Below are 72,089 nucleotides of genomic sequence, written 5' to 3'. Positions count from 1 at the left end.
TTTCGATTTACAGCTCTGAGTGGCACTGCAACTGTTATGGACAGGCGTGTCGCTTAACACTAGGCACACGACTTGTTCGTTCTGTCACTTGGCATCATAAAAAAAAAGTTAAATTTAATAACATATTTTTCAATATATATTACCTAAGACAGTTTTCATGCAATATTTTCTACAGTTTCGGATTTCCCTATACATCCCATTTAAAAAACAATACAATTTACGTACATGACAGACAAAGAATGTTAGAAAAGTTCATTTCCCAATTTGATAAATGAACCTTCTTAACGTTCTTTGTCTTCGTAACGTTTGTTGTTGTTACACAAATGTAATGCCCCATAGTGAATTCCGTTGCTCTTTTTTTTCCATTCCCTACTTTAAGACCAGGTAACTGATGTTATTGTCTGGCACATTATTATTATTATTACTTTCTGTTATTTCTTTTATATTATTTAAATGGGAGGGGTGGTATTCCCCGATAATGGTATGTTTCTGCTACTATATTGTTGAGATATATTTCAATAAACAAATACAAATGCTCTTTATTGCACACGAAAACAAGTACATGATAAAAAAAGATGAAAGACAGGTACAACAAGCGGCCTTATTGCTAATATTGCTATATTTTCGAGGTCACCTTTGGGTTACGGGATAAATTTCAAGATAATAACTAATTGAGGACGCAAAAAAGTAAAATAAATACGAATTTAATACACATACTGCACCAATAAAAAAATTATAAAATATTTAAATAAAAAATAACAATAAATAAATAAAAGTAACATGAGGAAATACTTAACCGAATATGAATTGATTAAAAAAAAATTTGAAATACTTATACTTGCATAAATTATAACCACGGAAGAAAGAAAATATGCGAGTATAAAAAAACATAATATTAAAAACAGAGTAAGAATAGGAGAAAAGAATAATTAGAGTTTTTAGTTACTGAGCTTTCAGTAAAGCTTTAAAAGACTAAGCAATCTTGATCGACTCAGGCAGGAAATTCCACTGTTTGATACTTTTACCCGTCATCTAATTATTGAAAAGTTAGAAGAAACAGTAATTGTTGGCATGCTTTATTTTGAACGCACGACAGCTTAAAATACACTAAAGAAATAATAACTTTGTAACATATACAGGGTACATTCTTGCGTTCTAAAAACAATGTAGATACTTGTACCTACAAAAGGAAATCGAAAGTGGTGCTGCTAACAATATTAAAGAGATTACATTTGATTTTTTGTAACTTACACTTCACTATTACAACCGTTTAACAATATCTTTTTCTAAGAACAGGTTTTGAGTGCTTTGGCACGGTTATGTAATAGTACTGATGATAATTCGTCGAGATCTTTTAAAGGTAAGTAAGAAGGTATAAGAAGTTACATAATATTGCAGACTATTTTTATTATTATATTGCAATTTTAATGCGATTGACAACCTGATTACCAAGACAAGCTCTTGGCAAATCGCATCTTTTGAATATGTAAGAAACTGGTAGCAGTAGAGCTCCTTGTGAAAAACTTCGTCCAGGGAAACTGCCACCTTACTTAAAATGTTTCTAATTTTTAATATTTCTACCGCTAGATGTTAACGTGGGCATTACTGCGTTCCTGTTTTGCAGGTGATGGTGAAACTGCAAGTACAACAATCAACAATGGAATTTGTCAACTTATATCTCAGGGTGACGGGCGCTATGGCAGTGTCCCTCAGATATTTGCGATTTAAAGCTCTGAGTGGCACTGCAATTGCTATGGACAGGTGTGTCGCTTACCACCAGACGCATGACTTGTTCGTTCCGTCATATTTTGATAACACAAAAAAATAAAAAAGTAGTTGGAACAAAATCGATACTCGTGCGGTCGTTTAGACAATAAAAAACATGACTTTTAATAAAATTCTTGAAACTTGAACTCTTGAACTCAAAAGTATAAAATTAAAATCATTTATTACATTTTTTTTCATATTTATAGTGAGGTTGCTCTTTGTTCAAGTTAATCGTTAATGACATAAACGTAAACTATCGATTCATCGTTTCAATTAGGTACTCTGAAACACTCTCTGAAACGACGGATCATGAAGACAAATCACCCCGTATATGGGGTTCTTTACGTCAACATTCACCATTGCCTATTATTAACTGCCTCCGTAAACGAACGGTTACCATACTGGAATGCCACACTGAGGCGCAGGGTGCGATTCTCGGGCCAGCAAAAATATTTGTATGGCTTACATTTATTTCTCCCGTGAGGTTAAATGCAATACGTGGTTGTCAATGTATTTGTTCATGGCTTCGGCGATTCAGGTATAATAATAGGGGTTAAAGTATGAAATTGCCGATTTGTACTGAAAATCTAAATTGTTTATTTTTTAAATTTTTAACAAATTTATTTAATCAAAATAGTTGCCATTATTATCTATACATTGCTGCCATCTAATGGGAAGGTTATTAATGCCTTTGCGATAGAACTCCGACGATCTAGACTGCACAAACTGTGTGAAAGCATTTTGTACTGCCTCCTGGGAAGAAAACTGCTTGTCACGTAGATAATTGTCCAAATCACGAAAAAAATGGTAGTCCGTTGGAGCAAGGTCTGGTGAATACGGAGGATGACGAATGGTTTCTAACTGCAGTTCCTGAAGGGTCAAAATGGTTTCTCGTGCTGTGTGAGGTCTCGCGTTGTCGTGGAGCAATAATGGTGAAGATCGATTCATGAGTCGGGGCTGTTTTACTGCTAGTTTTGTCAACATGGTTCGGAGTTCGGCACAATAGACATCTGCCGTTATTGCTTGACCAGATCGGAGAAAACTATAGTGAATAACACCATGCTGAGACCACCAAACAGTTACCATTACCTTTTTATTGGTAAGTTTTGCTTTAGGACACTGTTGTGGCATTTGACCTGGGGTCAGCCATTGCATTTTTCTTTTCCGGTTATCATAAAGAATCCACTTTTCATCACATGTTACAATTCGATCCAATATTCCTTCATTTCTGTACCGGTTCAACAAGGCAACACAAGTTTCAACACGCGTTTCTTTCTGCAGATCAGTCAAATCATGAGGCACCCATTTTTCGTATTTTTTTATTTTATTGATTTGACGCAAGTGAGTCAATATTGTGGGTAAGGTAACGTTAAACCATGCCGCTAATTCCTGGGTAGTTTGACTAGGATCGGCTTCCACTATCTCTCTTAATTCATCGTTATTCACCTGTGTGGGCGGTCTTCCTCGTGCCTCGTTCTTTAAGTCGAAATTTCCATCACGAAAGCGTTTAAACCAAAATCGCACGGTGCGTTCATTAGTAGACCCCTCTCCAAACGCAGCATTGATATTGCGGGCTGTTTCTGCCGCGTTAGTTCCGCGTCGGAACTCGTATTCAAAAATCACTCGAATTTTCGCAGTATCCATCTTTCTTGTCTAAATTGAATAACAAAAACAATTGAAAGTCGATATTCAAATGTTTCAAATTAAAAAAAAAAAAAATCACAGAAACCATTTGAAAAAAGTTTCATTCGAAAACCTCAAACCATGACGATTCTATGAAAATTCAAAGAACCTATTGCAATAAAACGGCAATTTCATACTTTAACCCCTAATATATAAATATATACCGAATTAAACTTATACTTACTAATTTACTTACTAGGACGGTGACAGAATGAATACGTAATAATATCTTTAGTCAAGCAATCCAGTTCGAAAAATACCTGCTCAGGATTGCGGAGCGTACAGTGAATTTAAGGAAGCCTTTGCCCGGAATTTGGATAATAATAAAGGCTAACCAAAATGTTTATTTATACAAATGCCTCTCCAAACACGTGGAGATATTATTATAATAAATTGATATTTATGGTTACCAGACGCTTTGTCTATAACTGGTTGCTTTGAGATCAATCTATAATGTCACCTACATCCAAACCCGATGAAACTACAAGTTGGCATTATGAAAATATAATTTAAAAAAATACATACTTTATGGTGAGTCAATGTTAACGTTAACTAAGTAGGTTTTAAATTTAAAGGTCGCTTTTTCAGTCTCCTTAGTAAATTTCTTATGTAGTATTTAAATAAATTATAATATTTAATAGTACGTAACAACATAAAAGGTATACAACAAAGAAGAAATTGACGAAGACGTCATCAACGGTAAAATAACTAATAAGACTTAAGAAAAATTTTATAAATAAAAATTATTTTATTTATAAAATTTTTCTTAAATTATTTTTTCTTTTTTTTGTGTTGAGATAGGTTAATACGTAGCCCTTGGCCTTTTCCTTTAAGAAGAGTATGAAATATGATGTACTTTTAATGTTCCCTTCTTAACGTGCCAGTAAATTGTCTGGTAAAGTTGGCCTGCATATTAAAATAGTCATATCTTTGTTTCCTCTCTATTTTAAATGTTAAAAGGTTTTTTCACATAGTGAATATGCCATCCCTATCGTACATTGCTATAGTCTGCTATCGTCATTTAGTTACTAACATATATAGCGCCTTAGCCTCCGATGTGGGTGAGGAAAGGACACTATTAATACAGCGACATTGTCTCGATCAAGAGTAAGGAGCTACATAAACATTTCGCCATCCCATGTTATAACATCCTGTACGCTCATACTGTCCGCACTTAGGCGAATTAACTTTCCTAATTCAATAACTAAAACTATTTAGTGGAATATGCCCAGATCGAAGACTGTGAGTCATGACAAAGGCCGACCAGCACCCGCAAACCAGGGGCCCCGCGTACCAAATAAATAAATATATATATCTAACTAAAGTAGGAAAGTAATAATATATAGTACTTACAAATAAAGAAAATTGTATTCCAAGGCTTGATTCGTAAAAATAAATTCGAATAACTATTCGACAAATAAATCTTTGCGATTCCTTTAATTATTAAAAATACTGTATGTAAATTAACACAAGTTGCCGTAAAATTAGTAAATCAAGTCCAAACACACGTTTATTATTAAGGCTTATTACTGTGTGCAATGAAGAATGAAATTCCGTGCAATTTGCATGTAATCGACCAATTAGAATCCCTGTTTTGTTGGGTAACTTTGTCCACTTTTGCAACCGGCAGTGGAGTTTGACCTAGACCGAAATATAATATGCCACAACTATAAAAGTTGATGAGAGATGCGAGTTACTACGTAAATTTTGATGAAAAACTACATTCGGAATTTAGACATTCTTTTTTTAATAACGGCTGGTTAAACCTATCGACCATTAGGAATCAAACAGTAATTTTGTTAAAAACTTCAGGTAGGGATAGACCGAGTATAAGCCATATACATGGACATGGTTGTGTGACAGAAGGCCCGAGAGAAGCATACATTAGTAAACATAGACGACGACACTAGCAGAAGTTTTAAATGGAATAAGAAAATTTTATACTTTTAGCAAATAAAGCAGCACCTAAATTTACTTAGGGCAGTAGACTTTACTGGTCTAAATATGATTAATGTAAATATAAGCATCCTGTATGAGTACAGATAGCATATACATAGTTATATGCGTTTTGTTTCACTTATGCTGCTGGCCGTAATAGCAAGTTTATTTTTCGAAGAACGTCCTAAAGAAATGCCAGGTCAAGAGTACTTTTAACCAACGAGCTAGTATGTAACCGTTGATGTGTGTTTATGAGGCGAAAGGCGTGTTTCAGGATCGTATGTGCCAGATAACCACACCGATTGCCTGGTCTCAAACTAGGAAATTCCCTGTACTGTGAGCAAAGGAATTCACTCTGGGGTAGTTCTCTGCATTTTGATTCACTATGCTACTGGCCATAACAGCACGTTTATTTTTCGAATCACAATTCGAAGTTCCATTTGACTTTATAGCATTTTTGAGGCACTTGAGAAATGATCCTCCCTGTGAAAACCGTTTAATGCTCAATTTATTTTGTGGCATTGACACTAAAGCGTGTGAAATCAGAAATAAAAAACATTTATTGCACGAGCCGACAAAAATAAGGATGTTACTTTATGATATTATAATGTAATTTGATTCACAGTCTTACCCAAGTCACACGTACGATGTCTTAATATTATTATCATTAAAATTCATTCAAAATATACTGCACAATTAAAATTAAAATTAAACAAAATTTTCAAATAATACATACCTCTTTATAAAATTCGGTAAGTGTTTTATTGATAAGGTCTAGATCTAACATATAGATACAATATTTTTTCAAATACACCTCGAGCAATATCTATGCACCTGTATTAATCTTAAAGCTTTAGTAAATAGAATAACGTTAGAAGTAATTTAATTTATTCACATTTTGTCTTTTGCTGCGCCCTTACAGGGTTCATAATGATCAGAATTATATATATAAAGTATATAGTATAAAGTACTATAAATGTATAATATAAGTAAGTTATCTTAGGAAGATACTGTCTCCTCGTCTTTCGACATGGGTCACCACAGTTCATGACGTTAACCTATTGCAAATAGCTTGCGAGATGCAACTGTCTGGTGAAATACCTGAAATGGCATTTATTGTCCATAAAATAAACAAGATCCAACTTTGCGAACGAATCAAAGAGGTTTGAGATACTGGTTGCAATATCAGTCGAAAGTTAGAAGAAGGCAGGTAACACAAGGAGCTATTCATATAAAATTAAAGTAAATGAAGTTAAACTAAATGCCGTCGAATTGTTTACCCCTTAATTGAGAAAGAACCGTATTCTTAAATAATACTTTTTTACACAATATTATTGCAAGTAAGAACATTAGAGTGTCAAATGGGAATAATGTTTTCATACAAGTTAAGTTATTAGTGCCTGGTTTAAAACATTAAAGTGTCAAATTAGAATGTTTGGTGTCAAAACAAATAATAATACTAAGGAAAAATACTTCTATAGGTATTGACTTCAAATAAGCCTGTAGCCTTCGCCTGTAATCCAAATACATCTTGCATTGCTCAAATATGGCGTAAGATGAATATTTAAATTAACTATCATTGCATATTAGCGACTTTCCACATCAAATATGACTATCGTAATAACAATATTTATTCTCCACTTTAGTGAGGAAACTAAAGAGTTCAGCACTTTTTGGGGCCGAGGTTGTGTGTTGAAATAGATTATGGTTTATTTTTGTGATTATAGACATACATTTGGTTAGTAAGTACAGTTCGTATTAATTAGGTACTCTATAGCTACTTACTTAAATATAATGCTGATATTTCTTACTTCATAATATTTCCGGGGGGTGATTGTATACCAATATTAAGCACTTTTACTGTACAGTAGGGCTAGGAAGTCAGGGCGCGATTTGCTCTAGATTCTAGAGCAAATCGCGCCCTGACTTCCTAGCCCTAGAGTCTAGAACGACAAAAAGTGCGTGAGCTAATGCGTGATCTCTACGCGAGAATGGCATAATCTCGATTTATGTCGTTCTCGCTCAAGTCGCGGTCTTTCGACCTCTACAAGCCGTCCTTCAAACCCAACGATAGTAAATAAATAGTTTAAATAGTAAACTCCAATGGTTTCCACATATATCTTCGTTGGCCAGCAGATTAAGCTCTGCTGCATACGCAGTCCGCAGAATACGTGAACTTACCGATGTTGCTACAGCTAAACTGTATACTTTCATAGTATACTATTACTAGTATACTGTTATAATGTCCTACGGGATTCTCATGTGGGGTAAAGCGGCAGGTATAAAAACCCATTTTTGTGTTGCAAAAACGAGTCATTCGTTCTGCGTACCGTTTAGGTTCTCGGATTTCTCTCAGAAAAAAGTTTAAGGAGACTGGTATCATGACTGTGGCATCACAGTACATTTACTTAAATATTTTGTATGCCCGTAAAAATATACATAATTTCGTTAAAAAAGAAGATATCCATAATATTAACCATAGAACTAAGTCCAAACTCCTGGTATCACGTTTTCGTTTAACTAAGGTAAACGATTCTTTTATGGGAAACTGTATACCTTTTTACAATAACATTCCGGAGCATATATTAAGTTTACCATTTCCTAACTTTAAAACTTGCATTAAAAGTATTTGAATTGAAAATTCATATTACAAAATTGTAGACCACGTGTTAGATAAAGATGTATGGAAAGACAACGTGAGTCTACAAATATGATTTAAAATGTATTCTATAGCATTTAAGTTTATTTGAAAAGAGCAAGCCCTAGAGTTTCTTGCTTGTTCTTCTCAGGGAAGTCAGCGTAGTGAACGAGCAGTAGCTTAAAAAATGACGTTTTCAAGTGTAAAAATTTTACCTATAGAATAAATAATTATATGACTTTGAGAGTATTGATAGATCGAATCAACCTCCTAAAGTAATTACTGCAATCTTTAAATACCTTTATGTTACATGTTACTCTTAGATAGACGAATTGAAATTTCAGCATTTTAACTATTCAATAATTCACTTTTTTAAAGCAATTAGTTGTCAGATGAGGTCGACGGTGGAGCACACACATCGAAATGATGCCTATTCACTCTTGTCTTGGAAGGTCTAAGTTGTAGCGTTCAGGGAATAAGTCTGCAAGCAGGGAATTCCACTCCTTAGCTGATCGCCATATAAATTTGGAATATATATCCATAATATAGGGGTGGAACCCCAGCCAATGCCTAGTGCCCGATGATGGAAAGGAAAACGGGGAATGCAGAAATAAATCGTGCCGTGATGTATCTTCTGGAATACCGATAAGCAGGCAACTGATGAGTGATGAGGCTCTGCAGCTTTGCCTCTACTAATTCACTTAACAGTTAATATATAATTGTTAAGTAAGGCATGTAAAACCTAGTTAAACCTCTATTTAATTATTAACCATATACAATATATATATATATATAATTCTCACCCGTCTTACATAATCACTAGTTTTAATCTTGAGCAATTGAAGTTCCGACGAGGTGAACATTGCGTACATTTATTTTAATCGTTACACCTAACATAGATCTGAAAGTTACTGCTATTTCTTACGGTGGTGTTGTCATATGAAGAAATTTTAGCTGCTTAAGTAGGCCTAACAAATTGAGTTCCGCACTTTGACTGCCCCTTTGTATGTAAAGTAAATGGTTATAGCTTTTGATTTCTATAGTTCTCTAGATATTTTATGTCACTGTTATAAATAAAATAATTTGGAAATAGTTTTAAATTTTCAACCTAAATTTTGAACAAACCTGTTCTAATTCTTATCGAAAAACTCAGTATCGATGTCGTAACGTAGTTTCATTTTAATTGACAAGTGAGTCGGATTTTTTTCTAATATTTGGATACAAATAACTCTATTATTACTTGGCTAATATTTCGATAAATTTACCAAACCTAAAAGCATCGCTTTAATTAATTTTTATTGTGATGATACAGATTACAGAAAACAGATTAGTACACTATTTTAAAACAATGCAAAGGTCTGCATTCCAATGACAACTGTACACAGCGTTCAGAAATAAGAAAAATAATATAAATTGTGTGATTTTGTAAACGCAAAAAAATGCATCTTAAAGTGTAACTTAATGAATTTAAGATGAAACATCGGAAAAATTATTACTTTTCTACTTCTATATTTCTTTAAAATGAGTCGATTGCGCATTTGAGTTTAATGTATGCATTTGTAAACTATTTAATTTGTTATCGGTATTTTGGATAATCTCTGTACAGAGTACTAAAAAAACCGACCTCAAAAGTACGTGGAATTAAATCTATTTGCCAAGTTTTATTGAAATATCCCCTAGTTCGCCACTATACTACTATGGACTTGACACACGAGATAATAAAAATCGGTTCTCACTACTCAAAGTATATTGACAGAGAAAAACACCTTGTATTGGAGAATAGCAAAACCAACCATTAAAATAATTGTTCCTTATGTAAAAATTTAGGTGCTATTTATAAAAATGACTGTTCATACGTAATCAGCGGCCCTTAGAGGTGGATGATTTTCTGCAAAATGAAATAGGACCACTATGCAGGTACCCTTTTTCCAACAAAAAAGAATCATGACAATCGGTTCACAAATACCGGAGTTATCGCGTAACATACATACAAAAAAAAACATACAGTCGAATTGAGAACGTACTCCTTTTTTTGAAGTCGGTTAAAATACAGTTTTCTTTAGATTTCAAATCTAGATTATGCCCCAGGTCTTGGTAGATAGATGTGTTGATGCGAGTCATTTATTGGAATTTCACTTATTTGTATTCGGAAGTTATTTATCACCTCTCTTTATGACTTTTTTTCGTGGTAGCGTCTTAAGGTGCACTTTTGTAACTAAACTGTTTCTGAAGTCAACGATGGTATGTATACTTTAATCTCAATACTCTCCAGTCTTACCAGTGACGGCCTTAATAGATTTTCGACTCTACAAAAATATAAATGTGTACAATGTTATGCGAGTTTGGTATCTGTTACCTAATAATAAATTCACACGTGATTGTATCGCCTTTTAAACCGCGACATTGAATAAGATCGCTCAAGGTTTTAACCTACCAGCATATTCGTATCTAGCTTCTGTTTAAAATAAACTGTAACTATGAACATATTATAGTATCTAAGTTTATTGGCCGAAAAAAGGCAGTGGGTAAAATTTTAAATCTGTTCTTTTAACAAGTACCTATTACCTATTTACAAGGGGACAAAATATATACGTAAGAAGAGTGGAGCTTTATTTACGCTTGCATTCAAGTTTCGCATGGTCTGCTGGTGTGCTTAAATTAAAATAGTATTATTCTGCAATACTGTGGCAGTGACCCTACGACAGTTGGTAATTTCACCAATTAATACTATAACTATAACAACTTATGCTTCCCTGAAAATGCGAAAAAATCAGGTCCACATAAACATTTAGTGACTAAAAGTTATTTTCTTGTGATTCAATAGTAAAAGTTGTAAAGAAGGGTCGGAATTGTGCGTTTCATGGTTTTAATGGTGAAATTTTTTATATAATTAACACATAATAAATTAAGATTGATGACGACCTCGATGGCCCAATGGTTTGGACCACAGATTTTAGATTTCTGTGGTACCAATTTGGAAAACGAACTTTCTTCATCTGAGTGTTCTAGATAGTGCCCCAGAATGAATTTCCTTGCTGTGGTAACGAACTTTAATTGAACGTAAACAATCGAACTTTTTACATATGGGAGACAGGAGCCTAAACTAGATAATTCTGTGCTATGGCACGCCTGGCACCGCTCTCGGTAATAGTAAACAAAAATACTAATTTTAAACAAAATTCATCATCATCATTATCATTAACCCATTTTAAACATCCCACTGACGGGCACGGGTCTCCTCTCAGGCGAGGGTTTAGGCCATAGTCCGCCACCCTGGCTCAATGCCGGTTGGGGACTTCACACGTATTGATAAATTTCTCATCGTAAATTTGGAATTACATTTCGCACATAAATTCCGAAAAACTCAGAGGTGCCCGGATTCGAGCCCACAGGTTCTGCTTAAGAAGCGGTAGGTCAAATCATTAGGTTAGCACGGTTTTTTGAAACAAATACTATTATAGATTCTATTACAGAGCTAGGCTACAAGCTAGCTGTTACAAATTGAGCGTAGTAATTAAAGACAATAAACTTTGGAAATGTCTCGTAGACCAGTTAAATAGATGATAGTTTCGACAGGTAGCGTTAAACTAACAGCTCAAGGTCTTGAAATAACGAATGTCTGTACAACATTACGACATAAGTCTGAACAAGTATTTATTTGTTTACGTTACAATTGTACTTTTCACGACTTTTGTGTAGCGAGAAACAAATATCTGGGGCCTTAGTGTAAGTTTTTAATGTGTAGACAAAACTATTACGTTTATATTTTAGTTTAAACGCGGTTTTTAAGTTACTGTAACAATCTGCCTTAGTGGACGAACGGTTACCATGCTGGACTGACACGCAGATGTCCTGGGTTCGATTCCCAGACGGAGGAAAATATTTGTAAGGCCTATATTTATTTCTCTCGTGAGTTTGGATGTAAATTGTGGTTGTCTATGTGTGTCCATGGCACCCGCTATACAGGGTTTCCCTATAGTGCGAGGCTATGAGTGTGAGCGCGTTATGTTATATTATTACAAATTTACACTAACGCCTCTGGGTGTGGAAATAGAACACGTATCATACTGCCCTTCTCGTTATGCTAACTCATTTTGGTAACTTTCAAGATATTTAATAATAACGCAGACACAAAACTAACGCAGAGTCCCGGTCTGGGGAGACTCTGTGTCGCAAGCACCATGGACACACACACTTAGCCAAATACAAATTACACCCAAACTCACGAGAGAAATAAATGTAGGCCATACAAATATTTCTCCCGGCCCGGGAATCAAATCTGGGACCTCGGCGTGGCAGTCCAGCAAAGTAACCGTTCAGCCACGGAGTTTGGCACCTAAAGTTTTTTTTATTGGAAAAATATGTATTAGGTTAATTTTGCTCGAAATGTCGATTATGTTAATACCTAATCGTCAGATAAGGAGGGCAGTATATGTGTCCGTGTAAGTTTCTACAATGCCATGTTGAAAAGTTTTACATGGACAACAGTCCGAACAGTTGTGTACAGAGCAAGTCAACTTGACACTTATTACTTAATCAATGGTATTACGGCCAGCCTAAAGTTCAAAACGTCAAGTTTGACGTGCTCTTGACTGTACAACAGGGGAATTTTTTAGGATGGTATTCGATCTGAATAATGTATTTTTTTTACGCCAAGATTGTTAAGGATAGAGAGAGCTGGAAGTCCGATGGAGACGCCTTTTGCCCAATGGGACACTTCCTGATCATCAAAAATCTAACCAAATACCTTGGAATCTGCAATTCAACGAGTCGGCACATCAAATTGAGTCACTTGCGTGGGCGCAGCCTTGCTAAAGTGCTTCTACGGCAATGCGGTAACGTGAACACACATATATGGTTGATGTGTGGGCAGGATAGCGGACTTTGGAGGTTTTTAGCCGCTTCTTACTTAGCAAATGTTAAAAGATTATTTTATACAATTTAGTAGGATAAGAATGTGTTTCAACGAAATTATTACAAAACTATATTAAATAAGCAGCTTTTGAACTTAACTGACTTTAGTTGTTTTTTAAGTAATTAAAAAACGAACAGATCAACAAAAATAAATAGGTTCTAAATTTTTAAGTATCACGAGATGTATACTTCGATTTTGGCGTACACGAGCTTAGGAGACCTATCCGTGCCTAACAGTGGAACGTGTGTAGGTTGAAACAGTACTTAAGGCTCGTCGATATCATGATTTACCACCCGTAACATAACATTTATTCGTTTCAAAATCGACAACTACTTACATAAAACTTCCTCATTATATCACAGGTCATAAACCTTTTGTCAGTGCTGTCACCTTTTCTATTACGTGTTTAATTCCATTATCAGCTATTTTAGCTTATGAAATAAACTAATTTAAGATAAATTAGGTTAATTTGAATTACCGTACAAACATTTCTTAACTGGCTATGTAGCAATTATTTAAATTTTGCAATTTGCTTTTTGGTGGTGTAATAAGATGTTTCTAAAATGTATGAGGCTTTAGTTTAAAAACTTATAGATATACACAATAATTTCAAATCTAACAGACTGTTAATATTCTTTGACAGCAAGATTTATGTGATAATAAAGAAAGTTATTCCTCAAAACGATAGTAACTGTCTACTATAATCCTAAATAGAAATGTTCACTACAAAAACCTCTTATTTCACTTTTGCTTTTACTTCTTGATTTTTATCACTTAGGCACTTGATACATACAGAGCTATTCAGACTGAATGACGTGGAGATTTTACGTCACGATGAATAATATAAATTTTTTTGGGATGAACTTGGTGTTCTAGATTAGCGATTTAAGTAACCCTTGGGGATATTTCGGATCCCATACGTAATAAGGTCATATATATATACCATAAAGAGGTCAAGGAGCTGGCTGTTAACCGTGAGGAGTGGAGGAGGCTACACCGATAAGAGTCTGGCTCTTAAATAGGATGATGATGTAACAGCATTTGGTGTCTAAGTATTAAGTCCCATAAAAATATCGCCTTATCGCTTACATGTGTATCGTCAAAGAATTCTTAACGAAAGTGTTTTTTTTTGCCCATAACTAGTGCGAAGGGAACATACGAGAAGGGAAACACACACTTCGAATTCAAGTGACCTCACTAAGGTAGGTTAACCAGTTGAGTCAGACGAAAACCTAGAAACTATTGTTATCGGCAAACAAACAGATCTTTTGTTCACTTAGCCATGCCGCGACACCTCGCCACAAAACTAAACTAACATGCATGTTAACGTGACCGCAAGACATCATCAGATCGCCAGATCATCATCTGGCTAGATTCACCGTATATTGTTATTTCTTCTAACAATAATTTGGATTGTTGAGCATGTGTGTCTATAAGGAGGTAGCCAGATGCAAATTAAATCACTTATTGTTTTTCAATTTGTGATTTTTAAATAAGTTTAATCTTTTAAATTAGCAAGATGAATAAGAAAAAATATTGTGGGGTGAACTTGGTATGTTCCATATTAGCTCGCTTCGACGATATTTGGTAGTCTTGGCGTAATAAGGCCATATCTGCATTAAAATAACTTTTCAGGAAAGAGTTTTAAAAATTGTACTCACGAAATTAGTCGAAAACTTTTTTAAGCTTAAATAGGAGATTATAATATTTTACAAATATATAAAAATGGGTTTCATGTATTAGTATTATATTTATAATTTTCATTTGATAAAAGCGCTCTTGACGTATGATCACATGCGACTTTAATAGCAGTAGAGCTTCTTGTGAAACAGTCCATCCAGGGAAGTACGGCCACTTTACGTATTTCTGCCGCCAATGTGAACGTTACTGCGTTCCGGTTTTGAAGGGTAAGAGTGCTAGTGAAATTACAGACACATGGGACTTTTTAACTTATGTCTCAGGGTGATGGGTGCAGAGCCAGTGCACCTCAGATCTTTGCGATTTAAAGCTTTGAGTGCAGAACTGTTGTAGACAGGCGTGTCGTTTACCATCAGGCGCGCAGATTGTATGTCCCGTCACTTAGTATCATAAAAAAAAACTTTATTTCACCAAGGATGCAATTTATTTGTGCTGAAACGATCGAAGTGACAGGAGCCGTTTTCAAATAAATTGCAAGTACATAAATAAGTATACAACGTTGTTGTAAGATGATCGTGTCGTGTGTGACTAATGTTGACAAATTGCTTTTAGCAATTATTGCGTAGGCTATGATTTAGTGTGCACTGCAATGGAACGAGTTCGCTTTCTCCCAAACCCGTTAACTGGATCAATTCGACACTCATGTCGTGTGAAATGACAATTAGCTCAATCCACTACGTATACTTTGAAATACGCTTACTTTTTGTGTGTGTGAAGTAGTGACACTGTGGTAGCAAAGGCGAAAAATCCATATATGGGCTTCAACCTTGTGATGAGAATTGAACGGAAAATATTTGCCATTGAAGCATTTGCATTACATTCTTCAAATGGGCCAACCGTGGCTACTGACAGCTAGCATTCTAGCATTTCAAAAAAGGAGATTCTCAATTCGACTGTATGTATTTTTTTTTTATGTATGTTTCTCCATTGTATCTCGTTGGAAAGAGGATACCTCAGGAGTGGTCCCATTTAAATTTGAAGAAGATATTCAAACTCTAAGGATGGCAAACTAGGGAATGAATGACTTTTGAGGTCGGTTTTTTGACATCAACGTTCGAGTGAATAGTAGAAAAAGTTTTCTTTAAATTCTGTGAACATTACACAATAAACTACTTAGTTATGTCTGTTTATACATAAAGAAGTAACCCACGTCAATGTTATTCCAACAAAATGTCTAAAAATCGTGCTGTCTGTAGACGAACATTAGGGACATCCATTAGTATACTCCATATTATGTCTGTAACGCAAAACGACGGCACGTTCACTTTCTCCCTTGTTTCCATGCACCAATTGTTTCCTACACCTGACTTTAGTCGGCCAAACTAGTAGTTGTTGCGTAAATCAAGTTTTTGTATTTGTATTATTATCTTTATGTCATTTTATTCGTAAAATGGCGTACTAGTGAGCTACTATAAATTGAGAGTAAAAAATAATAAATGGAATCACTAAGCACCTTTGTTCGTCATATCGTATGCATTGTATGTGCCCTTGGGAAAATAAAGCCTCCAAAAGTGCTTTTGTCACATGAGTCTTAAAAATAATATGAACTACATGAAACAAATTATGTATATATGAAATTAATAACTTTTTTATTTAAGCATAAAACAATTAACGACTAATTTCGTTCATGGAATCTATAAACCTCCCCAGAAAAGTTGTCATTTTTCAAATGTGGCTTTTTTATAAGTGGCCAAGTGGCGGGACGAACAAGTCGTGCACCTGGTGGTAAGCGACACGCCTATCCATAACAGTTGTTGACTTGTCTGGTTTGGTTTTTACAAACAGTGGATTTCTTTCCTAGTAAAGTAAAACTTATCCATTTTTAATATTTTTTATGAGAGCAAGTGACGGGACAAACAAATGGCGATCCTGGTGGTAAGTGACACGTCTGTCCATAACAGTTGCAGTTACACTCAGAGCTTTAAATCGCAAAGATCTTAGGGTCACTACCACTGCCCCAGTCACCCTGAGACATATGTTAACAAGTCCCATGTGCCCTCAATTTCACCAGCACCCTTACCCTTCCAAACTGGAACGCAGTAATGCTCACATTACTGCTTGGCAGCAGAAATAGGTAAGGTGGAAGTACTTCCCTGGACGAGCTCTTTCACAAGGAGCTCTACTTCTGTTTAAAACGCAACCTTACATCAAGAGTGCAAAATATTAAAAAAGCCTTTTAGTAACTTCCTATCGTTATTTGAACACAACATGTACTAGTATACTCGTATAACCTAACATTATAGCCTGGGTGCCTTAGTAAGAGGATTTCTAAGTGGCGACATAAAACCGGAACATCTGTAGCAATACTAGTTTCCTTTGATTTACGTGCTCAAAAATAATTAGACTCTTAATCGATATGTTAGCACTCTTCCTATATTAGCTATTCCTTAACTAAGTGAGCTGTCATAATAAATATGACTGAGTACGGCGAAAGAATAGTTTTTTAGTATAAGAATAGAGGACTTTTTGAGATTGTTGCTCTAAACTATGTAGGATCTTGATACCTGTGAATATTCTTAGAGACGTTAACGTTTGACTGAGACAACGTTGAGATGCGGAAGCCAACTTGCTCAGCTAATATCAATATTTAAAATTATTCGTATTAGCCGAGCAGGTTGGCTTCTAATTCAATTTCTTTCTTCTTTGGCTTCTAATTATTTCGTATTATTACAGTATGATTGAGGCGCAAGGTAAATCTAAAAGTATTTTTTTGTAATATTTTAGAAATTTGGTAGGTGCACGCTAGCGCTTAAATAAAAATATGTAAAGGTTTTATTAACGTTTATCGTACAAACAAAAACGTAGTAAGTAAATTTCGCAAGTACAAACCTACTTAGTGATTGAAATAAGTTACATTTATTTTCGCCGTTCGTAGATAAGTAATGTTATCCACTTAACTACGTCATAAACCAATGCTTGCAATGCAAACGACACTTTTAATACATTGTGCTAATTAAGAATGTGTTATCAATTTAAGACGTACTTAAGTTTAGTGCAAGTGGACATTAGTTTTACAACTATAGGATTACAAAATTAACACAATTTCATCTTTTACTGGTGAACAAATATGGAACTAAAAACATTACGCGATGCATTATTCCTTGGATTTTATCAAGGATTATTGCAACTTTCTTCAGTAATCTGGATAATAAATGAGGGGGGGACCAGGGATTGTTTCGAATGAAAATCGTCTTTTATTTTACAAATTGGCTGTCTAGGCCCTTAAGGTACCATAGGTCTAGCACAAAAATATCTCTTGTATGACACTAAGAGAATTGTTTGGTTGGTAGATTTTTGAAACATTATTTATGATTCTAAAGCGCCACTGTGAACGGCATAAATAAGTTTGTCGTGTGATATGCTGTACGACAAGTTCACAAGGTCACAGAAGAAACTAGAGCAAAATATTTGCAAAGTTGTAAACAATTTGGATCTAGTATTAAATAAGAATTAAAATAGTTTTTTTTTATGTGGAGTTATAAAGTATATTTATTTAGAAGTTTAAGTTTTTTAATGAGTATAAATTTAAATAAAGCTTAAATTTAGTTTTAAATCATACGATTTGAAATCACATGAAATCAATTATTGAAAATAATGAAGTCACCTTTTTAAGTGATATTGCATTTAATGCGTGTTTAGGTTTATAGGATTTTAGGAAAAAGACTGGACTTTTTCCGTACCATATTGCCATTTGTTAATGTGCAAGTAATATATTATTTTGGTAATAACTTACGCTTTCAGCCGAAATAGCGCTGTCGCTTGAAGAGATACCAAAAACGCATAGGCAGCAAACTAGAGCACTAATCTTTCGAGACATTTTCACAAAAACACAGGTTCTTTTTTTGTATTGTAACTGTCACTTATTTATTTTTTAAATTTTGAATTGCGAACTTTTATTTTGCTTTTTGAACGACGTGCGGCGAAAGGCGCGCGGCTGTTCGCAATATGACTAACCAGTAGCGTTTGCGGGATTTTGAAAGGCCCGCGTAGGAGGGTTTCGCGCTGTTTTCTGACATTACGATTCGTTTCATGCAGCAACCGTTTAAAAGAATATTATTATGTTGTTATAATACAGAGCAATTGCCTTTCTTAAATCTAATTGTTGAAAGTTCGCTTCCTAAAACAGCAGGCTATCTCAAAAAATCTAAATAATATTGGTTTATAAAACCTTAGGTATATTTTTGTTATTTTTGCTTTTTGTCTGTTTAGTCTTATTTTATTTTGTTATATATATATATTCCGGTTCAAAGATGTCACGCATGATTATTGTAATTAACGAAAATTTTGGTGTATTAGGTGTACAACAAATTTAGCACATTTAGTAAACGGTAGTAGTAGGTAGTAACTAGACGGTAAAGGATTTATTTTTTGTTTTAGTCTTTTAATTTTGCATGAGTTGGGGAAAGGTTTAATTGATTAAAAAGTTTTCAAATAATGATTGAAAGTGCTTTAATCAGATCAATAATAAAGGAAACATTGTTATTCGAGAAAAAGTAGAGCCTGATTGAGAATCCAGTCCTACACTGATAATTCAATAGATAATACAATTAATGATTGGCTCATTGCCCGTCATCGGTTTCAAAACTTTATATATATGTGCCAAGTTTTATTGAAATCAGTGAACGTAAAGTAGGTGAAATTCAATAAATTGTATTCATTCCCTAACTTGCCACCCTCATTTTCTTCAAATTTGAATGGGATCACTACTGAGAATATCCCCTTTCCAACAAAAAAAGAATGATTGAAATCGATTCACAAACATGGGAGTAAACACATAACGTAAACACAAAAAAACACGAACTGAGAACCTCCTCCTTTTTTGAAGTTGGTTAATAATAACTATTTTAATTTGGGCCACTATTCTTGAAAAGCAGTTCATTTACCAACACGGCCTGTTAAACATACTTTCGATGTAATGGTAATTAAAAAAAATGTATTTTATGCAATCGTTGCATAATGAGGGTTCTTAAAGACGAGGACCGTGTTTAGGCCACGAGGCTTTGCTGAGTGATCTATGTAGCCTAAGTAAAAGAAGTACGAGATTTTAAGACCTAACTATTATAATGATTGCATACAATACCTTTTATAAGAATAAATAAAATAATGAAACAGAGCCAACACTTAATGTATATTTTGTTAACAATCAATGACAACAAACGCAATTTTTTTAAATAAATTCAAACCTATTTATTAGGGTAGGCAAAGTTTCCATCACACGGCCTCTTCATATATTTAAACGAAAGCCAAACAAACGCTACAAAACAAAAAAACAAATAGATAGAATAGAAGTGGCCAACTACCGCATAAATTTTAACCAATATTTTTTTTTATAAAGATTTATGGCCCGATTGCAAAACTTTTAAGCCAATTTAAGCAATCAGTAATCAGTATAGCCTTTGAGTAGCGTCCTAATTGATATTCAAAAGTACAACGTTATTTCTTTGAATGAGTTTCAAAGAAACAACGTTGCAATTAATTAATGATAGTTCTGTGTACAGAAAATTGATATCATAAAAAAACTTTCATGGAATATTTCATCCTTTTTGATTTCAGCTCAGTGGCGAATATATTTCATTTCTCTTTTCTCTTTCTTTCATTTTCATTTTCATATAGTTTGTAAAAACCAAATCAGCCAAGTCTTAAAGTGGTTTTCCACCGGTAAGACGAGACGCCCTTAAGAGTGTTTGAAGAAAAATTGAGTTTTCAGTTTAAAATTAACATATCGTTTTCGTAAAACATCAAATACATCTAGTAATATTTGTTACAAATAAAAGATGGCAGTAATTAACGCATTTCTTATTAAGGCCGAACATAAGTAGGTTTCAGGCGTAGGAAACTGACCTTCGGTTTCGGATTGACTAGGTTTAGCTTTGCATGCACTCGTAGACCCGCACTAGGAAAACCAAGTGCGGGGCTGCGGACAGGGACACATACATAGACAACCACAAATTACACCCAAACTCACAAGAGAAATAAATGTAGGTCATACAAATATTTTTCTCGGCCCGGGAATCGAACCCATTACCTCTGCGTGGCAGACCAGCATGGTAACCGTTTGGCCACAGAGGTAGATAAAAATAATAGCAACAAAAGTACTATAGTTATTTGCACTGTATATGGAGCATGCGTAACCGAGACGGCTCATACTTTACTTTACGTATTCGAAAGATAAAGGTGATAAGACGAATCGGTGCAAATAATGTTTTGTCTACTATTGTAGGTCAATGTCTACTAAATGGTAAATAACCATAGTATCGCCTCGCTTGCAAAACGTGATGTGGTGATTATGGCTGTAGTTACGTTGGAATGAGTTACTATAGTGAATTCCAAACATTGAAATACTTGTAATCGTTTTGCGTAAACAAATGCAAGTAAGTTATTTAGTGTGATTGGTAAATAAATAGTTACTCAGCAATTATTATTTTTCTGAACACTGATGTGGGTGTGGAGGGTTAACAGTACACATTTATACACACTGTGTATTGATTGTATCTTGTAGTGTGTTTTAGGCAGTTTTTTATTCTTAGGAAATTAAGAAAATATCAAAGATAATTAATGTGACAGCATTTATAATTGTTCGCCACAAAATAACCGGAGTTTAGTTCAGCGATGAGAAACAAGTGGAAACAAGGGTTTTTTTAATACAGAAGTAACAGACGACGACACATGTTAAAAATGAAAAAAAAAAACTGTGCTGATTTCACCTTGCATTTTATGCACTTTACCCCAATTATTAGATCCACGACATACAAAAAATTTACTGCTTAGGACTATGTCTTTTAGTAATAATTATCTATCTAATTGTCCTTGGTCCAATTGTAGACTGTATGTGATAGCGATTATATTATATTATATAAAATGTAAGCCATCCTTAGCACACAATGGATCAAATCCTATTTTAAAAAAAGCATGTCTGAGGCCAAAATTTATATTTAGACAAATTTCGAGGTGTAATATATATATGAATAAATTATTGAAAAAACGAGTCACAAGTCATTGAAAAAATGAGATAATATTTGTATTCTTTTTTCGCCTTGGTGACGACGAACACATTCTAGAACAAAGAATAGTAAGTACCAAAACTTCAGTTAAACTTATTCTAGCTATTTCGTCTTCGACGCCTTTTAATGTTAAAAATTTAACTAATAAAGTAATTTATATATGTGGCATTAGTTGTATTTTTCGTATTTTAATGTAAACTATTTGTATTCCTACCTTTTTGCTGAGAAGTTTTATTAAGAAGAAATAAGAGAGGGGTGTCAAAAGTGGTCAGATTTGTGTTACGTTGTTTGCCATACAAATTAAAGAAAATAATAAGAAAACTAGGTTCATTTATCATCTGCAATCCCACATATATTTTAATATATTGTAGTATAAAGTACTTTATAATAGTATATTATGCAATCGTTGCAGAAAGAAGGTTCTTAAAGCCGAGTACCGTGTTTAGGTAACTAATACGTATATTTTGTTAACAAAAACCGCAATTTGAAAAAAAATTATCTTAATCCATTTATACGCAAAGGGTCCACCATACAGCCTCTTCGTATATTTAGACGAAAGCAAACAAACGCTATAAAACAATAATCTTTTAGGCCTTGGAAGAGACGAGAGTCTATAATCTCAGTACGGAGTACTAAAAAACCGACCTCAAAGGTACGTGAAATTACATCTATTTGCCAAGTTTTATTGAAATCGGTTACCGGAAAGTGCGCAAATCGCCACTATACGGAGCTTGGCACAGGAGATAATAAAAATCGGTTCTCATTACTCAAAGTATGTTGAGAGAGAAAAATGCCTTGAATTAGAGAATAGCAAAATCAACCATTAAAATAATTACTCTTTATAATAAAATTTAGGCGCTATTTATAAAAATGAATCTTCATCCGTGAACAGCCACCCTTAGAAGTGGATGATTTTTTTCAAAATTAAATGGGACAACTATGAAAGCACCCTCATTCCAACAAAAAAGAATCCTCAAAATCGGCTTACAAATGGCGGAGTTATCGCATAACATATATAGAAAAAAAAGCAAACAAACATAACAATTGAGAACCTCCTCCTTTTTTGAAGTCGGTTAAAAACCAAAGAGATAGAGAAGAACTGGTTAAGTCCCGTATAAATTTTAATCAATCAGGAAGCAGTATAGCGTTTGAGTAGCATCTTATTATTAATATAGCACAAATACGACGTTCTTTTTTTGAAACTCATTATAGTCCTTTGTACAGAACTTTAATGAAATTTTTTAGCTCAGTGGCGAGTACCATGGACAATAGAATTTTGATTCAGAACTAAAAAGAGCGCCTTTAAGGTATGGTCTATGAACATTCTATGAAGTTATATTTGACAGATTAAAGTATAGGAGTAGAAAAAAGTATTTTATCTACACACGTATCATAAACCCTCTCTAATGTGTTCAAAAACCGCAAATTACGACCAGCATAAAGATAAACTTTTTTGTTAGAATAAATTTCTTATCTCTGAAAATGTAATTCATCAGCATCAACCCTTTTATACGTCCCACTGCTGGGTACGGGGTGTCTTTTCAGACGAGGGTTTAGGCCAATAGTCCGCCACGCTGACCCAATGCGGGTTAGGGACTTCACACGTTTTCCGAGGGTTGTGAACCTTCTTCAACGTGCAGGTTTCATCACGATGTTGTCCTTCACCGAAAAGCTCATGATAAATGTCAAATTAAATTTCGCACATAAATTCCGAGAAACTCAAAGGTGCGAGCCCGGATTCGAACTCACGACCCTCTGCTTGAGAGGCAGTAGGTCAAACCATTAGGCTAGGTTGTCAAAGTTGTTAGGTCATAGTTGGTAGGTCAAAGCATTAGGTTATTATTGCATAATAATAACATCGAATTCGATTTTATTATTACATTCAAATTTCGACTATCTCTGAAAAACAAAACCAATTGGTTTGAATTGGATTGGTTCTCAATTCTAATATCAGTTGAAATAAAGTTTTATTCGAAGTGAAATGTCCATAGCAAACAATTTTGACAAATTTCCTTTATTTTTTCCATCCTCTTTGCAAATTTCACACGTTACTTGTTAACGAACGATGTGATAGTTGGTTCCGACTCTAGTTTGTCTATGAATTAAATAAAACTACGGTTGTGTGACATGTGTGAGAAAAGTTTTCATTTGCCGCCATTTCGCCAGTCGTAACATGCAGTTCTTGAACACATCACAGAGAGCTTATAATGGTACCTATATACTAAATCTTTGGTATAGGTAGTAACAGTGTATGTAACTGTACATAATTAGGCATTAAAACACTCGCGTGATGTACCCACACTCGAATTTTAATTCCCTTCAATGTTTTTTTGGTCAGAGCACATATCCGGGAGCAATGACTAATGGCACAGTTTTTTCTGCAGATGGTAATGAGATATGCAATTTATTCGCTGCACATTTTTCGTCGGTTTACAGGACATGGGAGGTGATCTGCAGAGTCCTTGTTCTGGATCTTTGCAGCATCTTAACCTCAGCAGTGCATGTCTCACATCTATTTCTGTTTCTCATGATGCAGTGCTGGATAAATTGAGAAAAATGGATATCCATAAGGGCTCAGGCCCGGACTCTATTTCTGCGGTTTTCTTCTCTAAATGTGCGGAAGGTTTGGCTTATCCGTTGCAACTTATTTACAACAGATCTTTGGGTACGGGTACATTCCCATGCTCTTGGAAGTTAGCCCAGGTAGTGCGAATTTTTAAATCTGACGACGAAACAATAGTGAGTAACTACCGACCAATCTCTTTGCTGTCGATTCCTGCTAAGTTATTTGAATCCATCGTACATCCAATTATTAATAACCATGTTAAACAATTTTTATCTATAAATCAACATGGATTTGTTAAAGCCAGATCTACGTGCACAAATCTGGTTTCATTTGCCGAAACAGTTGTTGAGTCTGTCGATAAAGGCAGCCAAACAGACGTAATTTACACAGATTTTAGCAAAGCTTTTGACCGCGTATCTCACAATGTACTTCTGAAAAAAGTCTCCGGCTACGGCTTTGGCGGAACGGCGTTACAATGGTTACGTTCGTATTTTAAAGGATCGTTCATTTTACGTAGTTATTAATGGATACAAGTCTAATATTTTTGGTATATCTTCCGGCGTTCCTCAAGGGTCACATTTGGGGCCACTTCTCTTTAATGTTTTTATTAATGATATTTCGGAGTGTTTTAAATTTTCAATACCCTACTTATATGCAGATGACTTAAAATTCGCGAGAGTCATTAAATCTCCTTCGGATGTATCTCTGTTGCAAGCTGATGTAGATCGCCTGCAGGAATGGTGCTCTACTAATCAGATGAGTCTTAATATTAAGAAATGCTTACATATTAAATTTACAAGAAAACTTAATATTATTCCTTCTTGTTATAAAGTTGACGGACATTTGCTGTAGGAGGTTGATAGTATCAGAGATTTAGGTGTACTACTTGACACTAAATTGACGTTTATACCTCACATAGAAAATGTCATCAAAAAGTCTTCTAAAGTTCTGGGATTTGTCATAAGGAATGGAAAGGTATTCCGCTCTCCTGTTACAAAGATAGTTCTCTATAATAGCCTAGTTCACAGTATAATGGAATATTCTACCCCGGTATGGCGCCCTCATTACGCAAATCACATGTTGCGGCTGGAACGAGTACAAAAAAGATTTCTCTGGCACTTAGCTTACTCAATGGGTTTGGCCAGAAAGTTGCGGTCATATTCTGACAGATTGACGTATTTCAAAATGCTATCACTTGCAAAGAGGGGGGAATTATTGGACTTAATATTTCTATATAAAATTTTGCGTTCGCACATAGACTGTCCACAACTGCTCGCTAAATTTAACTTCAAAATTCCCTCAAAATATCCCAGGTTTGCAGTTACACCCTTAGTGCCTCCGTTCCGCAGGACCGTTCTGGGCTTTAATTCCTGTGTCCCAAGGCTCTGTAGACTATATAATAAGCACAGTCAGGTAAGCGATATATTTTGGCAGTCGCTGAACAATTTTCGTAATAGTATTATATCTAACCTTAATTAATTTTATTTATTGTTTCTGTTTAACTAATAATGCCGAGACCCTTGTTCGCTTGTATTTACTATTACTTTTTTGTTTGTATTTTACTTTTCTCTTTTTTTTTAAAAACTGGATTAAATAGCTTTTTTTTTAAGTTCTAATTTATCGACATTCATGTTGTTTTTGTAAGCTGTGTTTACTTGTATAATTGGTTGTGCAATTAGATAAGATCTTCTATACCTACATTTAATTTTAGTAAGTAACATTGTAATAACTGTAAGTGAACCAATAAATAAATAAAATAAAATTTTTACCATTTTTTTTTGTTATTTTTTTTTCTCTAAGTATACGATGAAAATAGTTGATAGGATGTAACGATCAAAATAAAACCTAGGCATAGATTGCAAATTAAACATTTATGATTCAAATGTCTTCCAGCTTGGGCTTGCAATATTCGCCCATTTTTGCTATTCGGATTATTCGAATAATATAAAATCTTTTATCCGAATATCCTAACGAAACTGATATTTAATACATAGGTTTAAAAAAATAGTCACTCTTTAAAGATTTTCTTGTTATTACAAAAATAAAAATTATAAGTTGATATTGTACAACAATAATAACACCAATTGCCAATTATTTTAACATATAAAAAGTTAATGTAAACGAAGTGAAAGTTTTTTTTTTATAATAGGGTAATCATTACAGTAAGTAGTATAGTGTATTTGCATGCGGATTGATATTTGGATATTTGGACGGATAATTTAATCATAACCCAACAAACAAAGCGGGATAACAACGAATACTTTTAAAGCCTTAAGTCTTATGGTAGCTTTACAAGGCCTACAATAATAGTATTAGGTGGCACTATGAAGATCAATGAATAATGTATCAACGTGTAAAGTGGTGCGTTAGGCTACCACGTTACAGGTTGTTGTTGCAACTATAGGCTGATTTTAACACTGAATGCTTTTTTTGGAGTGCGTATTAACGTGTTAACGCTGTCGCTCTATAACAGTGTTATGTTTACCTTCTAGCGCAAAATGTCGCTTATTGTATTAAATCGACTATAGTAAAATCCTAAAGCTAGGTATATAAAGGTTATAACAGTTATACTTATCACTGTGTAGTTGTTTTAGCGTTTGAAGTGCTGTAAAAGAAATTGAAGACATAGCTTTTTAAGAGCTTTAAGCTCTTTAAGAACGCTTGTGTGAAAGTTACTGACTTTTAAAGCCCTTTTAAGACGTTCCCTTTAATAAGAGACGCTACTATAATATCACCAAAAGCTATTTAACAAGACTGCTTGAAACTAAAAGTTAGTAACCAGATTCTGATATATCTTAGAGCACTAGACTTAGATTAAATCGTGCTTCAAAGTGGTAATATAGATATATCGTAATGATTAATAGTTACAGACTATAACGCCATTTTTGTTTTCATATATAACCTGAAAATGTGAGCAATATCATGGAAATATTTAAATCAAAATCAAAATCAAATCAAAATAATCTTTATTTCATAGGTAAGCATTATTACACTTGAAATCGTCACAATGGTTAAACTCTACCGCTCATTCGTAAGGCAGATTCCCCTGAGAAGAATGAGCAAGAAACTCTAGGGGTTGCTCTTTGTAAATAACATTATTATATACAATATTTTTTTATTTGAAACATCAGATTGAGACTACCTCCATGAGCTAAACGGGTTACTACCACGGATTTTTGTCATCCAAGTACGCAGAAGTTGTATAATAACCTTTAGTATAAAGTTTTTGTTTCACTATAGTTTTAAACCTCGTGAAAGGCAAATTTTGTATATCAACCGGAATCTTGTTATAGAAGCGTATACATTGCCCCTTAAATGATTGTTTGACTTTGTGAAGACGACTATCAAGAAAAGCTAGTTTATTTTTATTCCTCGTATTAATGTTATGTCTGTCACTATTTTTCATAAAGAAATTACTATTCCTTTTAACATAAATTATATTTTCATAAATGTATTGTGAGGCTAGTGTAAGAATGTTAATTTCCTTAAACTTATCTCTCAAAGATACTTTGGGGCCCAGATTGTAAATTGCCCTAACTGCACGTTTCTGCAGGACAAAGATTCTATTGATATCGGCGGCATTACCCCAAAGCAAAATGCCGTATGTCATTAGACTGTGAAAGTAGCTGAAGTAAACCAATCTAGCGGTTTCGACGTCTGAAAGTTTCCTTATTTTTTTAATCGCGTACACTGCAGAGCTGAGCCGTTTTGACAACTTACTTATATGGGGACCCCATTGCAATTTAGCATCTAACGTTATACCTAGAAATACAACTGTATCCACAAGATTCAATTTTTCGTTTCTAACTACAATGTTTGTAACCGTCTCTCTAACATTGGGTAATGTAAATTTCACACAATTTGTTTTTTTCTCATTAAGAAGTAGGTTATTAACAGCAAACCAATCAACTACTTTAGATATAGCATTGTTCACATCGTCATAGGAACATTGGTGCCTTTTAACTTTAAATAATAAGGAAGTATCATCAGCAAACAATACTATCTCATGATTTATACCCTCCATAAGGCTAGGTAAATCATTAATATAAACTAAAAACAAAAATGGGCCTAGAATTGAACCTTGAGGGACACCCATGCTAATTACAGACCCTGACGATCTCGTACCGTTAACATCGACCCTCTGTACCCTACCACGCAAATACGATTTAAGAAGGTCGAGATCACGTCCCGCCACACCATAATGGCGAAGTTTCCTGACCAGTGTATCATGGTGCACACAATCAAAAGCCTTGGAAAGGTCACAGAATACACCAATAGCATCATGTGAGACTTCCCATGCATCAAATATATGATTAATCAACTCTACACCAGCGTCGGTTGTAGAGCGACCCCGAGTGAAACCAAATTGTTTAGGAGACATTAAATTATTACTATAAAAATGTGCACACATCTGATTTAGAATAATTTTTTCAAATATTTTACTGAGAGTTGGTAGTATTGATATAGGTCTGAAATTGGTGGGGTCAGAAATACTACCAGATTTGAAAAGTGGAATAACTTTACTTTGCTTCATGAGGTCAGGAAAGACACCATCATCAACACATTTATTAAAGACACAGGCTAAGTAAGGCGCAATACAATCAACTATAGAACTAATTACTCTGACTGAAAGACCATCAAGATCAGCAGTATTTTTTATATTTATAGACTTAAAGGCTTTAACAATATCGTTTGGAAATACATGACGGAACCTTAAATTAGTGCTACTAACTGCATTATTTTCTTTTAGTAAGGATTCAGCGGCCGTGGGAGATGAATTTAACAATGTAATTTATTGTTCAGTCTTTAAAAAGTGCTAACGTTGGGGTCTAATTCGGACTATTACAAAGAGTGCTAACGTGCTCTATCGCTAAATTTTAGGTCGTATTACAGCTATAAGTGTTTAATAGAACTAATAAACAGTGATTATAGAACTTGTTTTATCGCCAAATTGTTAATTGGGAGAAGAATGGGGAAAACGCGTAACTTACATTCTACTTAGCTAGTCATAAGTCAATAATTCTATGAAAGTTTACATCCCTGCTGTATTTCGATAATTTTGTTAATGTTATATCTTGGAACGGCTAATCCTTCCTATTACATTAGGATAATAAAACCACTTTTAATTAAAAATGTACATGGACTTAATGATCTTGGTCCATCGTACGAGTTGTAGGTGCGTTAAACGCTTCTTCTGAATTCTCGTTTTCAATTATTTATTTACTCATCAGGTCTTTTTTTAACTACTAGATACTTCGTAACATACCGAATACCGACTATGTTCTTACTAATTCAACAAAGATTACCAAGTTTAAAATTTAGTGTCAATGAATAAAAGTATCTAAACTAGTTGTTTACACTATGCAGATGGTAGGTGCGTCACCAAGACAGCCCACTCTTTTGACAAGACAGCACACTTCTTTTCCACATACAATAGATGTATTTCAACGATAAAACGAATCGGTGCAAATAACATTTTGCCAATTATACATCCGTACACAAAATTCGCAGAACGTTTTCAAAAATATTATAAAACACGCACAACCGTCATTCAACCTTCAACACTCGATCCGGCAAACAAAGCGTATTTGCCGGACGCGGCTCACGCCGCCTGACTCTACTCGAGTTAGGGTACCCAGGGAGTGCTACTTAATAGCTATTGCTCTGTCCATCTACATTCGCTACGCAACTGTATGGTTTGTAAAACTGTGCACGAAGTATAACTGACCAGCTTGCATGACCCGTAAGGCAGGGTGCGGGAGACGAGTTCGACACGACTGCGACGCTAATGCGATTGGAATCGCAGGCGAGCCAGCTAACACTTATTTCATTATACAATATTACAAAGCTGTAATTGCCTCCGTTACCGAACGGTTACCATGCTGGGCTGCCACGCAGACGTCACGGGTTCGATTGCCGGGCCGGGAGAAATATTTGTATGACCTACATTTATTTCTCTCCTGAGTTTGGGTGTAATTTGGTTTTGGTTATGTGTCCATGGCACCCGCGATTCAGGTTTTCCCTAGTGCATATATTATAGTATTTTAACATAAAATAATACTGTATGTGTATTGCGACTTCCTCTTTCGATATTTAAAGCACCTAATGAAAGTTGTTTTAAAGTTTAAAGTTCTTTTAGTTGTTTAAATCTATTCACGTATTATTTGAAATATTCGAATTATCTTATTCGTGACGACAAAAACAAACACACAAATTTAACGGATATTCGAATAAAACTAATGTTCGGATATCCGCATTGCAAGCCCTAATTCCAACATACCTGACTTTGATTTTGTTTAAGGCTTGTACTTTAAAGTGTGACCGACAGATGGCATATCAAAGTTATACAACATACAACAATATCAAAGAAGTCATACTCTCAAAGTCATTTCGTCTTTTCTTTACAGAACAATAACATTCTATGCTAGTAAGGTTTATTATGTTATGACTCATTAGTATTACTTGTGCCACCGGTTAAAGCAGACATATATACGTACATTTCTCATTTTATTGCATATATTTGAAATAATGAGTTCTAATTGGGAAAATGATTTAATAATACAAAGGTTAAGAGAATATTTAAAAATACCGAGTGTACACCCTGACATTGACTATGGTAAGTCTTATAAAACAATATTTATTATCTGTATTAAATGAAGTTACTCAGGAACTGGTCATTATAGATTAAATATATTGTTTAAATTTTATTTACTTTTAGTTAATCAGATACGCTCCCTAGAGACAAATTGTGCCCCTAACGATTTTGGTACTGTACTAGAGCCACATGGGTTTTTAATTATAAAATAAGAAAGTACCAAATTCGATAGGGGCACTGTATATCTCTAGGACGTGTGACGGGTTAAGTACGAAAAATAATAGTGATGTAAAACTTACTTACCCATATACGTTAACCAGAGCAGTTAAGTACAAATTAATTCAATCTGTTTAAACTTTTTGTATTAAATTATGTTACTAAACTGTATGTATTAAATTATGTTAGTAAACTTAATAACTACACACTACACACATAACTTCTGAAATAGATTTAAAAAAATACATACTGTAAATTTAATCATCTTCATTAATATAAATAATTTCATGTGTTGTCTCATTATAATAATATTTTTTTCCAAAAACAAAAACATATCAATGTAGTTTCTGTCTCTACATCATCGTACATGCTTCAATTACACCGCGGTTGCCCAATTTGTATAAAAATTTGTAAATTGAAAATATAATAAAATTAAAACAAACGGATCATCTGGAAATTTATGTAAAATCCGAGTACCTACGCAAAAGCAATTTTTAGTACATTTTCCTTCCCAACGCTAACGAAGGAACGGGCAACACTTGTTCAAATACAACACCGTAATAAATAGCAAACTACAGATTTAGATTCTTTCTTCAAGAAGTAAACTGAATAACTACACACTACACTCATAGCTCCTGGAATAGATTTAAAAAAATACATACAGTAAATTTAATAATCTTCATTAATATAAATAATTTCATGTGTTGTCTCATTATAATAATATTTTTTTCCAAAAACAAAAACATATCAATGTAGTGTCTGTCTCTACATCCTCGTACATGCTTTAATTACACCGCGGTTGCCCGATTTGTATAAAAATTTGTAAATTGAAAATATAATAAAATTTAAAAAAAACTGATAATCTGGAAATTTATGTAAAATCCGAATACCTACGCAAAAGCAATTTTTAGTACATTTTACTTCCCAACGCTAACGAAGGAACGGGCAACACTTAATAAATAACTTATTTTACAGAAGAGTGTGTTGAATTTATAAAGAAACAAGCAGCCGAACTGGAGCTGCCTGTTAAAGTATATGAATTTGTGGCAAAGAAACCAATAGTGGTGGTCACATGGAAAGGATTAGAGCCAGAGTTGCCTACGATTATGTTAAATTCACATATGGACGTAGTTCCTGTTAATGAGGTAAGAAAGACATCCAATGTTATTACTATTAATTTATGAACTGCTCCGTGGCCGAACGGTTACCATACTGCCGGGAGAAATACTTATACGACCTACATTTATTTCTCTCGTGAGTTTGGATGTGATTTGTGGTTGTGTTTGTCTATGGCACCTGCGACACAGGGTCTCCCTAGTGCGGGGCTATGAGTGTGTGCGTATATATATATGATATAGAGGATGACTTTTTCAAAGTCAAAGTGGATTAATCTTTATTTCACAGGTAAGGTGAACACTTGAAATCGTCACATTGGTCAAACTCTACTGCTCTTTCGTAAGGCAGATTCCCCTTAGAAGACTGAGTGAGAAATTCTAGGGATTGCTTTTTGTATATGATAAATGTGTTACAAATGAACATTGGTATACATTTATCATTTACAACATTTATTTTAAATAGATAGACCAAGACAACCTGTCAGAGTTAAGCGGGTTACTATCATGGATTTTTGTCATCCAACTACACAGAAGCTGTACATAAGCCTCGTAAATGCCAAATTTTGAATATTAACTTTAATTTTATTATAGAAGAAATTAATTTGTGATTTTATGAAGATGATTGTCAGCAACGTCCAGTTTACTTTTATTCTTCGTATTCATAACGTTTAAATTAAATTCTTACGTTTCCGCGATTGTTAGATGCACATAGGAAATGAAACTATTTGTTCGGATACAAATCGCGTATATTTGTTTTTTTTTCAAATAAACCAAAGATTCGGATCCTTTACAGGTGATCACGGGATCTGTAAAGGGTCTGAAAAATGTTTGATTGAAAAAATAAATATAACTCGATTTAGATTCAAATTTACGTATAATAACATTCATTGAATCCGAAAAAATAATTTAATTTCTCTCAAGGCGCAAGGTATTGATTTTTATTGAATTTGACGATGTTTTACCACCGCGATATTAATGAATGTTTTTGTGAAATAACTCCACTACTTTGTTATAATTAATAATATAAAGATCGAACACAAAGAAAAATTTCTTCGGTCTGACAGGATTTGGCAGTAGGGTTCGCTTCACCAATTCGGTCACAGGTCTTTATTACCGTCATCAAGGATATCCGAGTCGTGGAATAGTGGCTGTTTTTCCTCTGCTGGAGGAACTCACATTTCCATCCTTTGAATTTACTCGTAGTTTTTTTATTCTTAATGTCGCCGATAATTGGGCTCATAGTCATCCTCATGTGATAATTAGTAGCAGTAGAGCTCCTTGAGAAAGTGATCGTCCAGGGAACTACTGCCACCTTACCTATTTCTGCCGTCAAACAGTAATGTCAGCATTACTGTGTTCCGGTCTTGAAGGATAAGGGTGCTCGTGAAATTACAGGCACATGAGACTTATCAATTTACGTCTCAGGGTGACGGGCGCAGTGGCAGTGTACTTCAGATCTTTGCGATTTAAAGTTCTGATGGCACGCCAAGTGTTATAGACAGGCGTGTAGCTTGCTTTGTCAACTTACATCTTAGCTAGCTTACCATCAGACACACGGCTTGTTCGTCCCGTCACTTGACATTATAAAAAAAAATGAATTCTTAGTAGAATCCTGAATTATGAAACAAAATAGACGGTCATAATAGTTATTTTTGATATAAGTGCGGAAAGTTAGTCATTATTCACGAGGCTCGAGGCTTCTTGGGCCGAGCCAGAGGCGAGGGTCAAGACGCGAGACAAGTGAAAGTGACAAATCCGCACGTGTATCAAACGACGTTTTTTAATACATTTGCGAAAAAACTACATTGAAAGTAAAATAAAACAGTATTTAAAAAAAACTCATTTTCTGCTAGTAAATTAAAATAATGAAATCCAACCACTGCAATCATTATTTAAAAGTCTATGGAAATATAGTTCTAACGTGCTGTTTTTGTTTATTTTCTGTAATATCGGTCTGTAACCACTTTTCTTATTATGAAGTCCTGGTACTTTTGTTTAAACTTCCTTAGGAACCCGTGCACGGTAGTGAGATACAATTGATCTGTAATACATAAAACAAATATATACATAAAAATCTCGCCTGTTACCAATTCAGGGGTAGGCAGAGACCTCCACTCGATACGTTCATTATATAGCATTTGTAAATAAATATAAGTTTTAATGACGAATGACTTACGTCACAAAGCACATAAATATTAAATAAATATACAACTTCTTTAGTTCTGTGCTTAAGATTTGAAACAACAGTAAATTAAAAAAAAAATGGAAAAGTAAAAAGCACTAGTGCGAAAATTCCAACTTTCGGCACGATTTGTAGTGCGAAAAATTACACGTTTTGAGCAACTGTATTAAAAATAACTTTAAGATCACAAGAAAATAAATACAAAGTATATAAGATTGGCACACAGCGGGGAAGGGAGGATGTTACGTACCATATTTTAAGTACATTAGTTCATTTGCTTACTCAATACAGGAAAAGTGGTTAAATGTAATTTTTCCGCATTAAAGCGGTAAACCCAAACGTAATTTATATAAAATGTTTACATCACACGTGTAAGTAGCGTTTTATAAATATTGTTCGGGAAGTATATACCTTTTTCAGTCTCTTATCAATACGAAAACAAATATGTGAATATACCTACATAGGAGTAATCAGGTGCGTTTAGGATTACTTATATCGAACAAGTGGTAATAAATAAGAGGTTATACGAATGTCTACGACAAACATCAACTTATGTAAGATTTGCATTAATTCTAACTCCGAGGATTATCTTGTAACAAGATAGGCAAAAACTGAGATAACATAAAACCATGATAACTCTACCTTATCAGCTTTTCTTTAATACAACCAATAAAGTATAAAAGTCATAAAATTATTGAACAAAAAACATGAAAAGTTTTAGGTATTTCCTGTGTAATGTTTTGTTTTCATACGTAAATATTAGTCTATGCCGTACTTGTATTACTATTTAGATACTGATAAATTGTAGTCAATACGGAAAATTTAGAAACGCTTTATAATAGAAACTCACCAACTGAGAAACATGGTAAAGAGTACAAAGGGTACCTCACAGTTGGGAGAATATATTTAATCATAATTTGTAATCTCGTGATACAATTTCACTAATGGTGTAATTAACTACTTTTTTGTAAAAGGATTGTCGTTGTTACTTTAAATACGAATTCTACAGGCCATAAATTAAATGGAAACACATATCTTCCAGTTAACATTCATTCGACATCGACAGCGCAACGTTTTGCACTGTGGGCGCTGGAGTTCCTCATTTAATTTGGGAAAAATACTTTTCTAAATTGAATCTGGTCTGGGGTTTCTAGCTATCCTGGAGTGGATTGCTATTGTACTCTCTATCTTTAATATTTTTCTGTAAACTCTAGCAACGTTTAAGTAAAAAAGGAAATTTCGAAGCGTTATTAGGAACGAAATTAGATTTTAGATACATGGAAGTGAATTAAACAGTACGCAAAATAGCCTGATTAACAGTCACTTTAACATACGCCATATATATACTGTTTTCGACCCTTTCTCCGAAGCTCCGAGACTAAGGAAGACTTTAAAAAATTGCGTACAATTAAATGGAAAAAAATATTCCAAACGTCTTTTATGCGACTTCAAAACCTTATAAAGACTGGATCACATTACTAATGAGCAGATTATTTTATGATTTCAATAAAGAGTTTTCGAAATTATTTCTAAACATTTTATTTAATTTTCGATTAACAGGAACAATGGACATATCCTCCTTTTGAAGCTCACGTTACAGAGGATGGATGGTTGTATGCTCGGGGAACACAAGATATGAAAGCACAGGGTATGGCATACTTAGAGGCTATTCGGAACCTAAAAAAAGCAGGAACTAGATTAAAGAGGACAGTCCATGTTACCTTCGTACCTGGTAGGTCCGATCTTTTGATATTATGCTAATCCAAACTAATATTATAAATGTGAAAGTAACTCTGACACGTTTTCACGCCGAAAGCGCTGAACCAATATTGATAAATTTTGGTATAAAGATAGATGGGATTTAAGAAAAGGACTTAAGTCTCCTTTTTGTCAAAATAGACAAAAAGCAGGTGTAAACCAATAAAACTATGAAAATTAGTATACTATAGTGCGCTTCTGGCAGTATTGATTCTACGCAGACAAAATCGCGGGCACCAGCTACTATTTAAATAAAACGCTTACAAAAATAAGTTATTTTTATTATTGATAAAAACATTAAACAAACTCATAGAAAAATTCCTTTCATCTGATTGAACTCGAACCATCGCCTGTTGCTACTGCTACCGCTCTGCCAACTGAGTTACGAATCGAGCCAGCAGATCTTACGAATTTCTCTACGTGCTAGTTGCGGCACTTTGTATTGGATTTTAAACAGCTTTTTTGTCGTCAGTTATTTTTGCTAACGAACGATTTTCATTAACGAACAGAACTTTTAGTCTTGAAGAGGCAAAATGGAGAAACATTAATACTACTGTTAGTGTATCAGCACTGGTGTTCCACAAGGTGCAGTTTTGTAGCTTCTCATTTTTATGATACACATTTTCTTGTGACTGGGTAGTAGACAACATATTCATTCATAAACCTTGGTGTATACGGTTCAGATGAAGAAATTGGTGGCGAGTCTGGTATGGGCGCATTTGTCAAGACCAAAGAATTTAAAAAACTTAACGTTGGATTTGAATTAGACGAGGGTGGACCCAGTCCAAAACCAAACGCCGTTCATGCTTTTAATGGAGAAAGAACACTTAGACGTAAGTAAATTTATTTATTTATAAATACTTCTTTGAACTGGAATTCGCAATGGAGGACGTCCTCCATAACGTGGACGGCCAGCTTTACCGTTCACCTTGAAAGTTAACTTAAAATCCAATATGTTACGTAAGTTTAGTATATTCAACTATATATTGAAATAAATAATCAAATATATTTGAATATTTATTTTTTTATACTTTTGAAATATAAAAAGAGTTTTGAAAATTTAAAATTCCGCGCTGAACTTATTATATGTTTAAAATTGACGTTATATATATATATTGTTTATAATAGACAACATCACAGTAATTAATTAAATATGAATACATATAAAAATCAACGTCGATGTAAGAAACACAAAGTTAAAGTTGAAGTTGAAGTTGAAGTTAAAGTTAATACATTGACCCGGCCGGGGATCGAACCCAGGTCTTCAGAGTTGGCGACACTATGAAAACCAGTGTGCAAAACACTAGACCACGGAGATCATCAATGTTGTCAACATCGTCTGTATCGATAATATTAGGAAGGCCTATGTTTTATTGTGAAGCCGTTGCTAATGCGAGAAAAAAGGGTCAAAGCATTAAAATGTTCTGTTCTAATATGTTAGTCTCAACAATAGTTGTTTAAATTCTTTATGAATGACGTCTATTTTCAAGGTTGATAGAGCTTTCTTTGCTTGTTGATGATAGGTATATTTCTGGTACGTTGTAATAAATTAAATAAACAATAGCTAGTTTGACGTACCTACTCAGTATACTATTCAATAAAATTGGATAACATTAATCAGCTAGTGAAACTGAAGTCCGACTCGTCGAAAAGAATCGTTTAAAAGTACGTCTAATGGTCCTTGAGATGTTGGTTGATTTTGATCAAACTTGTATTTATTATGAACATTCTCATCGTATTAGAGACTTGTTACGATTAGTTTGACACATTTGTCATCACATGATGCTGAATCTACCTACTTCAAAATGAATAGCAGATGTGTCACAAGATAGCAAACGTAAACATTACTATTATGTAATCATAAACAAATGTTTGGTTACAATTGTTACACAAAAGTTTATCAGACACATAAGAGTTAAAATTGCCTGTGTGATAAAATAAAAGATTATTTAAGGACTTGATAAACTCTAACAAACAATGGATACTCAGACAAGAAAAAGAATTGTTTTTTGTTTACTTTTAGCATTTTATAAAGAATATTGTAGACACTAATGAAGATATAAATAGAGAATAGTCGTAAATAGCCGAATAATTTATTATATACATTGTATTCTTTGAACAGATTTGAAAATTACTTGCAAAGGAACTCCTGGTCATGGCGCATTATCTTCACAGATGGGAACGGCTGGAGATAAGGTAATTTATGAACTAGTACCTTGTATTTTTTTTAATAATATCAAGTGACGGGACGAACAAGGCGTGCGCCTGATGGTAAGCTACACGCCTGGCCATAAGGCTCAACTCACACTGGTGCAGAGTCGAAGCGTCGCGTTGCGTCCTGTTTTTTAACTACAACGCATGGCGACGCGCATCGTCGCCCGACGACACTCGCAATAGCACGCCCGGATCACAGTGTGGTCGGCATCTGACGCCTCACTGCGCGCAAGGAACGCATGACGAAACTGCTCAATTCTAACCAAGAGTCGACCCGCGACTCCATATTTGCATAACACAAATTTGTACCTTAATAATGGGAAAATAGAGATTAATATGCTATAGGCGAAAAACATGACGCGTCGCGACGCTTCGACTCTGCGCCAGTGTGAGTTGAGCCTAACAATTGCAGTGCCACTCAGAGGTTTAAATCGCAAAGATCTGAGGGGCACTGCTACTGCGCTCGTCACCGTGAGTCATAAGTTGACAAGTATCATGTGCCTGTTATTTCACCAATTAACTAGATACCTATCTCACTAGTGACACTTAATAGTGTTACTTAGTATAATAAAGCCACATCTAATCATTTGTCAAAAGCGCTTTTATCACATGAAAATAATAAAAATAATACGTACTACATGATACAAGTTATATATGTATATGTATGTCAAATATTATAACTCTCCTATTCAAGCGTAAACAAAGTTGCGATATAATAATAATAATCATTTATTTCGGAACAGGTCCATAAATTGGTAGTAAATTACAAAATGCTTAGGTCTAAGGGTTAGTTATTTGCACAATATAATATGATATGGATATTATAGCTGAAATTACAATCTAATTTTTGTAAACGTTTCTTGAATTACTATTCTTTATTTTTATATCTAAACATTTGCCAATACGAGCTTATTATTCGTGCAAAATATATATGATTTCTTAAGTAATTTTCACTACGTACGCACATATAATTTTTCTCATGTGTATGAGGAAACCTCTGAGTTCGATTCTCGTTCAGATTCCAGAATAGAAAACAAATTATTTTGTAATTTTCAAAGCCCAAAATGTATAACACTGAAATATATTTCAACCGAATATTTATTATTTAATAAACGTAACATTCTATACAATGTATTTCTCTCATTTGTTTCAATGTAGTTGCTGCGCTTTGATGACTTGTGCTAATTTATTTGGAGATTCTTTGAAAAACGGCGGAATTTCTTGTCTATGTGGTCGTTGCTTCCTTACACTGCATTGCATCATTGCTTTGGTAATGCTTCGTTTCTAAACGATACATTCAAAATTGGGATTTAAGTAGGTATAGCTTTAAAATACAGAGTAAAAAGAAAAAAAAAAACACGGAGAATTTTCACTTGTCTATTTTGTATTAGCATACATCACAATACGTTTATAATTATTTTTAAATGTTTCGTTTTAAGAATGTTAAGTATACAGTTCAGAACAACAGTTGGTCCAAGACCTTTACCATGTTTTAAAATACATACTTCTTCCTGCAACCGCTAGAGTCGCTGTACAAGTACACTAGTGATTGCGTAAATAAACTTATGGCAAATTGTAGGTCATCTTTTAGCCTAGGTTTATGTGCTTAGAAACATTTTCAATGAAAGCGACTTCGAACTGTAACCTTATGATAGAGGTTTCATGTTTGAGTTGTGCTTTTGTGTTTGTGTAATAATGTACAATAACGCTTTTTGGCTTTTCTTTGTAAGTTAGTACTGTTGTAAGTAAGTAGTGTTGTCATATTCATTTCATTAATTGCGTGTTAGTCATAAATTATAAATACTTTTTATATTTTTTATAGATAGCCAACGTGTTAAACAAGTTTGTGAAGTTTCGTGAAACAGAGGGAAGGAAGTTCAAAAGCATTTATATGTTGGGTGATCTTATTACCATGAATCTTACCAAACTTGAGGTTGGTATTTAAGCGTTTTATCTTCTACTTGAACATTGTTAAAATAACAATAAGTGTCATTATCATGCGCAAACTAACCTTAGTACTTAGCAATAAGGCCACCTGTTGTACATTAGCTTACTCTGTGATGTGATACTTACATTACTGTTACGTGTTGTCATTGTAATTTTAATGTGCAATAAAGAATATTTCATTCATTCAAGTAAATAGCAGTATCATTTCAGGGTTAAATGCCAAAATTTACATGCTTTTAGCTGGCTGTAGCTGACAGATGTAAGATAACTAGCATGCATTTACACGTGGACATGATAACAGTTGGCACGTGTATTATGGCGTGTATTATGGTATAAAAAGTAAAATTTTCTATGGAAATGTAATAAAGTTAAAGTAACTATTAAAATTATTAGCAATGTAGCTGTACAATATTACATAATTATATTATTTTCTACGTCTTAGGGACATAAGGGACTTAGGGGAATTATTGTTTATTACGCTATAACAAATTCTAGTCTTGCAAATATCATAGATTTTTCTTATTTTTCGTAATGTAATTTCAAATATTTATTGTACGTTACGAATTTTCATTTATATATTACGGAAACAAGAAGTACTTAGTGTCTTTATAATTTTTTTAAATAGTGTATTTAATGAGCGAAAGAATGGCATGGCGTACCACCACCTGTTACCTTTTAACTGTACCCAGATAGGTTCCGTTTGAACGCACTCCATAAGCAAATTATGTACATTTTCAGGAATTCCACATAAGTACTTCGCAATTCGGTGAATTCACCCGTCGGATCAAACACAAAAATTTGTTTATTAGAGCGTGTTCGGATCGAAGCCTTTGCGCGGTGACAATTTAACCCCTGTTTAATTTTACAACCCAAGTGTCAAACCAAGTAAACAAGAAGGCTCGCCCTGGATGATCTTGTTTCTCCTGGTACCTCATATCGAAATACTCCTTCCAACCTCTCAATTTGCAGGTTTTATTTACAAGGTAGCGTCCCTAAAATTTTAATGGCATCTTATTATTTTAGGGAGGGACTCAGATAAATGTGATGCCAGATCAATTGTCTGCATACTTCGATATAAGAATTGCACCAAGTGTCGACCACGTTCAATTTGAGAAAATGGTAAGGAAGAATGTCATTAATGATCCTTATAGTACATAGGCCAAAGCTAGAATTATTTGTAAAAACTATTAAAATGTTTGTATTTAAAGTCATTTACAAATTTGCAGTTTTAAAATATCCACATTTACAGCTTTGTAGATAAATGAAATAAAAATCGTATTTACATGTCTGCAATTAGGAATATTTTACTACAGACACAAGTATTACGCTTTACACACAAGTTACAGGAGGCAGACCTGTACCATAGTGTAATAACACTAATAGGGCAACTCCCGTCTGCTTAGCGCATCAATGGCTATAATTTGAAGGGTAGGGTTGTCACATTATTATTTTAGTTGTGTACCTTCAGGGAATTAGGGGACCACTCGTCGTTTTCCTGGTTGTAAACATAATTAGCAAAAAATTGGGTTATGCATCACAGTAATCTCATGCAATATTGAAATAACTTTTGTCTAGTACTACTTACATATTGATATTTTTATACAAATATCGCGGATTAATACCTCGATTATGAGAGTATAATGATGAAACAGAAATGTAATGCGAGTTTGTCTATACATAACGATACATTTGTAAAAAAAAGACACAGAAAAATATATTAACTATTTTATACACCGAGAGAACGCTTCACTTATAAAATGAATGGCGTGTCCAACCCGCGCTGCGCAACTTGAGTACCTACACCGATTATGCGAATGTGTTCGTCCGGACACGGGGCGTGTCTCGCTGCTATATTTGTAACAATATTTGTCCTATTATGCTATGCCTATACCCAGCAATGAATAGGAATATAATACATAATATACGCAATTTTATGGTTCTATGTATTGTTTTTTGAGTTTAATCATTTTTTAGATTGAGTCTTGGTGCACCGAAGTAGGAGATGGGGTGACGTGCGAATATCTTCAGAAAAACCCGCCTGTGCCAAATACTAATACAGACAATTTGACTTTTTACAATGCTCTAGTCAAAGCTACGAATGATATGTGAGTTTATATTATAATTTAAGAATATGGAGCGCAAGTAAAAAAATACATAGCGACGAAATAAAACCGCCATTAATTATTAATCACGCGGGTAAATGACTAGCATTTGAGATTGGAAATTGATAGTTCAAATTCCACAAGATGGCGGTGGTCAAAACTAAACTCATGAGCCTTCAAAGAGAATTATTACGCCAGGGGACCCGTGTCCGTGTGGACAAAAATTCCTATAAATACGCCAGCGGTTCGTAGCAAGGGATTCTAATGGACGGAGTAGAATTCAACTATGCTAATATAAACCTTAGTTTGGTGAATTGGAGCTATGCTAATGCTCAATGGTATATGGTATATGCTAAATGGAGGACTTCCAGCACTTTTCATCATCGTTTAAATGTAATGTAATACAAGGAAATATATTTCAGGGGCATCGAGTTGCAGTGTATAGTGTGTCCAGGTACAACAGATGCACGTTTTGTTCGGAGTCAGAACATCCCAGCTATCAGTTTGACTCCTTTTACCGATACGCCTACGCTACTTCACGCTAATGATGAAAGAATACACGTGGATGTATACAAGAGAGGCATCGAATTGACGGAAAAGATATTAATAGCCGTTGCTAATGTTTAGAAGGCTAAAACCACAGTATAATAAGACCAAGCAGGGCAACTGCCGCCTGTTCGGCGTATCAAAGCCTACACTTTGCTCGGAGTCTAGGGTTGTCATATTATTTTATTTTAATTATTTTAGTTGAACCTACAGGTTGTACCCATAGTTTGATAATAAAGTTTCAACAAAATATTTGTATGACTTCACCAATTATGCATTCTCAAGGTCACGTAGTGGGCGGCGTTTGTCAAAAAAATGGCAAGACAACATCCGTTTAAAAAAGTGCATCATAGCCGGTCTATCTAGGTTTACTTTTGTGATCTGGAACACCCAGATCAGAATCACTCTACAAAAGTTAATTTCGGGAGCTCCTTATCTAACGCCACAGACCGTGTCTAATGCCCATAGTGCTAAGCGCTCGACCGCCAAAGTCGTCAAATAAACAAATAGCATTACTTACTTATGCTCAGTAGGTATCGAGAAGAACGGCAATTCTGAATTTGAGTAATTTTTTAAAAACCGACTGAACGTTTCAATTCTACAACGAATGGTTAGTGGGACGACTCGCGGTATGCAATGCGAGTGCACTGCGAGATTATTTGTTTGCGTACACGGCGCGCGACAGGCGTGCACACATACTAGCCGCATTGCTACTTTTGTATGGAGTTACCATACTTGATCTTGACAAACTATGCTAAAACCAAATAATTAGAGTAGGTACTTCAGAAAAACTTCAGGAATTTTGGCACTTTTAACACATATTTATATTTATACCCCAGGTTTGGTTCGACTAGCAAAGGTAATACATAACCTTGTTTAAAATGAAAAATAACAGGATAAAATTGAATGACGTCAAAGATCATTGAATGACGTGAAATAAGCGAATGTACTTTAATATTAAATAACATTTTTTTTGCGGCGATTCAGCGATTTGTCAATGTACTACTCGTATATATCATAATTAATCCTAATGTCGTAGTATTATTAAATTATTAATATATTATATATTATTAGCTACTAAGTTTTTCAGCCTACTGTAAACTAACGTTTTCATGGCCAATAATACGTTAGGCGTGTCAATGTAAATAGTCACCACAAGCTAATGACACACTAAAAAAACGGGAAATCGCTTAAAAAACAAAACTTTACTGAAGAAATATCGCTACGGCAAAAAAGTCGTTAAAAACTAAAAACAAAAGATCTGCACACAAGCACATAGAAAAATGTATAAGGTCTGGTGGTTCGTTCCGTAGCTCAATTGGGAGAAAGTCTAGCACGGATAGTTTGAGGGCGCTGGTTTGATCCAACCAGATCAAAGGAATTTTTCATAATGTTCTGTTCTATCTTTGTATTAATAATTATAACAAACTAGTTGAGTAATTTTGCAAGAGATTATTGAATATCATGGAAGTAATACATCGTAACATTCAATAAACGTAATAAGAAAACCTTATTTAAACAAAAAAGGAAAACGTGCATGCATTTCCGTGTGTTTCGTTTTGTATTGCACAATTTATCTGTCGGGCCTTATAGCATGTCGTGTGCCGTCTCTCCAGAGGTAGCAAGCTATATTTGTATGTGATAAATTTTTTGGATCGAAAAAAAATGGATTACATCATTGACTTACAATTATAAGTCAATGGATTACATTCATGTAATATTTGTTATCAGTATTTATTACTATGAAATATTCTTTATTGCACATTAAAATTACAACGACAACACATAGCAGTAATATAAGTATCACAGAGTAAGCCAGTGTACAATATGCGGCCTTATTGCTAAGTAGCAATTTCTTCCAGGCATCCTTAGGTTAGAAATTTAAGAGTTGGAAATGGGGGTGCAGCCAAAGATATGCAGCCAGAAAGATATCTTGTAATGAAAGCGTTTAAAATAAATAGACTACTCATCAATAAAGTAAATATATAAATAATAATAATAACTACATATATTATTAGAACGTATGCATAAATATTGATATATAATAATAATAAGGTTACTTATATACTTTTGTAGGACAATAAAATAAATTATAAATAGTAATAACAATTAATAAATGTACAAAGGAAGATTACACCACTAAGCAAACAGCAAATAAAATTAAGAGAATGGAGCGAAAAACAAGAATTAGTAGTTATGGAAATGTTATTCCTTAGCGCGTCTTTTTAAGGAATCAAGAGAAGGAGATCGTCGAATTGATTCAGGGACAGAATTCCATAGCCACATAGCAGATACAGAGGGGAACATGTTTAGTATGTATCAGAAGTGTAAGTGTATCAGAAGACCGAAGAGGACGGCAGGGCGTAGATGAGTGAAAAGTAAAACGTTCTTTAAGATAAAGAGGCGTAAAGGCATAGAATAAAGTAGAGTTAAGAACGGAAAGTGTGTGAAGGTCTCTACGCCGGTGGATGGGCAGCCATTGAAGTTGTGCGCGAAAGTCAGTAGCAGTAGTGGTTGTCTTAAATTTTCTTTCCGTACTTACTATTTTAAACAGCAAGCCCACTATTATTCTACGTACTCCTTCACAAACATTTTCTATAGCTAATACAGTAAAGTTGACAAATGAGCCCTGTCAGTTTTGTATATTTAACACGCCATAAGAAAAAAATAAAAAGAACATATTTATTAGACATTATATTGTGATTACGTTTGTATAAAAGATTATATTAACAAAAATATTACAACACTTGAAATGAGGTCTCAAATACATCTAATGTTTTCAACCAATACCAAAAAAGTAGTGAAGAGCCTGCGTCGTTTGCGGTGCAAGCGAAGTAAATGGGCTATTGCTTCTCAATATCATTTATTATTGCACCATTTGCACCTAAATGTCCGATTAAAAGGAAAATATAACTGTAAATATTCCATTTTAATCGCATGCCAACTAGAGGGGTTATCGTTTGCATCCGGGCGGTACATCTACCGGGGCCCATGGGCTGCACTCGCGCTGGTGACATATGCTGTACTCTATTTTCTTAATAAAATACACATCAGCACATTTTGTTACGATCTAATACAATTACTGCACTTATTCTCTTGGTATCCAAACACGGACAACCACATGACGAAACAATCGAATAATATAAGTCCTTTGACACTATACGCATGTCATTGGACAACGAGGCCCATGACATCTTAATAATTATTATGGTGTCTTATGTATGGTAGTATCTTATATAGAATGGCTTCCTGAATACAATATCTCTGCCTAGTGGCAGAAATTCGACTAGCGTGCATTTAAAAATAACGTTCTATAATACGTATTTCCTCGCCTTACAATTTAAATAACATTTGTACGCATTTGTCTTCTCATTTGTATTCCGACCTAGTCCGACCGTTGATGATGAGTGTAATAATTTTAATTTAATAAACAATATTTGTATTCTGCATTTCCATATTACGAGTAGTTTACTCTTGCTCATTTATTCTTGGCCCATTCGTTGGAACTTTTGTAACATTTGGAACACTGTCTTTAAAATGCCTTTGTAAGGTAATATTGGGTAGATCTTTAATTGTTTTATTACGTTTTAGCTTTGCAAAAACATTTATAATCGTTTGGAAAATACCATATTCACTGCTTGTAAGTATCGCTGAGCTGGGCGCCAAAGCGGTTGGCAAGGGTTTCTTGTAAAATTGCTCAATTTGATAAAGAGTCAAATGTCTTGTTTCTGGTAAGACGATGCTTATAAAAACAGCTCCTGAAAATTGAGTTAATTATGTTTTTCAAATCTTAACGAGCTTATCAATAGATTCATCATCATCATCATCATCAACAACCCTTTTTACACGGATCTCCTCTCAGGCGACGGTTCATAGGCCATAGTCCCTTACGCTGGCCTAATGCAAGTTCGGAACTTCGTATGTTTTCAGAGAGTTGTGAACCTTCTTCGACGTTCAGATTTCGTCATGATGTTTGCCTTCACCGTAAAGCTTATGGTAAATATGAAATTAAATTTCGCACATAAATTCCGAAAACTCAGAAGTGCGAGCTCAAATTCGAACCAAACGGCCTGTGCTTGAGAGGCAGTAGGTCAAACCTTAAGGGCGCATTTATTCGATACGAATTTCATCGCGCTCACCCCGTGCGGTTGCCGAGCGGTCGCCGCGCAGCGACCGCGCGCGCTTTTACGTTTTAACTTAAATGAGCGTGCCGGACACGCGGGCGAGATTAGCTTGAGTTTGGACTACGCGGCGGACCGCGCGGCCTAGTATTATTCAGAGGAATTTAAATGTTGTTGCCTATTACCCCGTACTACTATTTATTATTATTTTTTCTTTCCATAAAGGAAAAGGCAAAGGTTTTACACCATACAAGTCAAGTCTTGGTACATTATTCTTTTTTGGTACATGAAGTTGAATTACGTTTCTGTAAATATGGCCGCCACAAAGAGGATAGGCAATTTGAGGCGGCGTGCTTTGATTGACTCGGGATTCCTTAGAACGGGTCGATACGGGTATTTTAGTTCAAGATTCGTATAATTTCGCGTTTTAATCTTCGATTAAGGCACAATAGCACTATCCTATTCCACTTTAAACTAGATTTCACAAAATAATTGAAAGACAAAATAAAAACGACACTTTTCCCTCCAAAAGGTCCAGAGCGAACCCCTACCATTTATTTAACTTTTGACGTATGCATGCCTCCGAAATTCCGTAATTTTTTATTTACAACCATAGACAAAAAATGCAATACTGCCTGGACTCTTTTATTTTTTAATTTTAGTGCAACGACGTGCTCTTTAGCTACGATATTTATCGGGCCCACAGATTATGTAACGAAAATTATTCAAGTTGATAAATTGTGGTACATGTCTAATAAATTATAATGAAATGAAATAAATTATTTATTTATTTATTTATTATTGCATTGTCACACTTATTAATAATTTACGTACAGTGGTTTGTAAGTGTACATGTGATACCGTGTAAGGGCACAGTAAAGTAGAGAGGGCACTCACTTATTATTAAATATAATGGTTTACAATCATATATCATCATATAGAGGTACAATCATATTATTTATGATGACTTATTCAATATGGTAAACACCATATTAAATAAATCATCACATATCATACACAGATAAATTGATTAAAAAGAAGGATGTCGAAGTATTTTTAATTAATTTTGATCATTGAAAAATTATTGAATGTTATAATAACTTTTATTTATAAGGAAGTCTTTTAAATATTTAGAGAAAATCTTAAATTCTTACGGCGGGTAGCTGGAACTCAAGTTCAATGATTCGGTAGCTCTGGATCTTATCGGTTACGTGGTAAAAGTACCACTACTACCGCTAGACGGCGCTGTAAATTTTTTGTTGTATTGATGGATGACAATGGCTTTTTGATCATCTGATTTTTAGGTTACAAACAATGTATTTAGGCATCTGCTCACCTTACAAGCTCAGTGGTCGCAGGCCCTTACTGTATTTAGATGTGTTCAATAAACACTGCAGCTTATCCGCAGATCTTTACCACGTTTTAAGCCGGTGTATTGGTGTTCAACGATTTATCACATTTTTCGGTGTTACTGTTAAGGATTTCGCAGATAACACTTCCACTAACTCTTCTTGATATAAATACTTAGTTTTTGTACACTACACACGATTTTAGCAGCAAATACTATTTTAGTAAATCGTTATTAAAATAGTAAATTATTAATAATTATAATAAATTCTTACTGTTTATTATAATGAATTGTCTGATTCTTCTCCATATGAACGGGAATCATCACTTGAATCCTCATTAACATTATTTATTAATTCTTGAATACACAAATTGTCAGACGCAACATCACGATCTTAATCGGACAATATCTTCTTTATGGAACCCGCTCATAATCACGATTAAAACTTCTTCATAAATAAAATCAATTCTTTTAAAAAATTTAATCGGAAACGCATTAGCACATCACTAATTGATTAGAAATCGATCTGTCAAAAGTTAAATAAATAGTTGGACGGACTATAGTAAATAGAATCCACATTCGCTATTCATGTACATGAAGGCGTAGTAACTGGGCGGTCGCCGCGCGAAAACTTTTTCGTTTAATTGGGCGCTTAGGATACCACGGCGCTATTAATAGATTAGTAGATAGTTATTAAGTACAAATATGGTCTCCTACAACAGTGTAGGAGACCATATATATAATGTATATATAGTGTACTATATCAATTCGTCTGCGTACTACTGCCAGACACAGCTCTCCAAAAGAAAAGGTTTACGTCATTGTCCACTATCTTGTCAATACAATTAGAGACTTCATGGGTAAGTTTCAGGTTAGTTTTCTCCACCTAATTTCGGTGGTAAATCTGTTATTAAATATTCCAATAAATTATCGTGAAATATTGAATAAGATTTCAAGATACCACATGCGAATATTATTTCATGATAATATCCTAGAATATTTAGGTAATACAAAATTGCCACCGAAATTATAAAAATTAAATAAATAAAACTAAGGTCAACACCGCAATTTCTATGGTAGTTTTAGTAAGGCAACATCGATCACTAGTGATTGAATGAATGACTGCCATCATTGCCAATCCGCCGACACCCTATTGAGACTCAACTGCAATTGCAACAGGATTTTAGCAGATCATCATCATCATATCAGCAGGAAGACGTCCACTGCTGAACATAGGCCAACCCCCATAGATTGCCACTAGCCGGTCGGACGCAACAAGCACCCATCGGTTACCCACCACCCTTACCAGGTCATCCGTCCATCTAGTAGGTGGCCGTCCCACTGAATGCCTTCCGGTTCGTGGTCTCCATTCGAGAACTTTCTGCCCCAACGGCCGTCAGTTTTCACACACAGTTTTCGGCAGTCAGCTGCCACTTCAACTGCCACTTTTAGCAGATAATAGTTGTTAATTATTATCGTAATATTAATATGATCTTAGTGGAGTCTCAATGGAATTACAATGTCCCTTTACGCCATAAGTACCATATAATAAATACTTAATGTAAAAATCGCGTCTTACCTAATATAGAGAATATACCAAATAATAATATAGTATACGGCAGGGTAAGAGCACGCTTCATAAAGGGAAACGACTGTATGCAGACAAACATTATCAAATTTGTTACCGCTATCATAATACCACCAAGAAGACCACGGAACTGAAATTAAAGTTAATTTCATTATAGTGATTATCATGATCTTTTTTACTACCATGATGTTCATTTGTTAAAGGTTGTTAGTATTGTAAAAATAACCCTGTATAATAAAATAAAATAAATCAAAATATACACACTCACACACTCACTCACACACTCATAATTCGTGTTCCATTTGAATGCAAATATACGTACTGGAGGTTTATTCTTTTCCAACGCAAAAAAAAAATTCGATCGAAGTTTCGCACGTTTCTTACCACAAAATTCCATTTAAATGCGAAATTTCGTTCGAACGAAACTCGTCTGACGTTTAGTTTTTCGTTACTCTAATTCATGAAAGGTCCGAATTCGTTCGAATTTGGACAGATAATTCCTCGGAATTATAATGTGAAATTGACGAAACTTAAAGTGCTACCTTTTGATTTTCTTAAATGTGAATTTTGTTAAAAATTTTATTGCAATGACTGCAACAATGCTTTTGGTGATCGAGACTCTGCGTGTAGAACGTTCAGAGCATATAGAAAGAACTGTCGTCGCCGCCAGTGTAACCAACTACGTATAAATGAAATTTCCGACTTAAAAGTTTGTAGGAAATTACAGACACAATCCGCAATTTTTTATTTATCATTGCATTTCACAATGCATATTTTTGTTTGAAGAGTAGTGCCAAGAAATAGTGCCCTTATCACATTCAAAAGAAAGACGTCGTGGAAACGAGCTCACGATTGTTGTTCTCGAGTTGGGAGAAAATGAACTCCAAACTGAAAGAAGGTTGCCTCTGAATTAGCTTCTACTTCAGCTCAAGCTCTGCAAGTCGGCCGAAGAACAAGAGTGTTAGTGCAAATTTCGGAAAACATGGACAAAACAAAGTTCTACCCAAGGAAATAAAGATTGTGCAAGCTGAATAAATAAAATCAGTTTACTGCATTGTATTGTTGCTTTTTTTTTTAGGAGATAATGATTACGAAAAATCTCAAGAGCTTCAAATGCCTTCATTTTGATATTCATAATGTAAATATCACAGACCACTGCTAAATATTATATAAACGGTACTCTTCAAATAAATCGGATAACAATGAGTATTTTATAGCGTCTCGACCAATTACTTCAAAAATATATTTATATTTGTTTTATTTATATTTTCTTCATGAATATTCATGTCATCACAATAAATGCTTAACGGACCACATATTAAAAGTAAAATTTAAAAATAAAGCAAAACAATTGTATTAATTTTACGTTAAAATACAAACTGAATTTACCGTAGTTGACATCAAAAAAGACCTAGACAATTCATTTATTCCATTCGTTCACGAAAATGAGTGAGTAAGTGTTTTTGCTTAGACTATATTTTTTTCCATCCTCTAAGGGTTTTTGACGAAATTTCGTTCGTTAACGAAGTTTCGTTTTCAAGAAAGAGAGTAGACCTCCTAATTTAGTTTTCTCATAATTCTGTTATCTCTTCTTTCCCTTTTATTATTTCTATGTTATAATGTAATAGTTATTAATTGCACCTACATAGGGTAACCTGGTACAGGTTCCGATCTCTCACATTGACCTAACACGTTGTCATTTCAGCCTTTGTATGGACTTTGTATTATAAGATCAATACCATTGTGATTGGAAATAAATAATTATTATATTTTTTTTGTCAAATTACTCTACTAGTTTGTTATAATTTTTAATACACAGATAAAATACAAAGAAACTTCCTTCAATCTGACAGGACTTGAACCTGCGTCTGTATACTAAACTAGGGTCACCGCGAACCGCTTTGCGCTACAAATCGAGTCAGCGGATCCTACAAAGGATCAATTTTTTCTTCCATACAACTTGAGCCAAAGATGTACCTCAAGCAATGTAGTGGAACCGATGATGGATAGTGCAACAATCATGAACAGTTTTGAACTATGCCTACCGCCAAAAATAAGGAAACGCTAATTATTTTATTTCACTTTCATAATTTTTGATAGATGAGGAAGACGTCGGTTCAATTTTGACAGCCCTCTTTATTCGCCATTATCGCGGTGCGAAATAAGTCGGTAATACCAAATTTAAAAAAAAACAACGGAATTCATTTAAGGACCGCGCCTCAAGAACTTTTTATTTAATCATATTTGAATGTGGTATTTAAGAGTGTGTTTTGGTATTATTTTAAGCATCTAAACAAAACATAACCGTAAATGAATAACATAACGTCTATTGGAAAATTTGAGGTATTTATTACTGGATTTTATTTAGCTGTTTAACCCAGTCATGGACATTTTTGTCCATAATCGGATTTTATCATTAAAAAGATTTAACTACTTGTGTTTATTATCCTTATAAAGTCAGACTTTTAATTTAGTAGCTTGTTACATTGTTTTAAGTCTACACAGTAATGGAAACAGTGTCTGTCACTAGTCGTCTGTTACTGGACTTGATTTTTTTAGCCAGATAACCAGTCACAAATCGGTTTTAAGAAACATTCCTTTAGAAACAAGTTTAAATACCATGCAAGATCTCTTTTTTTAAGATTAAATTAATTAATTTTGCTTTTAAGCTAAATTAATATGAACTATTATAAACTATGTGTTGTGACTATGATTGGAAACCGTCCATAATTGGAAATTGGAATGACCATATAAGGATACTCAAACAGGGTCAACTTTTTCGCGAATAAAATTTTTTTCTTTGTCAATTGATCTGATTTAAGCACTTTCAATCAGTATTTGTAGCCTTTTTAATCAATTAAACCTTCCATCGAGTTCCACAGGGTAACTCATCTTAAATTAAAAGACTAAAACAAAAAATAAATCCTTAAACCGTCCATGATTGGTTCCACTACCTTGTTATCACATATTTTTAATAAAAAAAATACGGCGAATTTATAACATGTCAATTATTGGCAACGAGTATATAACCAGAAATAGAGACGAAATAAGGGCCATATATTCCTGGTAAACATTAGCAACAGCTCTTATAAGTATCAACTCCCGTTTGGACTGAAATATAGACCGGCCAACTACTGACCTATATGTACGTCTCCGTATATTCCAAAAAATATTCTGTATTTATTGTAATAAAGATATTAATCTCTAACAATGCCGTGCTATTCTATTCGGTGGCGAGGGAAAAACAACAAAACATCTAATTACAAATAAACTTAATCACATTTCATCGGTAATTAAATATTAAATATGTAATTTTGCAATTTTCGTTCATTATAGCAAAGCTCAAGTTAACTGGTCGATTTGAAGTGATACAGTTGACGACACCCATTGACGCTTAGACTGTGGAAAATAAAGGATATGTAATGTTGACATATATAAATCAGACATTATATGTATATGATGCATTTCGACGTTGAAAACATAAACATGTTATTGTCTTTGTTTAAGTATTGCGAGCCAAAAGAGATAGCATTACATTGGTCTGTGTCAAACACGGGAATTGAAAATACGTAACGTCATCTTAAATGCCAATCGTGTCCATTTCGCAGTACATGAGGTACATGATACGGTTGTCAAAGGGGAGTACATTAAATGTCAAAACAAATGTTTTTCCAAGAAATTTATTGAATTATTCGCACGTATTGCAATAAAATGGGCAATGGACTCTTAATATTTTACAGTGAGAGCAATTAAGTATTAATAAAAATTCGTCGCTGCAGCATTACGGGATGTGGCATTTGAAAAAGCGAAGATCGACCGAATGTTACATTGTACAGGCACGTGTTATTTTTCTGTCCATAAATCACACAAAAGCCCAATTATCTCATTTAGTTAGACATATTTAAGTGGTTTATTCATAAATCTTGCCAAATTTTGCTTTGGTTTCTTCAGATTGCCTGTTTGTTTGTATATTTTGATGATTGTTGTTAACAATAATTTTGAGATAGTGTTGTTCTTGGATGCGTACATACACATTATCGATGTTCTGTTATTAAAATAATGTGAATTATTTTAATAACAGTACGAGGTTTTTATTATTTAATTTTTAAAATTTCAAGTTTACCTACAAATCAAAAACGAAAAAAGAATGGTTGGAAATCATACCGCCATATAATAGTGCCGAATATAAACATTGAATCAAAGACCATCTTCATTTATTCGCTTCATTTTTAAGAGTCTAATTTTAACATAACTTTGAATGTAACTAGATTACATGATAATTCAATTCCATCATTCGGTTTATTGGTAAATAATTTTATTATAGATTAAACAAGACTCATTTACTAGGTATTCTCAACAGTTTATACTAACACTGTCGCTTGTTACATCTCCTGTTATACCATGTTTTAAGCAAATAAACGTATGATAATATATTATAATATTATTATTGATGATAAATATTACTATTTTCATTTATTTCCAAAATTATATGGAAGTATTAAAGATTCACTTAAATCAGTTATGACTTATCGATAGATTATAGTACAACACTAAAGAAATCCGCTATTTGTTCGTTCAATTTTTGTTTAGGTATGCACGTTCATTCCGTAGTCAGGGCAGCTCCTTTCTTTTATTTTTTTTCCATCCTCTAAGCATTGACGACACCCGTCTATTGTTTCGAACTCGGGCTAGCCAATCGGAGCGCAGTTGTCACAGTAATGATATAGCAGAATAGTTTTCAAACCAATTAAATAACATTTCGTCTCCATTTCTGGTTATATACTCGATGATTATTATTGGCAACACAACATTTATACATGGCAATGTCTATATTTCAAATGGTAGGTATCCAGCTATCGGTAATATTTAAAAAAATAGGTCTAATCGTCTTACTTAATAACCACTACATCTTTTATAATTTATTCATTATGAGTCTATTATTATAATAGTACTATCTAATAAGGTTGGCTAAAAGACTATGTCAATACGATACGATACGATATCACATAGGACATGGTCGACATGTCGACGTCATAGACTTTTTTATTCCTGTGTTTCATTCTTAGGGTCGTATTCCAGAACTCTACTCAATGCTCAAGTCAGGACTTGAGCAGATTTGAGTATGATTTCAAGCACTGGAAATACGACCCTAATCGCAAGGACTTGAGTATGATTTTCAGTGCTCACTGCAATACTCAAGTCCTGGCTTGAGTATTGAGTAGAGTTCTGGAATACGACCCTAAGATGATTAAGATTATAGGTGCTTCGTTTGATTCGCGCCTCTGGAGTATTACTATTTTGAGTTTTTGATATATTCATCATTGAATTGTTGCTATTCTTTACGGACATTCTCGCGATCGAACGCCTCTAGATCGATCCCGATGATTATTATTAAAGCTACAATGAAAGCTGTCAAATCACGACAATGTACGTATCGTCGAACGCAGTATTATTTATTTATATAATTGAAGAAATTCATTTTTCAACATTTTTTACTAAAATTAAAAAGATTTCAGTAATGAATACGTTCGTATATAATTTTAGAAATTTTTTGACATAACTTGTACCTCGGTACATAATTGGGGCCAGAAATGAAGGGATCCTTTGTCTAAGTGTTTGTCATAGCTATTTTCTACAGGGTTTTTCGGTGGCAGCGGTTGCCCTAGTTTGGCATACACATACAGGTTTGAGCCCTACAGAACTCGAAGGAATTTTTCTGTGTTTGCTCTTTGTGTTAATAATTATTATAATAAAAGTTAATTTTTGTAGAAATTGCAAAAAATATACATACGTGTATACTTGGCACATCTTTTACGAGTATACATAAATGCTAGTAACTTGGTCGAATTGATGATATATATAAATCAACTCATCCGTAGAACAAAGATCTATGTGCAAGACTACTTGTTTTCAGGACATAGTACATTTCGTCCGTTTTTCTTCGCTGTGGATGTCAGATCGACCGTGGTTCGATTTTATATTTCCGAAACGAAATATATAAATTCCCAAAACACCTTTACATAGGACTTAGTTTGAATAACGAAATTATTCTCGTAACGTACTTGTTCTCTTTTTGCTAATAATCACATACGAATTTTTCTTCGGATGAGTCGAAATGTATGTAGGTATGTGTATTTCATATATTCAACTACATCTACATTAGTATATACGCCACATCTGGATATAAATACCTTTATCTACTTTGGCAATTAAAAGACGTGATAACCATAGAATTGCTCGGTGCTTCTTCGCTTTAGAATAACATCACCAACTATGGTGAAACCACGTACAGTAAAAAAATTGTTATACATACTGCCATCATTGTTATAACTAACGTAATCGAGTTTTTTAGCGAAATTGAGTTATTCATACATCTGGGATTAGCAAAACGAGATCTAGTGAGTAGAGAGAGGAGGAATTTCGCACACAAATTCCGAGAAACTCAGAAGTGCGAGACCGGATTCGAACCCACGACACTTTACGCGAAGCAATAGGTCAAACCATTAGGCTACCACGGCTTCAATTCATGCGACATTTTATAACTCTCTTATTTAAAAAATATATTTAAATATATATTTACTTATTTACTTATTTAAATATATATCTTTTAAAAGTTCGTAGAATTTATAAACCTGTCCTGAAAAGTTGTCGTTTTGCATATTATGTGGCCTTATTATATCAAAAGTGCGACATTTTCCTCGATAAGTAATTACGTTATGGTTTTACTTTGGATTCTTTTATGTGACTTACCTGCAAAGGAATTAGTTCAAATGCAATCAATATAGGTAGACTGTAATAACCAATTGTACCAAATGCAACGTAGATAATTAAAGCTAATTGCGGGACAACAGACTCTTTAGTGGAATATAAAAGGTAGATACTTAAAAGTATGCACGTAACTGCCACACCTAGGGCTGAAAAAGGACAAAATTAAGGTCTAGATTATTGTTAAAAAATAACAAATACCATTATGGTTCCTGATAATAAAGGGCGAGCAAAGAATTGTGTTAATCTGAATGTAAAGCAATGCTATGCTTATATTTTAAGTTAGAATATAGTAAAAGTGCACGTAACCCGTAACAGTGCCTCTAGCCCTCTACCATAATTTTATAGTGACAGTTATCGCCAGCGACCGCGTAAAATGTTTGTATACAAAATGTTGTTTCTTCTTGTGACTGGTAGAGGCGCTGTATAATTTGCTATTACAATTTAAGTAAGTTATTTAAGTAAGATCAACGACCTGACAATAACTTAACGCAGCTTACGATACTAACGAGGAGTAACTAACCAGAAAGTATTGCCAAAGGTCGCCGCTTGATTTTAAACAAAATAATTGATGTTAAAATGCTAATAATACTTCTGGTTGCACCAAGGGCAATATTTCCGGCGTGTGGGTCGACAGACGATCTGCACTCCTGCAAATAATTAAATAAAATAATTTGTTTATTTTCACTCGCAAAAACAGCTTGTTAATGAGACTGCACTATTACAGGTCTTGTAGTTGGCACATGTAGGATAACCAGCTAATAGAAGCGTATATACATATATTTTGGCCTTTAAAAATTACTTAATAATGCTAAATTCGTTAACACCACCAGTCAAGTACACTTAAGCGACGAGCACGTTGAAAGCATTGACGCGGCAAAAGATTATAAATGGGTAATATAGCTTTTTCTGAATATCGTATCGAAACCATATATCAATATTCAAAATCGGATTTCGAAACTATATATTTTCTGAAACTACATATTCATGGATACAGCCCGCGTGCGCGCTGCGTTGATACATTGCCGTTACTGATATGCGAAATCAGATCTCGAAACTATATATTATTGGATATAGTTTACAAGAGTTACCAATGTTAGTATACAGTTTCGTAGACGAACAAAAAACGGTTTCGCGTTGATATCCACTCAGTGAATCTATAGTGAAAATCTGATTTATTTATTTATTCCTGGAAGCACTATCGAAGTAATATCGGTATATAGTTTGGAAAATATATGATTTCGTGTTGGTACCCACTCTGTAATCGCTCGGCTTGATTCGGCATCGCTATAAAATACGCGATGCGGAGCAATATCGATATATAGTTTCTAAGATATACGATATCGGATTTTCGATATTGCCACAATACATAGTTTCAATAACTATATACGATGTGTAACGCCCATTCCTACAAAAGATGTGTGTCACGATCATAGCAAGTGGAAGGCTGGTCTTTATTTTACCGCTTTGGGATAAGGACGTAAGTGTATGTATGTATTTAACATCGCATGAAACCACAATAGGAGTGGCTGATTAAAAATGAGTTCGTGGGTAGACTAGGTTCACGATAGGTATGACCTATGATGCCGAAGCCACGAACTGTAAACGGACCTCCGTATTGTATCAAGGTTGATATAGTAATAGGTATTACTGATATACCGAGGTTGCGCTTGTGTTATTTATTTTATTAATTCTATGTGGAGCAAGAGTGGAAAAATGAACTGCATGAAAAATATTCAACACAAGCGCAGCAATTTTATTTTTTTAATAATTAATTTTTTATTTAATATTATTTTAATTATATTTGACCATCGCCGGGATCGTGAAGTAGCAAATTAATTTACTTCCATTTTTTTTAACATGGACCTCCGCAAAATAACGCCTGAATCTATAAATTACTTAAACACTTAAATTTTATCCAGTAAGGAAAAAGTACAAGGACGTGAGGCGCACTATAAGTTTCCGGAATTAATAATAAAAAAAATTCTATAAATGGTCAGAAATGAATTTATTGTTTCTCAAAATATTCTCCGTTAGCGTTAATGCACTTTTTCATACGAATGAACCAATTTTGAAAACATATTTTTCATACTCTTCGACAGTCTCTTCAGGTGATGATAATCGTTGACCGCATAACTGGTTCTTAATTTTTGGAAATAAATAAAAGTCATAAGGTGCCAGGTCGGGACTGTACGTGGGATGGCTCATAATGTCAACATTGTTCACCTTCAAAATTTCATTTGTCTGTCTGGCCGTGTGGGAACTGGTATTACCGTGGTGCAAGATGATACTGCGTTTACGGTTATTTTTACGGAGTTTGTCAATAACTTCCAGCAAACAAATGGTCGTGTACCAGTCACTATTCACGGTACAACGATTCTCCAAAGCAACAGTAGCCACGTGTTCAGTTTTATTAAAAAAAGAAGCAATCATCCGCTTAGAGGCACTTTGCACGCGCGCCACTTTGGTTGGTTTCGGCTCATCTCATACGCTCGATTTTTTTCGATTTCATCACCTGTTACTATCTCCCACAATAAATTTGACGCCCCTTCGTTGAATCTGGTAAGCATGGCATTGCACCAAGTGACGCGATCGTTTTTTTGAGCCTCAGTCAAAGTGTGTGGGATCCAGAGCACAGCTTTTTCACACCCAAATATTTGTGAAATATTGATTGTATTTGACTCATACCTATGCCTAAAGATGTGAAATGAATCTCATGGTACTCGTATGTTACATGCCTGTCTGTTTTGATCATACGGCGCACCGCAACCATTTTTTTTGTTGTTCACAGCAGTGGAAGGGTATCACGAAATTTGTCACTGAGATTCACAAAACCGCGTTTGAATTCTGCAAACCAGCTATAAATAATCGTCTTGCTTCATCGCCAAAAGCAGTTTGAAGCCGAGCGAAGCTCCGCTGAGCTGTTAAATTACACTTAAAATCGTAGAAAATCATACTACGAAAATTTTCACGAGTTAAATCCATGGTGATGTAGACAACCAGTTTCTAAAATGACGCCCCAATGTAAAAACAAGTGACAGTCAGATGGAACAAACTGTATTCTACAGCCAAAGAGTTCCATTTTCAAATGTTGTAATTACTTTTTAAATATTGTTTATGTAAGTGGCCAGTTCCGGAAACTTATAGTGCGCCCTATGTACCTTTAATATCTCTATAGTGTAAAAAAATAAAATTGTTATTCCTGAAAATTGCGCAAAAATTATATAAGGAAACACAATCCAGAACGGCTTGCAAGCGGCCGGCTTGAATAAAGATCTAAACAGCTCTTTCGTTGTCAGTCTGAAACATAATATTTTTTTTTTATTATTTTATTTTAATGTACTTTAACTACACTTCACAAAAAAAGATACAAAATTATAACCTACGAATCTGATTCATGTCTCTGAAGTACAGCAAACTTTCCATTTCTTTGTTTATGTTGTAATTAGGGCCTCTAAATTTCTGCAAAGTTATTCTTGCTTTCGCCATAGTGCTCGTCATAAGGACGTAGTATGGCGTTTCAGGGAGAAAAATGTTAGCCACTAAGAAAATTAGTGAATATATACCACCAATTAAGCTGAGAATACGCCATTTTAACACAGAACCAAGCGCAGCCTGAAAAATACATAAAAATAATGGTGACGCTAATATTTTCCTTCATTTTTAATAGCTTTTTATAGCTATCCCGTCTAAAAACTTTGTGCACGCTACTGGGCTTAGCATAATTTGGGACACAACACTCGTTCACTTTCCGTAAAAACCAACTGGGGCGTTTTGAGGGCTCCACCTACATCTTGGAGCCCAAGCTAACCTCACCTGCAAGTGGTGCGCCTGCTGATAGACGGACGAGGCTCTAGCGAGGGGTTTTCCCTTTCGGGGGTTGGGAGGTCAGACGGCAGTTGCTCCCGTAAAAACCAACACCGCCACATCAACTTATGGAAGTCGTCAACAGAAGGATATTGCATAGGGATAGGGCGCCGCCGCAAAACGGCGCGCAGGAGCCTCGCCCGACTTCTGTGGCAAGTGGACTAGGGCTACCGTGTTAAGGGTGGGCACGGTTAAAGAGGCGAGCCCCTACCCATCACAGGAAGCTCCGTTTTGCCACGTGGAACATTGGCACGCTGACTGGACGCGCAAGGGAGCTAGCAGACGTGCTTTCCAGGCGGAGGGTCGCCGTGGCGTTCCTCGGTGACTCGGTGGAAAGGCAGCAGATCCCGGTTCATTGGGAATGGCTACACGATGATCTACACCGGTGCTCCTGGGAGCGAGAACGGGGTGGCCGTGGTGCTCTCCGAGGAGTTTCACGATCACGTCCTGGAAGTGAAACGCTTTAGCGACCGGCTTGTGGTAGTGAGGGTGCTTATCGAAGGGGTCGTGACCTACTTGATAAGCGCCTACGCACCTCAGGCCGGTTGCAACGACACGGACAGGGCGAGGTTCTGGGATCAACTCGGGGAAGTGCTGAGTGCCATTCCTTTGTCGCAGCAGTCGTTTTGGGTGGCGACCTGAACGGTCATGTGGGTGAGGCGTGCGAAGGGTTCGAGCGGGTCCACGGTGGCCAACTGCAAGGTCATACCAGGTGAGAGTCTCACTGCGCAACATCGTCTTCTTGTCATGGATCTCTGTGTAAAGCCGGCCGACAAGCCCGCTGAGCGCTGCCGACGCCAAATCAGATCAGACAAGGTGGCGGCTTGATGGTACGACGTCACAGGAGTTCATCTCAGCGATCGGCGATAAATGTGCCGACACTGAAGGTGATCTAGTCCAGAACCACTGGGACAACATTCAGGCTGCCATATCTGAGGCGGCGAAAGCGGTGCTGGGCTTGTCCAAGGGTGGTCGCAAATGTGACAAAGAAACTTGGTGGTGGAACGACACAGTCCAGAGGGAGGTGAGGGTGAAGAAAGTCCTCTTCAAAACGTGGCAAGCGTCCGGATCTTCTGAAGACCGCGACGCATATAGGGATGCCAAACGTGCCGCTAAGAAAGCTGTAGCCAGAGCCAGACGGGACCACTTGCAGCCGTTGTACGACAAGTTGGAATCGTCTGAGGGGCAGAAGCTTATCTTTAAGCTGGCACGTTCGAGGGTCTTAGCGGCACAAGATATTTCTAAGTGTCGCTGCATTAAAGACCCTCATGGCAACCTTATATGCGAGGTCGACGCGGTGAAGGAGAGATGGCGCTCATATTTCCACGAGCTGCTGAATCAGCAGCACAGAGAGGTGCAGCCTCCTCCTCAGGTCCTCCCTCCGAATCATTTACTAGTGCGACCGGTAACGCCTGAGGAAGTCTACTTAGCTTTTCGTCCCATGAAGAATCGGAAAGCTGTCGGAGCCGATGGGGTTCCCATCGAGGCCTGGAAGGCAATGGGTCCCCGTGGTGTGGGCATCCTTACCGGCCTCTTTAATCGCGTGCTCCTCACCGGTAAAATCCCTAACCAATAGAGACTGAGTATTATCACTCCAGTCTGGATCCTGTTTTTGCCCTAAGGGTCATCATGGAGAAATACAGATTGAAGAATACGCCTCTGCATTTCATTCGTTTCTTGACATGCAGAAGGCCTTCGACTGTATCCCCCGTGTAATGATCTGGTGGGCACTAAGATCCATAGAGGTACCAGAAACTTACATTGACATCATCCGAGACATGTACCGTGATTCCCATTCCATGGTTAAGACTGCTGTTGGTGACACTGAACCCTTCCCTGTCACCGCCGGAGTTCACCAGGGCTCAGTTCTCAGTCCCTATCTGTTCAGCGTGATATTAGACGAGGTCTCAAGCTCCATCCGAGACACGCATGAGCAACCGCCGTGGATGCTTATGTACGCTGACGATATCGCGCTGGCGGATGCGGATAGAGGAAGACTGGTACGACGAGTGAATATGTGGAAGGAGTCGCTTGAGAACGGCGGTCTGAGACTAAATGTGGCGAAGACTGAGTACATGGTCTGCAACGCTACATATCCCCTACCCGTACGCATAGGCGAAGACGCGGTCAAGCCTACGGGCCAGTTTAAATACTTGGGATCTGTACTTAGCGCGTCCGGAGACATCGACTGCGACGTCAGAGCCCGAATCGCAGCCGCTTGGGCAAAGTGGCGTGAGGTGACTGGTGTCATTTGTGACCCCAAGATTAAGCTGAAAGGACAGGTCTATAAATCCATCATTAGGCCTGTCCTTTTATATGCCAGGGAAACGTGGCTTGTGGTACTTGAGCGCCATAAGCAGGAGCTGCGTGTCACGGAAATGAAGATGCTGCGCTGGATGTGTGGAGTTTCACGGAAAGACCGTGTCAGAAACTCCCGCATCCGCGGCAGCCTTCACGTCCGTGACATTGCAGATAAACTGCAAGAAAGCCGCCTGCGTTGGTACGGCCACATCTTACGGAAACCGGCATGCTACGTGGGAAACAAACTCCGCCGGGCCCCGGTAGAAGGGGCAGACCCAAGAAGTGCTGGCTTGACGTCGCCAAGGGTGATATGCGTGCCAATGGTCTCACCACTAAGGATGCCGAAGACCGTGCAAAGTGGAGGAGAAAAAGTAGGAAAGCGGACCCCGGGCTCCGCAGCAACACTGTTAAGGACGCAACCGGGACAACGCTCAGATGAGAGAGAGAGAGACTCGTTCACTTTTCGTATGTTCATATTATGTACGTATATTCGAAATTAAATATTTAGTAACCTCAATGGTCAGTCCCAGAGATATGCCTAACGTAATTAAGACACCGACAGTGGCTCGCATGTTTGGAAGGGTTATTTCAGTGATGTATGGTCGTGGCGCGCTGGTAGCCATTCCACATCCGATTCCAGCTATGGTTCTACCTAGAAAATTGTTTAACAACATTAAGTGGGCATGTAGAGGCTAATCAACCTAGTACATGGACAGCACTTATTTAGTACCACACTCCAAAATGTCACTACTTTGTGCGCTAGGGCTTATATTGATTAAATAAATAATTACACTTTATCACTGACGGCTGATCCCGTCAACTTTCTTGTATAAAAGCAAGTAGGGCTACGTTTAGGATGATTGCCATCATGAAAAAAAAAAATTAAAACTCCCTTTTCCTATTAGAAAATTAAGTGGCGACACTTACGAATATTTATACGAACAGGTCGGTGTCTATGCTGTCTTAATTCAGGCACATTCATCCATGTATGCGTGTAAATCATGAAATTGTGTCAGTATGTTGTTGATACAGCTACACATATAAAAAATTTGGGAATCGCACTGTAAAGCTCGTAGTAGGTTTTTTGAGATCCATGTAGCGAAACGGGGTAAGCCCGCCCTTACTATCATATTTTGGTATTTCATTTTACGCTAAACGTCGTTACTGTCCATGAACGGCTTAAGCAAGTGTAATAAACAATGTTGCAGTGTAGTTTACCAAGAATAATATCCTTAGGCGCCGTTGCACGCCAAGTGTACAACCAGCCTATAATCATGGGCACTTGACTGCAAACTAATGCTGGTTTTCGCCCGCATTTGTCCATAATCCACCCGCAAATAATACAACCTAGAGGGGCTGTGAGATTTATCACGCTGGCTGAAAAAAGCGTAAACATTAGACAACATCACATACGTCAATTCTGATTTATCCGATCCCTTCGGTACTACCGGTTTACTTCCCCGATCGGTCCATTTTCACTATTCGTCTACATTCCCAATCGGTCCACTTGTCCAAATGGTCCACTTTCCCGATTCGTCTATTTCCCATTTCGTCTACTTTGCCGATCGGTCCACTTTCCCAAAGTAAGTAACTAAAGCATTTGTGTTTTGGAAATACGAAACAACGACGGTACTACAAATACCCAGACCCGATACATTAATGAAAAGTTTTTCTACATTGACGCAGCCGGGGATCGAAACCGGGACCTCAGAGTTGGCGGTATCATGAATATCGCCGTGCAAGCTCCTCCACCACGGAGGTTTGTTCATACAAATAAAGTGCGCATTTGACATTCCTATCACGTGATGGAAAGTGACGATGAGGTCAAGATGCAACATGTCGCACCCTTAGCATGAAAGTAACCTGATTCGAAAATTAACTTTCAAAAACAAAAATTCGTAAAAAAGTTGAAATTATGTGTTGGGTCACTTTCATTGTAAAGGTGCGATGTAGAAGAAGATGTACCTGAAAGAACATGCACACCTAAACAATGCCTTTAGTACACTCTCGCCTTGAAAAGGTCCAAGTTATAGTGTTCGGGGGAATAAGTCCGCAGGCAGGGAATTCCACCAATAGCCTCTCAGCTCGCCATATAAATATAGAAGCAAAACGCTTCGTGCCAATCCCGGGAATGTTCACAACATAGGGATGGAACCTCATCCTACGTCTATCACCCAACGATGGAAAGGGGAAGACGGAATTAACTCATGCAATTCTATCGCACATTCTCCTTGATATATTCTGTAGAATACCGATAAACAGGCAACTTTACGACGTTGTCCATGGTTCTCCAGCTTCGCCTCTACTAGGTCGTCATAAGTTTATGCTAAATAAAAAGTATGAACTACCAAACATGTAAGTTAGAGCTTTTCACCCATCAAACTTACGACCAATGAAACAGAATGTTTTAAATTTGATTGTCTACAATTCGACTATCAAATGTAAATTAAATGTCACGGCTAATGAAATCCAAAAGAAAAATCAACTATATTTTATTTTAGTAATGAAAATAGTATTTACCAATCCAAGCTTTCTCGTATTCAGTCGGAGTTTCTATAGTTTCATCTCCTTTCAATGCTGGCAAAGTAACGGCGGAGAACCCAAATGCCATACCAGCACCAATAATGACCATACCCGCCCATACACCATAACCCAATTGTATCAATGAAGTTTTTGTCCAAAACCTTGGATACTCGATGATGGGCAAATCCGCTCGCGCCACCGAATGATCTTCTACATCCATTATATTGTTTTAACCCATTATATCAGATAATCCCAATAGTTATTCACTGCATGTAAACAATTCATATTTATCCTTTGGCACAATTTCAAAAAGTATACACAAAGAATGTAAAGAATTCAAATTATTGCGAAAAAGAAAATTCGAATCAAATTACACTTCTTTCTCTTGTAATTTAATCATAAAGGATGGAAAGAAATTTAATAGAACGTGTGTACAATATTATAATAGTTGTCTGTACGATTATGAGTCGACGTCATAATCATACAGACAACCATTCAATGATTGTATCGTCAAAGAGAATAAAGCTCACTGTACCCTTAGACTATGGATTTCTATCCTTTAAGACTGTACCACATCGAGCATATAACCAGTGCTCGAATGCTGTACCATGAATGACAACTTAAACTTTTGATTTACGCTGCTGGTATTCCTCGCCTGATCCTTTTTTTCTAATCCCGTTTCCAAATTTAAAAGTTTTCCCATTTTAACAATAGTAAGGCTAAAACGCTAAGCGCGAAAAGCCAGGAAAGATAAGAAAAATGTTTTGTTGACTTTATACAACATCATTGTGTTGACTTTTCCATCCTCTAAGTGTTGACTCCACATTTCTTACTACATTTTTTTTATGTCTCTTGGTACTTCGCGGTAAGCGTTTTAGCTACTTTTTTCTATGATAATCCCTGTGACATACATATATCACAAAAATCTACATAATATAACCTAGTAACGATGTCCACTAATTTACGTATTTTATATGGTATTTTTATTAATCTCGCTTTTAAGTGAATAAGTTTTATTTAAGCAAATACATAAAATTAGAATAAAAGTAACACCAAATTAGTGAAAAATGAGCAGATAAACTTTTTTTTTCAAAATTAATTTATTTTTACAACGTACAAAGGTTACTTCATTAGACTGCGTTTGCTAGAGATGAGGTATATCGATAATTTAATAAATAAATATATAAAGTTGGCGATAGTACAAATCCGCGTATGTATTATCATTGGTAAAAGGCGCGTATCTGCACCAAACCAAATTTCACAAGAGAGGGATTTAACTTTATTACTTTGTTCTTTCAATGGCTACGACTTTCATTTTTGCACAGTAAGCATTCATTTATGTTGTCTACGGAGTGATAATAATAGGTTCCCGCAAATCACGTTAATTTGATTGCTGATTGTTGTTGATTGTTCACCTATGGCTATTGAATCATAAACAAAGACTGCATTTACATTCCGGTACCTACTCCATAGAAATATCGTATCGGATATCGGAAATAAAATAAATATTATTTATACACAATTCATGGGAGTTTCTTATTTTAAAAACTCAATTGTTACCTTTTTTTTAAATCCGTAATATTATACAAGAGAGAACCTTAGCTTTAAAAATCTATCGACTTTACCTCATACCAACGAAAACGTGAAATGAAGTCACAGGGATCAACCCAAAAAAATTTGAAGCCTGTTTCCATCCTCTATGGAATTTACCCATTAAATGATAAAATAAATAGAGAGGGTAAGCTTTTCTTTAGAGCATAAGAGGACTGGAGGCATCATCGATAGGCAGTCCCCTCAGTCAATGTACAAGCAAAAAACATCCAGCGCACAATAAACACTATTTCCGAATCGATTTTTTTTTTTCATTTCCATTATCGAATTCACCGCGTCAAGTGCTCCACGAAACAAAAAATCTCTGCTGCATCCAGTTTATCCAAGGGTGGAATTACATTTCACACATAAGCCTATATTTTACATTAATTAATAATTTTCTATTTCAAGACTTTTTTTCACTACGATCACATTGATTCAATTTATCGATTACATAAATAATATTTGAAAACATTCGAACAATTGACATAAGCGTGCATAAGAAATTCCTTATTTACCTTAGACTATGGAAACCAAAGGACATGTTATATTGACATATATAAATCAGACGTTATATGTAAATGACGCATTTAGACGTTGAAAACATATTTTATTATCTTTTTTTAACTACTGCTTGCCGTCGTAAAAGAGATAGAGAGCACTACATTGATTTATGTCAAATACGGGAATCAAAAATACGTAACGTCATCGTCATCTTAAAACAAATGTCCTCATTTTGCCATTTTTATAACTTACTTTCTCCAAAATTCCCCCGCCCCATTAACATAAACAACCTCTTAACTTTAGTGTTCTCCCCCCATATTGTTACTCTATGTAAATTTATCCACTTAAATAACATATATTTATAAATATTGTTTTGCTGTTTTGTTTTACATTCTCAACTGAGTACTCCCGTAGTCCAACTTACCAACACCGGTTAATGTCCTATTAGAGCTTAGCGAAAATTTTTTTTTTTGTTTCGTTTTTTTTTCTTTCAACTGTGACATTGGCAAAATCATCAGTTCTCATATTGATGGAGCCATAAAAATAAAAAGTGAAGTGAAGTAGTACCCTTTGATAACCGTTTCCGGTTGTCAAAGGGAAGTACATCAAATGTCAAAACAAATGTTTGACCAAATGTTTTAGTGAATTATTCGCATGAATTGTAATGAAATCGACCAAAACATTGACAGTGAGAACAATTAAGTATTGATAAAAATGTGTCGCTGCAGCATTAACGAGTGCGGCAGTAGAAAAAGTGGAAATCAACCGAATGTGACATTACAACGGTGTTATTTTCCTACCTATAATGATTTATTGTATGCTTACAATAGCCCAAATATCTCATCTAATTAGAGTCATTAAGTAGTTTATTCACAAGTCTTACCGAATTTTGCTTTGGTTACTATAGATTGCCTATTTGTTAGTATATTTTGATGATTATTGATAACGATTATTTTGAGATAGTGTTGTTCTTGTAAATAGACATATTATCGATATTCTGTTATTAAAACAATTCACTTCGAGGTTTTTATTATTTCATTATTATTATTTTCAAAGTTTACCTACAAATGAAAAAGGAAGAAAGAATCTTTGGAAATTATAGGACTGCCGAACATAAACATTGGATCAAATACCATCTTCGTTTGTTAGCTCTACAAAGAAAACTATTTTGTCTTTATTTAGTCGTCGTTACGGGAATTGTGACTGGGTGATAGGATAGCACAGTGTTACCTATTCTTACAGTCGGCCAACGAACACGTCTAGACGGAGCAATCGTGGGGGGTGTGTGAGGCAAGGCAGGGTACGAGCTCGAGCTGCCATATAGGTACTCGCTCGGGACACACCATTCAGGGTTGCGGCATTTACTCTAAAAATTTAATGTGAGTGTTGTAGTGATTTGATAAGTGGACAATGGTACAGTTATACTAGATTTTTGTGCTTTTAGATACTGCGTATCATATTTCGCATAAATTTGATCATATTTTTTAAAAGCAAAATGGCAGACACTTACGTCGCCGTCGCACCGCAACTAAAATCGAGCCGCTTGCTTTTACTCATTGTCTATTCGAATTTGGTATTATTTCTTAATCCATGAAGGCGAATACGACTTTTTCAATTAAAATCATTAATTATGGGTATCGATTTCGAGGTGTTTGGGAGTGCATAATACGAATATGGCATCAATTTGTAAATCCAAGATGGTGGACAAGACTTTGAAAAAAATAATTTTTGATGGTAACTCACTGTAAAAATGGCATTTATTTCTAAATCTACATGGCGGGCATGACTTTTCAAATAATGGCAAGTTGGGTATCGTTTTCGGGGTATTGAATTAGCATGCAAATCTTTGGAATATCCACAACATAGGGATGGAACCTCAGCCTACGACTAGCTTTAGAAATTTATGATTACCTATCATGCAATGTGAACCCGACTGTTTTAACTTCACGATACAATGAGATGTGCTCTTCGCGTAATTTGTGATCTAACTGCATACAGGCACATAATGTTAAAATAACAATATGAATTTTAAGGATCGAAAGCAACTAACCGACGATGGCAATTTCATGCTTTCGTTTTCAGGGATTTTCATCCACATATCTACTGAAGATTCACAGTCACGGATGAGAATCCTAATGCCAGGCCAACTCCAGTCATAGTCAAATTTACCCACATACTGTGGAACAACTGGATACGTTAGGTTTTTGTCCAGAAACCAGGGTATTTTGTAGGTGTCGAAAACGACACGTGGAACACACAACTTTCGGTGTGGAAAAATCTGAGGTACGCAATTTATAATAATAATAATATCGCACACACTCAACATAGCCCCATTACTAGGGAAACCCTGTGTCGCGGTTGCTATGGACACACAAATAAACAACCACAAACTACACCCAAACTCACGAGAGAAATAAATGTAGGCCATACAAATATTTCTCCCGGCCCGGGAATCGAACCTGGGACCTCTGCGTGGTAGTCGTCGTATGGTAACCGTTTAGCCACGTATGTATGTATACGTCCATCAGTTGTTAATTTCGTCTTTTAAAATATGAAAAGCTTGAGAAAAACACGTGCATTAGTTGGCATAGCGTCTGCCACGGTTTGCCAGGAGACGTCGTCGGTCGATTCGAATCCAGCCGGATCGAAGGAATTTTTTCTAAGTGTTCGGATATTTGTATTAATAATTATAACAAACTAGTGGAGTAATTTCACAAAAAATAATTGAATATCAATTCCATACAAATTTAATTTATTCAAACATGTTTTATTTCAATAAGTATTGTTTTTTAAACAAATAATAAATACTTCTACTTTAAGAAAAAGCTAAATGAAAATTATTTCTTCGAGAATGTATAGAATGTACGAGCTTTGTAATCGAGCAACCATGGTAGTTGAAAACACGCAATGATCTTATATACTTAAAAAATGTATAAGAACATTGAAAACACGTTTATTTCTAGAAACTTGAAAGATCTGATCGTGTTATTTCCTTACGCAAAGAATTATTCGCTATATAACATTATTCGAGAGAATTTAAGTAAGAATCTGAAGTCGCGAGACTTTTAGGACGTTTTCTTTATAATAATATGCTCTATGGTTTCCACATGGTTTCCACCACAGATTTATGTCTGTAGTTTCCACTCACTCGTAGCTTATGAGCGTGTAGACTTGTGTTTTTCGAGAAATGAGGTATTGTCTGAAGAAAAATCAAATTTAAAATACAATAAGGTCCTTTCTTCAATAACGCTGGCGATGATCGCCATAATGTTTATATTGTTCTTATAAAGCCGACACTCGCACAAGCCTAGTGGCCGCCATAAAGGAAATAATAATGTATCTGTTTTAACTAATAATGTTTATTATAATTATTAGTATTATTATTATTATCGTCTTAGAGGGTATCGTCGCCGATACCGTCTATGTTACCATGTTGCCCCCTCGACTTGACAAACAAAAAACTAATTTGATATTAATTATTAAAGTCACTTAATCTATACGATGTACATCATAAAAGTGTGGATAAACAAAAGGATATGTATGCAAATTGTTGATGAAAGTAGCTTGAAATACAGGTTTCATTTTTTTCTTTTTCCGTGCTAATTGTGTATGAAAGTACTCTTCAAATGCTGCCATGATCTTCAGCAAGGTTCCACGGGATATGTCGGTGAATTCTATACCTTGTACCGATTTTGTCGTTTTGTCACGTATCACTGTTGAAGAGAAGAATCGAAAATAGTTTACAATGTAGATGCAGTCGATCACAGAAAGATCACAGATTGATCTAAACTGCTTAGAATAATAACGCTCTAAACTGAATACGCGCACAAATTGTCAAATATTTTCAGCTGCTGGCAGTGATCATAGGTATCATGGGCTGCCGGTGATTGACAGCTTGTTTATATTAACATATGATAAACTTGCTTTCAGCTGTGTTTCGTGCGTATACTCGTAGAACAACGAACATATCTGCAATTATTAGTATTGGCGTCTACGCAGTGTGGCTAGTAAATGTGAAATCCCACGGTCCCTAATTTTACCGTTTACCTCGTACGAGCTTACACACGCGCACCAAGCGAAGAGGCTAGCTAGCATAGATCAATGCATAGCGAAAAATAGACGGGGCCCACAGGCGATTCATTTTCATTAATATGAAAGACCAGAATCGGTGTGTGGCTGTCGTTGGTCGTTGATCGTCAGTCGTGCGAGAAATCATGGATCCAAAGGCCGCTATAAGGAATGGCAAATAATAACATAATCCCTTTTATTGTTATTTTAGAAAAGTCTATCAGGCATAATACATGTACTGTTAGTAATGATTTGTTTCATTGAAAAATGGAGTTTTGACTTACGTTTCTTCCTATAATTGTTAACTGCTTCTAAAAACGAAGTTTGTGCATTTGCCCACGATTGAAGCAAAATTATACTGATTAGAGCTAATACAAGTCGCATGTTTGAACACGATTCTACTGCACGAATTATTAAACAATAATCTGCGATAGCGTATGCTTTACAGACGAGCGTTTTCAAAACAGAGAGGTGGTCATTTGCAAAACATTTTGGGTTGAAGATGGTGAATTGTCCTTTTGCAATCAAGCACT

General features: G+C 35.3%; 3 protein-coding genes across 4 annotated transcripts in view; 1 reads left to right on the top strand and 2 right to left on the bottom strand.

Moving 5' to 3' along the window:
* LOC113236427 (general odorant-binding protein 70) overlaps positions 1-18,585 on the bottom strand; it is a 37,954-nt gene extending 19,369 nt beyond the window's left edge. Inside the window, exon 1 of one of the 2 annotated variants that reach the window (XM_026472479.1) lies at positions 18,373-18,585. In XM_026472479.1, coding sequence (XP_026328264.1) covers positions 18,373-18,456 — 84 coding nt within the window. In that variant the 5' untranslated portion in view covers positions 18,457-18,585. The remainder of the gene's footprint in view (positions 1-18,372) is intronic. The other variant, XM_026472477.1, reaches the window with a different exon arrangement.
* Positions 18,586-30,673: 12,088 nt separating this feature from the next.
* On the top strand, positions 30,674-43,190 carry LOC113236811 (aminoacylase-1-like). Its single transcript, XM_026473005.1, has 9 exons — positions 30,674-30,822; positions 31,993-32,162; positions 35,875-36,046; positions 36,756-36,905; positions 38,195-38,268; positions 40,109-40,219; positions 41,257-41,352; positions 42,208-42,338; positions 42,758-43,190. The coding sequence occupies exons 1-9, from the start codon at positions 30,735-30,737 to the stop codon at positions 42,960-42,962; spliced, it is 1,197 nt and encodes a 398-aa protein (XP_026328790.1). The 5' UTR covers positions 30,674-30,734; the 3' UTR covers positions 42,963-43,190.
* A 2,396-nt stretch (positions 43,191-45,586) lies between these two features.
* LOC113236541 (facilitated trehalose transporter Tret1-like) lies at positions 45,587-65,573 on the bottom strand. The gene is made up of 9 exons (XM_026472658.1): positions 65,392-65,573; positions 64,090-64,248; positions 63,384-63,523; positions 60,086-60,318; positions 59,865-60,003; positions 57,227-57,353; positions 56,689-56,852; positions 49,930-50,068; positions 45,587-46,639 (listed from the first exon to the last, which is right to left on the bottom strand). The coding sequence occupies exons 1-9, from the start codon at positions 65,501-65,503 to the stop codon at positions 46,350-46,352; spliced, it is 1,503 nt and encodes a 500-aa protein (XP_026328443.1). The 5' UTR covers positions 65,504-65,573; the 3' UTR covers positions 45,587-46,349.
* Positions 65,574-72,089: the final 6,516 nt, after the last annotated feature.

This window comes from Hyposmocoma kahamanoa, unplaced genomic scaffold (assembly GCF_003589595.1).
Source record: "Hyposmocoma kahamanoa isolate Upper Pololo Valley unplaced genomic scaffold, ASM358959v1 92, whole genome shotgun sequence".
Taxonomy (NCBI): Eukaryota; Metazoa; Arthropoda; class Insecta; order Lepidoptera; family Cosmopterigidae; genus Hyposmocoma; species Hyposmocoma kahamanoa.
This window is presented reverse-complemented; position numbering and strand designations above follow the sequence as displayed.

What these genes read in the sequence shown, in the direction of transcription:
- LOC113236541 (XM_026472658.1), bottom strand. Translation starts at nt 65,503, where the DNA reads ATGGTCATTATTGGTGCTGGTATGGCATTTGGGTTCTCCGCCGTTACT. An exon ending in CTCTGGGACTGACCATTGAG is followed by an intron (nt 60,319 to 63,383) that starts GTTACTAAATAT and finishes TGTATTTTTCAG; the next exon opens with GCTGCGCTTGGTTCTGTGTT. An exon ending in ACCTTTGGCAATACTTTCTG is followed by an intron (nt 56,853 to 57,226) that starts GTTAGTTACTCC and finishes GTCCTTTTTCAG; the next exon opens with CCCTAGGTGTGGCAGTTACG.
- LOC113236811 (XM_026473005.1), top strand. Translation starts at nt 30,735, where the DNA reads ATGAGTTCTAATTGGGAAAATGATTTAATAATACAAAGGTTAAGAGAA. An exon ending in TGGGAACGGCTGGAGATAAG is followed by an intron (nt 38,269 to 40,108) that starts GTAATTTATGAA and finishes TATTTTTTATAG; the next exon opens with ATAGCCAACGTGTTAAACAA. An exon ending in TGAATCTTACCAAACTTGAG is followed by an intron (nt 40,220 to 41,256) that starts GTTGGTATTTAA and finishes TTATTATTTTAG; the next exon opens with GGAGGGACTCAGATAAATGT.